The sequence below is a fragment of the Pan paniscus genome, chromosome 21 (assembly GCF_029289425.2).
Source record: "Pan paniscus chromosome 21, NHGRI_mPanPan1-v2.0_pri, whole genome shotgun sequence".
NCBI lineage: Eukaryota > Metazoa > Chordata > Mammalia > Primates > Hominidae > Pan > Pan paniscus.
Genome location: NC_073270.2, coordinates 40,825,600 through 40,897,344, shown reverse-complemented (window position 1 = coordinate 40,897,344; position 71,745 = coordinate 40,825,600). Strand labels below are relative to the sequence as shown.

The 71,745-nt window shown below is 44.4% G+C and overlaps 2 protein-coding genes and 1 non-coding gene across 6 annotated transcripts in view; all 3 read left to right on the top strand.

The window, feature by feature from the left end:
- The first annotated feature begins 17,518 nt into the window (after positions 1-17,518).
- On the top strand, positions 17,519-49,461 carry EDEM2 (ER degradation enhancing alpha-mannosidase like protein 2). The gene is made up of 11 exons (XM_003831837.5): positions 17,519-17,816; positions 18,039-18,149; positions 19,951-19,990; positions 22,496-22,601; positions 26,829-26,954; positions 29,883-30,094; positions 33,047-33,188; positions 38,452-38,576; positions 40,799-40,943; positions 46,105-46,226; positions 48,894-49,461. Exons 1-11 carry the CDS (start codon positions 17,710-17,712, stop codon positions 49,392-49,394), a joined length of 1,737 nt encoding a protein of 578 aa, XP_003831885.1. The 5' UTR covers positions 17,519-17,709; the 3' UTR covers positions 49,395-49,461.
- LOC112438016 (small nucleolar RNA SNORD56) lies at positions 47,622-47,693 on the top strand. Its single transcript, XR_003026522.1, has one exon. It is a non-coding gene; the product is annotated as a small nucleolar RNA SNORD56 (small nucleolar RNA).
- Positions 49,462-71,048: 21,587 nt separating the features above from the next.
- Positions 71,049-71,745, top strand: part of TRPC4AP (transient receptor potential cation channel subfamily C member 4 associated protein) — a 90,953-nt gene continuing 90,256 nt past the window's right edge. For all 4 annotated transcript variants that reach the window (XM_003831831.4, XM_063600802.1, XM_003831830.3 and 1 more), the window contains exon 1: positions 71,049-71,745. This exon is cut by the window's right edge and continues 675 nt beyond it. The gene's annotated coding sequence lies outside the window, so the exon portion shown is untranslated.

Genomic DNA, 71,745 nt, shown 5'->3' with positions numbered 1-71,745 from the left:
GCTGACCCCCCCACCTCCCTCCCGGATGGGGCGGCTGGCCGGGAGGGGGGCTGACCCCCCCACCTCCCTCCCGGACGGGGCGGCTGGCCGGGCAGAGGGGCTCCTCACTTCCCAGTAGGGGCGGCCGGGCAGAGGCACCCCTCGCCTCCCGGATGGGGCGGCTGGCCAGGCGGGGGGCTGACCCCCCCACCTCCCTCCCGGATGAGGCGGCTGGCCGGGCAGAGGGGCTCCTCACTTCCCAGTAGCGGCGGCCGGGCAGAGGTGCCCCTCATCTCCCGGACGGGGCGGCTGGCCGGGTGGGGGGCTGACCCCCCCACCTCCCTCCCAGACGAGGAGGGAGGACGCTCCTCACTTCTCAGACGGGGTGGCTGCCGGGCGGAGGGGCTCCTCACTTCTCAGACGGGGCGGTTACCAGGCAGAGGGTCTCCTCACTTCTCAGACAGGGCGGCCGGGCAGAGACACTCCTCACATCCCGGACGGGGCGGCAGGGCAGAGGTGCTCCCCACATCTCAGACGATGGGCGGCCGGGCAGAGACGCTCTTCACTTCCCAGATGTGATGGCGGCCGGGAAGAGGCGCTCCTCACTTCCTAGATGGGATGGCGGCCGGGCAGAGACGCTCCTCACTTTCCAGACTGGGCAGCCAGGCAGAGGGGCTCCTCACATCCCAGACGATGGGCAGTCAGGCGGAGACGCTCCTCACTTCCCAGACGGGGTGGCTGCCAGGCAGAGGCTGCAATCTCGGCACTTAGGGAGGCCAAGGCAGGCGGCTGGGAGGTGGTTGTAGCGAGCCGAGATCACGCCACTGCACTCCAGCCTGGGCGCCATTGAGCACTGAGTTAACGAGACTCCGTCTGCAATCCCGGCACCTCGGGAGGCCGAGGCTGGCGGATCACTCGCGGTTAGGAGCTGGAGACCAGCCCAGCCGACACATCGAAACCCCGTCTCCACCAAAAAAATACGAAAACCAGTCAGGCGTGGCGGCGCACGCCTGCAATCGCAGGCACTCGGCAGGCTGAGGCAGGAGAATCGGGCAGGGAGGTTGCAGTGAGCTGAGATGGCAGCAGTACCGTCCAGCTTCGGCTCGGCATCAGAGGGAGACCGTGGAAAGAGGGGAGAGGGGAGAGGGGAGAGGGGGGAGGGGGGAGGGGAGAGGGGAGAGGGGAGAGGGAGCTCTATCTACCACACAGTCCTTCTCTGAATATGAGTCGGTCCCAACTTACTGCCTTTTAGAGGCATTAAAGTAGTCTTAATTCTCCTGGAGCTGCAGGACAGATAAGCCTCTTTTTTTTTTTTTTTACAGTAAGCTAAGGTTAATTTATTACTGAAGAAAGAAAAATATTTTTGCATAAACTTAGTGCAGCCTAAGTGAACAGTATTGATAAATTCTACAGTAGTGTACAGTAATGTCCTAGGCCATCACATTTGCTCACCACTCACTCACTGACCCACTCAGAGCAACACCAAGTCCTTCAAGCTCCATTCATGAAGTACACACTCTACAGGTGTACCTTTTAAAATCGACTATACCATGTTTTTACTGTACCTTTTATGTGTTTAGATTTCTTTTTTAATTTTTATTATACTTTAAGTTTGGGGTACATGTGCAGAATGTGCAGGTTTGTTATGCAGGTATACACTTGTCATGGTGGTTTGCTGTACCCATCAACCCATCATCTACATTAGGTATTTCTCCTAATGCTATCCCTCCCCTAGCCCCCTACCCCCTGACAGGCCCTGGTATGTGATATTCCCCTCCCTGTGTCCATGTGTTCTCATTGTTCACCTCCCACTTATGAGTGATAACATGCAGTGTTTGGTTTTCTGTTTTTGTGTTAGTTTGCTGAGAATGATGGTTTTCAGCCTCATCCATGTCCCTGCAAAGGACATGAACTCATCCTTTTTTATGGCTGCATAGTATTCCATGGTATATATGTGCCACATTTTCTTTATCCAGTCTATCACTGATGGGCATTTGGGTTGGTTCTAAGTCTTTGCTGTTGTGAATAGTGCCACAGTAAACATACCTCTGCATGTATTCTTTATAGTAGAATGATTTATAATCCTTATACCCAGTAATGGGATTGCTGGGTCAAATGGTATTTCTGGTTCTAGATCCTTGAGGAATCACCACACTGTCTTCCATAATGTTTGAACTAATTTACTCTCCCACCAACAGTGTAAAAGCATTCCTATTTCTCCACATCCTCTCCAGCATCTGTTGTTTCCTGACTTTTTAATGATCATCATTCTAACTGGCATGAGATAGTATCTCATTGTGGTTTTGATTTGCATTTCTCTAATGACCAGTGATGATGAGCTGTTTTTCATATGTTTTTTGGCCACATAAATGTCCTCTTTTGAGAAGTGTCTGTTCATATCCTTTGCTCACTTTTTGATGGAGTTGTTTTTTTTCTTGTAAATTTGTTTAAGTTCTTTGTAGATTCTGGATATTAGCCCTTTGTCAGGTGGATAGATTGCAAAAATTTTCTCCCATTCTGTAGGTTGCCTGTTCACTCTGATGGTAGTTTCTTTTGCTGTGCAGAAGCTCTTTAGTTTAATTAGATCCCATTTGCCAATTTTGGCTTTTGTTGCCATTGCTTTTGGTGTTTTAGTCATGAAATCTTTGCCCATGCCTATGTCCTGCATGGTATTGCCTAGGTTTTCTTCTAGGGTTTTTATGGTTTTAGGTCTTATGTTTAAGTCTTTAATCCATCTGGAGTTAATTTTTGTATAAGGTGTAAGGAAGGGGTCCAGTTTCAGTTTTCTGCATATAGCTAGCTAGTTTTTCCAACACCATTTATTAAACAGGGAATCCTTTCCCCATTGCTTGTTTTTGTCAGATTTGTCAAAGATCAGATGGTTGTAGATGTGTGGTGTTACTTCTGAGGGCTTTGTTCTGTTCCATTGGTCTATATATCTGTTTTGGTATATCATGCTGTTTTGTATACTATAGCCTTGTAGTATAGTTTGAAGTCAGGTAGCGTGATGCCTCCAGCTTTGTTCTTTTTGCTTAGGATTGTCTTGGATACATGGGCTCTTTTTTGTTCCATATTAAATTTAAAGTAGTTTTTTCCAATTCTGTGAAGGAAGTCAATGGTAGCTTGATGGGAATAGCATTGAATCTATAAATTACTTTGGGCAGTATGGCCATTTTCACGATATTGATTCTTCCTATACATAAGCATGGAATGTTTTTCAATTTATTTGTGGCCTCTTATTTCCTTGAGCAGTGGTTTGTAGTTCTCCTTGAAGAGGTCTTCATATCCATTGTAAGTTGTATTCCTAGGTATTTTATTCTCTTTGTAGCAATTGTGAATGGGAGTTCACTCATGATTTGGCTCTGTCTGTTATTGGTGTATAGGAATGCTTGTGATTTTTGCACATTGATTTTGTGGTGTTCTCTGTATTTCCTGAATTTGATTGTTGGCCTGTCTTGCTAGGTTGGGGAAGTTCTCCTAGATAATATCCTGAAGAGTGTTTTCCAACTTGGTTCCATTCTCCCTGTCACTTTCAGGTACACCAACCAAATGTAGATTTGGTCTTTTCACATAGTCCCATATTTCTTGGAGGCTTTGTTTCTTTTCATTCTTTTTTCTCTAATCTTGTCTTCTTGCTTTATTTCATTAAGCTGATCTTCAATCTCTGTTATCCTTTCTTCTGCTTGATAATTCGGCTATTGATACTTGTGTATGCTTCACAAAGTTCTCGTGCTGTGTTTTTCAGCTCCATCAGGTCATTTATGTTCTTCTCTAAACGGTTATTCTAGTCAGCAATTCATCTAACCTTTTTTCAAGGTTCTTAGCTTCCTTGCATTGGGTTAGAACATGCTCCTTTAGCTCGGAGGAGTTTGTTATTACCCACCTTCTGAAGTCTACTTCTGTCAATTCTTCAAACTCATTCTCTGTTTCCAGTTTTGTTCCCTTGCTGGCAAGGAGTTGTGATCCTTTGGAGGAGAAGAGGCATTCTGGTTTTTGGAATTTTCAGCCTTTTTGTGCTGGTTTCTCCCCATCTTCATGGATTTATCTACCTTTGGTCTCTGATGTTGGTGACCTTCAGATGGGGTCTCTGAGTGGATGTCCTTTTTGTTGATGTTGATGCTATTCCTTTCTATTTGTTAGTTTTCCTTCTAACAGTCAGGCCCCTCTGCTGCAGGTCTTCTGGAGTTTGCTGGAGGTCCACTCCAGACCCTGTTTGCCTGGGTATCACCACTGGAGGCCGCAGAACAGCAAAGATTGCTGCCTGTTCCTTCCTCTAGAAGCTTTGTCCCAGAGGGGCACCCACCAGATGCCAGCGAGAGCTCTTCTGTATGAGGTGTCTGTTGGCCCCTATGGGAGGTGTCTCCCAGTCAGGATACATAGGGGTCAGGGACCCACTTGAGGAGGCAGTCTGACCCTTATCAGAGCTCGAATGTTGTCCTGGGAGTTCTCTTCAGAGCCATCAGGCAGGGACGTTTAAGTCTGCTGAAGCTGTTTCCAAGCCACCCCTTCCCCCAGGTGCTCTATCCCAGGGAGATTTTTTTTTTTTTTGAGATAGAGTCTCACTCTATCACCCAGGCTAGAGTGCAGTGGCACAATCTCGGCTCACTGCAACCTCCACCTCCTGGGTACAAGCAATTCTCCTGCCTCAGCCTCCCGAGTAGCTGGGATTACAGGCCCCTGCCACCACGCCTGGCTCATTTTTTTTGTATTTTAGTAGACATGGGGTTTCACCATGTTAGTCAGGCTAGTCTCAAACTCCTGACCTCAAATGATCCACCCGTCTCGGCCTCCCAAAGTGCTGGGATTACAGGCGTGAGCCACCGTGCTGGCCAGGGGTTTTATCTATAAGTCCCTGACTGGGGCTGCTGCCTTTTTTTCAGAGATGCCCTGCCCAGAGAAGAGGAATCTAGAGAGGCAGTCTGGCCACAGCAGCCTTGCTGAGCTGCAGTGGGCTCCGCCCAGTTTGAACTTCCCTGCAGCTTTGTTTACACTGTGAGGGTAAAACCACCTACTCAAGCCTCAGCAATGGCGGACACCCCTCCCACCACCAAGCTCAAGCATCCCAGGTCGACCTCAGACTGCTGTGCTGGCAGCGAGAATTTCAAGCCAGTGGATCTTAGCTTGCTGAGCTCTGTGGGGGTGGGACCCATGGAGCCAGACCACTTGGCTCCCTGGCTTCAGCCCCCTTTCCAGCGGATTGAACAATCCTGGTTTTTTTTTTGAGACGGAGTCTCGCCCTGTCGTCCAGGCTGGAGTGCAGTGGTGCAATCTCAGCTCACTGCAACCTCCACCTCCTGGGTTCAAGTGATTCTCCTGCCCCAGCCTCCTGAGTAGCTGGGATTACAGGCACCCACTGCTATACCCAGCTAATTTTTGTATTTTGAGTAGAGACGGGGTTTCACCATGTTGGCCAGGGTGGTCTCGAACTTCTGACCTCGTGATCTGCCCACCTTGGCCTCCTAAAGTGCTGGGATTACAGGCATGAGCCACCGCGCCCAGCCTGCAGAGTGAACGATTCTATCTTGCTGGCATTCCAGGCACCACTGGGGTATGAAAAAAAAAAAAGAAAACTCCTGCAGCTAGCTCGGTGTCTGCCCAAATGGCCGCCCAGTTTTGTGCTTGAAACCCAGGGCCCTGGTGGCATAGGCACCGGAGGGAATCTCCTGGTCTACAGGTGGCGAAGACCTTGGGAAAAGCGCAGCATCTGGGCCATAGTGCACCATTTCCCAGGGCACAGTCCCTCACCGCTTCCCTTGGCTAGGGGGGATATCCCCTAACCTCTTGCACTTCCTGGGTGATGTGACGCCCCACCCTGCTTCGGCTTGCCCTCTGTGGGCTGCACCCATTGCCCATCCAGTCCCAATTAGATAAACCGGGTACCTCAGTTGGAAATGCAGAAATCACCCCCCTTCTGCATCGATCTCACTGGGAGCTGCAGACCAGAGCTCTTCCTATTTGGCCATCTTGCCAGCAAATCCTAGATTTCTTAAGATGCACAAATACTTCCATTGTGTTACAGTTGCCTAAAGTATTCAGGATCATAACATATTCTACAGGTTTGTAGCCTAGGAGCAATAGGCTATACCAAGGAGCCTAGGGGTATAGTAGGCTACACCACCTAGGTGTCGTAGGGCATCCGCCATTGCTGAGTCTTGAGTAGGTGGTTTTACCGTCACAGTTTTTTTTTTAAAAAAAACCTTATTTTTGTAGAGATGAGGTCTTGCTATGCTGCCCAGGCTGGTCTCAAACTTCTGGGCTCAAGTGATCCTCCCACCTTAGCCTCCCAAAGTGCTGGGATTGCAGGCATGAGCCACCGCGCCTAGCCGCTTTGCACTTTCTTTATCATGTCTTTAGATAAACAAAAGTTCCTAATTTTAAGGTGGTTATGTTTATCAACCTATTCCTTTACAGTTTGTACTTTTTGTGCCTTATTTAAGCAACCCTTCCCTAAACCCCAAGGTCATGAAGATATTGTTTATGTTCAAAGCTTTTTAGTTTTGTCTTTCACCTTGAGGTATGGTATGAAGTAGAGGTCAAGATTAGTTTCTTTTAATGGATATCCACTGTCCCAGACAGAACCAGTTATCAAAAGTTGGCCTTTCCTTACTGATCTGCAGTGGCATCTCTGACTTACAGTAAATATGTCTATTCTGTTTCAGTGGTCCAGTTGTCTCACCTGGTACCAATGCTCATTATCTCAATTAGTATTATTTCTTTTTTTTTTATTTTTTTTTTCTCTTTTTTTTTTTTTTGAGACGGAATTTCACTCTTGTTGCCCAGGCTGGAGTGCAATGGCAGGATCTTAGCTCACCGCAACCTCTGCCTCCCGGGTTCAAGAGATTCTCCTGCCTCAGCCTCCCGAGTAGCTGGGATTACAGGCACATGCCATGACACCCAGCTAATTTTGTGTTTTTAGTAGAGACGGGGTTTCTCCATATTGGTCAGGCTGCTCGCGAACTCCTGACCTCAGGTGATCCGCCTGCCTTGGCCTTCCAAAGTGCTGGGATTACAGGCGTGAGCCACAGTGCCTGGCCCTCGATTAGTATTATTTCATAATGTATTTATATCTTGTAGATCAAGTCTTTCCTCTTTGTTCTTCAAGAGTGTCTTAGCTATTTTTGAATATTTGAATGTCTACACCTAAATTTTGGAATCTTTTTTATCACGTTGATGAAGTTTTGGTTGGTATTGCATTTAGCATGTAAATGACTGGGAAGAATTGACATCTTCACAATATTGAATCATCCAGTGCATGATAGGGTGTATTTTTTTCATTTGTTTACATCTTTTTTGGTATCTCTCAGAGTTTCGTAATTTTCTCTCTGAACATATGGCCCATCCTCTGTTAAGTTTTCCCCTCTAAGTTCTTCATATATCCATACGTATATATATTTTTTGAGACAGAGTCTTGCTCTGTTGCCCAGGCTGGAGTGCAATGGCACAATCCTGGCTCACTGCAACCTCCACCTCCCAGATTCAAGCAATTTTCCTGCCTCAGCCTCCAGAGTAGCGGGGGTTACAGGCACACACCACCATACCAGGCTAATTGTATTTTTAGTAGAGACAGGGTTTCACCATGTTGGCCAGGCTGGTCTCAAACTCTGACCTCAAGTGATCTGCCCGCCTTGGCCTCCCAAAGTGCTGGGATTACAGGCACGAGCCACTGCACCCAGTCAAGTTCTCCATATTTTAAAAATATTATTGCAAATAATTTTTTTTTAAATCTCATGGTCTGCTTATTCTCAGCATATAGAAGTACTGATGATTTTGTTGCATTAGTTTTGTTTCTAGCAACCTTAATAAATTCTTTTGTTTGTTATAATAATTATTTTTAGACTTTTGGATTTTCTACATGCATATTCATAGCACCAATAGATAATGACAGATTATTTCTTCTTTTTTAATTTTTATAACGTTTGTTTCAACTTATTGTTCCGGCTATAACCTCTAGTACAATGTTTAACAGAGATAGTAATAGAAGGCCAGGCACAGTGGCTCACGCCTGTAATCCCAGCATTTTGGGAGGCCGAGGTGGGTGGATCACTTGAGGCCAGGAGTTTGAAACCAGCCTGGCCAATATGGTGAAACCCCATCTCTACTAAAAATACAAAAATTAGCTGGGTGTGGTGGTGGGCGCCTGTAATCCCAGCTACTCAGGAGGCTGAGGCAGGAGAATCGCTTGAACCCAGGAGGCGGAGGCTGCAGTGAGCCGAGATCGTGCCACTGCACTCCAGCCTGGGCAACAGAGCAAGACTCTGTCTCCAAAAAAAAAAAAAAAAAAAAAAGTGATAGAGAATATAAGAGAATATTCTTGCCATTTTCCTGGTTTAAAAAGGAATGCTTTCCAGGCCGGGTGCGGTGGCTTATACCTGTAATCCCAGCACTTTGGGAGGCTGAGGCGGGAGGATTGCTTGAGCCCAGGAGTTCATCTGGGCTCTGCAAAAAATACAAAAATTAGCCAGGCGTGGTGACGCGTGCCTGTAGTCCTAGCAACTCGGGAGACTGAGGTGGGAGGATCACTTGAGCCCAGGAGGCTGAGGCTGCAGTGAGCTGAGATCGCACCACTGCACTCCAGCCTGGGTGACAGAGCAAGACCCTGTCTCAAAAACAAACAAACAAAAAAACAAAAACAAAAAACCCCGATAATGCCTAAGGGGCAAGTAGGGGTGAGGAAAAAGTTGTTTCAAGTACAGGGTGAAGAAGGTACAAAAGAATATAATAGGAAAGGAGAAAGAATATAACATACTTGAGAAAGCAGTAATACTTAAGTATGGCCAAATAGGAGTAGGTGATAGCAAGGAAGAAGTGATATGAGGAGGTAAGCAGGAGTCAGAAGAGCCTTTCATAATACACAAAGGAATCAAAATTTTGAATTGAGGTGCTTCCCACCACCTTCTTCAGCCCTACTAATTCCTATTAGAATACTCAGGTGTCACCTGCTACAGGAAGCCTTCCCTGACTTCATGTCCACAAGCCAGGGTTAGATGCTCCCTCTGTTCTACTGGAGCCCTCTCTTTCCCTTAGTTCTTTTTATTTTTTTAATTTTTAATTAATTAATTAATTAATTAATTTTTTTGCAGGCAGCCCCCAAACCAGAATAAGTTCAGAGAGTTTTCCTCCTTTACTTATTTAAATGATAATTGTCTATTTATGCATCTGTCTTCCACACCAAAAGCCATAAGAGGGCAGAGAATGTGTTTTAAAGTTCTGTATTACCAGCTTAGCAGAGTATTTGGCACATCGTAAGTACTCAATGATTTTTTTTTTAATCAATGAATAGATAAACAGGACTTCGAGGGAAGGAGAAAAAAACTGTAACTTAGTAAAGCTCCTGGCACAAAACTGGCACTGAGAAAAATTCTTTTATCTTTTTGTGCCTTCACTTTCTCATCTGGAAAATGGGGACAAAAAAACTATCTCAAAGGAGTATCATGGGTCTATAAATTACTTAATCCAGGGTCTGACACTTAGTGTCAAGGATAACTGTCAGCATGTTAAAAACGTAATTCTTGGCCAGGCGCAGTGGCTCACGCCTGTAAATCCCAGCACTTTGGGAGGCCAAAGTGGATGGATCACTTGAAGTCAGGAGTTCAAGACCAGTCTAGCCAACATCATGAAACCCCGTCTCTACTAAAAATACAAAAATTAGCTGGGAGTGGTGGCAGGTGCCTGTAATCCCAGCTACTTGGGAGGCTGAGGCAAAAGAATCATTTGAATCTGGGAGGTGGGGATTGCAGTGAGCCCAGATCACACCACTGCACTCCAGCCTGGGCAACGGAGCGAGACTCTGTCTCAAAACAAACAAACAAACAAAACCAACCATAATTCTCATTGAAATAGACAGTGAGCATGGGTCAGAGTTGCATTTCACTCATTAATGAAGGGACAAGCAGGACGACAAAGCCAGTTCAAAATAGAATATAAGAACTAGAGTTTTGGCTGGGCATGGTGGGATTACATCTGTAATCCCAGCACTTTGGGAGGCCAAGGTGGGTGGATCGCTTAGCCAGGAGTTTGAGACCAGCCTGCGCAACATGGCAAAACCCCGTCTATACGAAAAGATACAAAAATTAGCTGGGCATGGTGGCACATGCCTGTAGTCCCAGCTACTTGAGGGACTGAGGCAAGATCACTTGAGCCTGGGATGTGGGAGGTCAAGACTGTAGTGAGCCGTGTTCGAACCACTGCACTCCAGCCTGGGCAACAATGTGAGACCTGTCTCAAAAAAAAGAAAAAAGAACTTGAGTTTTTATAGTCAATGGAAAAGAAAAATATTGAAGTAAGATTGCTAAATTAAATACTAAATGGGTTAATGTCCTACAGAGTAATAATATCATAACCTTTGGGATTATCTTCTCTACCAGACAGGAAAGGAAATTGTCACATCTTATTACTTTACAGAATTGTACAATGTCTGGGCCGTAATTAATATGAAAATAGTGTCACGTTTCTCTTCAGGGACAGATGACAAGTAGACTTGCTAGTCAATGCTTTATCATGACAGCAAAAAGTCACACAATCATCTTTTTACCTTAGTAACATGTTTCAGATAATTTTTCTTAACACTAGTAAGTTTAATTCAGTAGACACTAACAGTTATAAGGCTCTCAAAAAATGTTTGCTGAAGGGATTTTCAATCTATTAGGCTTCTTCTTTCCCTCCAGTTTCTTTCTTCCTGACCTGGCACAGTTGATTAGCAGCAGAGTTTGGGGGCTATGGGGCAGGTAGGCTAATAGGGGGAATTCTGTGGGACACGGATCCTCTTCTCTCCCTTAGCCTGGTGTGGTAGGGCTAGTTTTGTATCATCAAATAGGCAGAGAAAGTATCTGCTTTGGATATCAGCAAAGGAAGCACCCTTTTCCCATTTACCAACCACCCCTCTCCCTGCCAGCCAATAAGAACATATTTTCTGTGAAAGAATTGGGTATTTCTTTTTTTTTTTTTTTTTTCTTTTGAGACAGAGTCTCGCTCTGTCGCCCTGGCTGGAGTGCAGTGGCATGATCTCGGTTCACTGCAACCTCCACCTCCCAGGTTCAAGCAATTCTCATGCCTCAGCCTCCCAAGTAGCTGGGATTACAGGCGCTCGCCAACACACCTGGCTAATTTTTGTATTTTTAGTAGAGATGGGGTTTGTTGGCCAGGCTGCTCTCAAACTCCTGACCTCAGGTGATCTGCCCACCTCGGCCTCCCAAAGTGCTGGGATTACAGGCGTGAACCACTGCACCCTGCCAGAATTGGGTATTTCAAAAGGGCAATAGACATCATCAAAATAATAATAATAATAATTTTGTTGGATCACATTCCATTTATTCCACCCTCCCACCTCAGCCTCCTGAGTAGCTGGGATTATGGACACATGCCACAACACCCTGCTAATTTTTTTTTTTTGTAGTGACAGGGTTTTGCCATGTTGCCCAAGCTGGTCTCAAATTCCCGGGCTCAAGCAATCCACCCGCCTCAGCCTCCCAAAGTGCTGGAATTACAGGCTTGAGGCACTGTGCCCAGCCTCACTTTTTAATTTTTAAGAAATTGTGACAAAATACATGTGACACAACTTACCATCTGAACCATTTTAAAGTGCACAATTCTGTGGCAGATTTAGCTACAGGTCTGAGTTCACTTGGAATATGAGCATAATAAAAACGTGGTCTGAGGCCAGGTGTGGTGGCTCATTTCTGTAATCTCTACACTTTGGGAGACCAAGGCGGTAGGATTGCTTGAGCCCAGGAGTTCAAGACCGGCCCGGGCAATACAGCGAGACTTTGTCTCTACAGAAAAATTAAAAATTAGCTGGGCATAGTGTCACGCATCTGTGGTCCCAGCTGCTTGGGAGGCTGAGGTGGAAAGATCACTTGAGCCTGGGAAGTCGAGGCTGAAGTGAGTGGTGATAGTGCCTAGGTGACAGAGTGAGACCCTATCTCAAAAAGAAGAAAAATAAAATAAGAATAAAAGTGTAAGGTCAGGCGCGGTGGCTAATGCCTGTAATCCCAACACCTTGGGAGGCTGAGGTGGGCAGATCACCTGAGGTCAGGAGTTCGAGACCAGCCTAGCCAACATGGCGAAACCCTGTCTCTACCACAAATATAAAAATTAGCCGGGCATGGTGGCGCATGCCTGTAATCCCAGCTACTCGGGAGGCTGAGGCAGGAGAATCGCTTGAACCCAGGAGGTGGAGGTTGTGGTGAGCCAAGATCACGCCACTGCACTATGGCCTGGGTGACGAGAGTAAAACTCTCATCTCAAAAAATAATAATAACGAGGTCTGAGACTCTAACCAGGGAGTCGATCGAAATGTTTGGACATACTGCATGCAAAGTTCAAGCATTTCTACAAAGCAACAGATGGGAAATTTCCCACGGATAAACTTATTTTTTGGCAAGTCAAAAGTATGTATTGTGCAAGCCCTGCTTTGGGAGTTGGGAGAACCAAATGACCTCCAGATGCTACAGAAAGGATTCTTCCCTGCTAAAAGAGGTCGAGTGTACTTGGCCAAAGGGGATCTAAAATGCCTTAGCTTCCAACTTCAGGGAACTGAGCTTTTCCCTCTAACTTTCTAGCAAAAGGGAAGGAAATGTTGACCCTAAAACCACATGAAGCTAAAGCTAGAGGACACTGTAGCAGTTCGCCAGATCTCCATTGTTGAATTCTGTATTGGCCTTTTATTTATATATTTGTCATTATTTTCATTAATGCGTTAGAGTATAGGCTGTTTGGGTCCATATCTTGACTCTTCTACTTACTCGGTATGAGACATTGATTAAGTTGCTAAATCTTTCTTCAATTCTTTGAATCTGTGCTTCAGGTTTTTGGTTTATAAAATGGTGATAATGACACTTTCTCAGAGGGTTGTGGTAAGGATTAATGGTGTTGATGGATGTAAAGTACAAAGAACATTACTTGCTATGTAAATGTTCGCTATTATCAATACATGTGACTATTTTCTCCTTCTCCTTCTTCTTGTCCCCCTCCCCATCCCCCTCCTCTTCCTTGTTTAGTTGGCAAATAGTCAAATTCCATTTGGAATGCTGTCCCACTGTTTTATTCTGCTTCATGGATGTTTCTGGGGGAAATTTGTGCAGTCGATGTGTGTTGAATTCTGTTTTCTGATTTTTTGCAATAATTGTATGGATCTGTTAATATTTTCCTTGTGCTGAGAGATAGTCTCACTCTTTCATCTTCCAGATATGGAAACTGAGTCCCCAAAAGGGAAAATGACTTGCCCGAGATCACACAGAGATAGTGGATAAACAAGTAACAAGACCAAGGGTTTCCGACAACCAGTCCAAGTCTTGTTCCACTGAACACAGAGTCCGAGGACATTGGCCTCAGATACTGATGTGATCTGAGCTCCCTCCAAACTCTATTCACCCACAGGGAAGACTTGAACACCCTATGATTCCAAGTATTCTCCAATTGACATCTTCCCCTTCTAACAAAATTGCAAGCACTTCAAGGGAAAGGACTATGACTTGATTATTTTGGAATCTTAGTTATATGCTCAGCACTGTGCCTCAAACTTTTGAGGGTAGGAACTATTGCCTATAACACCTTGGATGACTCGGGGCAGATGCTCAGTAAATGGAAACAACTGCCCTGCCTTAAAAAAAAAAGAAGAGTTGGGGAGGCAGGGAAGAGAATTAATATGTATCAAGAACTTAAGATATACCAGTCACTGTGCTGAGAATGTTCACTTTCATTATCCCATTTAATTCCCAGAATTCCTTTATGGCCGCATCAATTTCTGTATTTTACAATAGGAAATTGAGTCTCAGAGAGGTAGGCAACTTACCCTGAGTCTCTTCACAAGTAAATGCTCAAGTGTGACACTTCACTGGTGGGTCATAACCTTCTAGAATCCAATATCATAAACACAGAGTGAGAGAAAGAAGAGTCCTGATACTTTCCAGAGGGTAAAACAATTTTTTTATTCTCATTAGAGAACTATGAAATTAGTCACATGAATTGTGAAAACTTAAGTCATGGTTTTATTTGTTCAGTGACAGTGTGGAAAATGACATCAAGCTAGAAAAAGAATATAAAGGAAAATCATGAGTGTTTCAATCTTGCTCATAAAGAGAGACCTATCGTTACCAAATCCAGGCAACCTGAACCCACCCTTCCTGCAAAAGTTTTATCCACACTAGAATTTTGAATGGGAGACAAAAAGATAAGCTATAGGATTTATAATATGGAGAAGGTGAATTTCGTCACAGGGAAAGGCCCAGGTCTGAAAAATATTTAGTCCCTGCGCTAGGCTGGAAACAGCCCCCTAAAGTCCAGGTCCTAATCTCTGGAAACTGTAAATGTTTCTCTATTTGGAAAAATGGTGTGTTTTTTTTTTTTCCCTAGATGTGATTAAGTTAAAAATCTTGGAATGGGAGTTTATCCTGTATTATCTGGGTTGGGGAGGGGGCGGGGGGGGGTCCTAAATGCAATTATAAATGTCCTTATAAGAGAAAAGCAGAAGGAGATGTGACACATCCACAGAGAAGGCGATATGAAGGCACGGGCAGATACTGGAGTGATACAACCATAAGCCAAGGAATGCCAGCAGTCAGGAGAATCTAGAGAGGCAAGGAAGGGATTATCCCTTAGAGCCTTTGGAGTGGGTGTGGCCCTGTCAATAACTTAATTTTAGCCCAGTGAAATTGATTTCAGGCTCCTGACCTCCCAAACTGCGAGAGAATAAATTTCTGTTGCTTTAAGCCACTTGGTTTGTGGTAATTTGTTGCAGGAATCACAGGAAACGAATACAGTGCTCCTGTGTTGTTATCCAGGTCTCAGCTTACTGTCATCTCCTTTCCCTTCCATTTGGAAGCCCCAAGAAGAGTTTCTTTTTTTTTTTTTTTTTTTTTTTTTTTTTTTTTTTTTGAGGCAGAGTATCGCTCTGTCTCCCAGGCTGGAGTGCAGTGGCCTGATCTTGATCTCGGCTCACTACAACCTCCACCTCCCGGGTTCAAGCGATTCTCCTGCCTCAGCCTCCTGAGTAGCTGGGACTACAGGCGTCTGCCACCACTCCCGGCCAATTTTTGTATTTTTAGTAGAGACAGGGTTTCACCATATTGGCCAGGTTGGTCTTGAACTCCTGACCTCGTGATCCGCCCACCTTGGCCTCCCAAAGTGCTGGGATTACAGGCGTGAGCCACCGCGCCCGGCCAAGAAGAGTTTCTAAAAACATCCCAGGCTGGGTACGGTGGCTTATGCCTGTAATCCCAGCACTTTGGGAGGCCGAGGTGGGTGGATCACCTGAGGTCAGGAGTTCGAGACCAGCCTGGCCAACATGGCGAAACCCCGTCTCTACTAAAAATATAAAAATTAGCTGGGCGCAGTGGCAGGCGCCTGTAATCCCAGCTACTCAGGAAGCTGAGGCAGGAGAATCACTTGAACCCAGAAGGCGGAGGTTGCAGTGAGCTGAGATAGCACCACTCCAGCCTGGGTGACAAGAATGAAACTCCATCTCAATAAATAAATAAATAAATAAATAAATAAATAAATAAATAAATACATACATCCTAATATTTACTGAGTGTCTCTTCTGCCAGACACTATGCCAGGCACTTTACATGCAATAGCTCACCAAATCCTCACAATCCTATTAACTAGGTACTAATATTATTCCTATTGTACAGATGAGATAACTGAGGCTCAGAGAAAAACTGGCAGGGTCACATCCTAACAGGTGATGAAGCTCGTACTCCAACTCAGGTCTGCCCAAATATAAAGCCCATACTTTTAGCCTCTAGGCTATATCACCTCAATCTCTCTGGGTTGTCAGGGATTTAATTCTGTCAACGGATAGCATTTTGAGACACTTACTTGGGGGATGTTTTCAGGGATGTGGGACCAAAGGAGACAAAGCCTGGCTGCACTCTGGCTCAACAAACTGAGCTATCACTTCCATCTGACTTTTTCAGCAAATAGGAGATAGCCGATCCTAGAATCATAGAAAGCTCGACCGAAAAGGATCTCAAAGATCCATTTGTTCAAACTCCTCATTATTTATAGACAAGGATGCTAGCCCCAGAGAAGGAGAGGGTCACATACACTGGTTATAGATGAGTGACAGAGTTGTAATTAACTGGATCCTAGATCTGACTTCAAATCCAGGGTTGGTTCTACCGCATGTCACACTGACCAAAGTCATGGGTGTTGCTGTGGTCTAAGGTGCTGACCAAATTTTAGAAACTTGGGAATAAGGGAAATGGAGAAATGGATCATAAACCTCCTGAAAGCTATAGTGCCCTAGGGTAGTCATTCATCTTTTTTTTTTTTTTTTTTTTTTTGATATGGAGTTTTGCTGTTTTGCCCAGGCTGGAGTGGAGTGGCGCGATCCTCGCTCACTGCAACCTCCGCCTTCCGGTTTCAAGCGATTCTCCGGCCTCAGCCTTCCGAGTAGCTGGGATTACAGGCACCCGCCACCACCCCTGGCTAATTTTTGTATTTTTAGTAAAGACGGGGTTTCACCATGTTGGCCAGGTTGGTCTCTATCTCTTAACCTGAGGTGATCCATGCACCTCAGCCTCCCAAAATGTTGGGATTACAGGCGTGAGCCACCGCGCCCAACCAGGGTATTCATTCTTACCTAAGACATTCTACAGGGCTGATGGGGTAAGCTTCCGGTTTGAGATGGAGACTGAAGGGACCATGATTGTGTAACCACATCCCAAATTGGGAGGAGAGAAATGTCATGAATTCCTAGAACTGACGGGATTTCAGGAAACCTCAAGAGTGACAGCATCGGAAAATGCAAGAGGTTTAAAAAAAAAAAAAAAGATTGAAGTTTTGGACAAATAAATGTGAGTTGTATCTTATACAATCAACAAGTAACTGGTTTGGGAAACTCAATATCCCTAAATAAGGGAGCAGACCACCCCTCATATTGTCTTATGCCCAATTTCTGCCTCAAAGAAAATGCAGGAGTTAAAAGAAAGACAGAAGTGAAATCAGTAGTCAGACAGCCCCGCGCTGCATTCCAGGCCTGGTAATTAAAGATCGACCCCTGACCTAACCGGTTATATTATCTATAGATTCCAGACATTGTATGGAAAAGCATTGTGAAAATCCCTATCCTGTTCTGTTCCGTTCTGATTACCGGTGCACCGGTAATCAGTCACGTACCCCCTGCTTGCTCAATCAATCACGACCCTCTCACGCGGACCCCCTTAGAGTTGTAAGCTCTTAAAAGGGACAGGAATTGCTCACTCGGGGAGCTCCGTTTTTGAGAAGTGAGTCAGCTGACGCTCCCGGCCGAATAAAGCTCCTTCCTTCTTTAACCCGGTGTCTGAGGAGTTTTGTCTGCGGCTCGTCCTGCTAGATAATAATAGTAAAGGCTGAACATTTCTCATGCTTACCCTGCCTTCATACTTAATAAGGTTGTTGAAAAAAATGAGAGAATGCATTTTAAATGCTCCGTACAGTACTAGTACACAATAAGTGCTCAATACATGCTAGCTGTTATTATTAAAACATTAATTAAAAACAGTAGTAACAACAGCCACTGACTTTAAGACACGTTGATCAGTGTTGCGGAAACCGTATATCCGAAGTTGCTCTTCGGCCGCGTTTCACTGCCCATTGCATTCTGGGGCTTGTAGTCCGGAAGTGAGAGGCTGATTTCTCAGCGCGCAGGCGCAGTGGCGCGGATCCCCGGAAGAACCCGCAGCAGCTCCCAGGATGAGCTGGTTGCAGTGGCTGCTGCTGCTGCGGGGGCGCTGAGAGGACACGAGCTCTATGCCTTTCCGGCTGCTCATCCCGCTTGGCCTCCTGTGCGCGCTGCTGCCTCTGCACCATGGTGCGCCAGGTCCCGACGGCTCCGCGCCAGATCCCGCCCACTACAGGTGAAGGAGGCCAGGTTCCCGCCCTTTCGCAGTTGGGGAATGGGAAGCGCGAACCGGGTCCTTTCCCTTTCCGTCCATCCCAGACCCCGACTTGCTCCGACCCAGCCGCTAGGTCCCAGGGAGAAATCAGCTAGTGATTCCCACTTTCCGCCCTGTATCTTGTTCTTCCCCCGCTTGTTTTTGTGTTCTTGCCCCATGCCTGATTTCTCGTCCCCCACCCAGGGAGCGAGTCAAGGCCATGTTCTACCACGCCTACGACAGCTACCTGGAGAATGCCTTTCCCTTCGATGAGCTGCGACCTCTCACCTGTGACGGGCACGACACCTGGGGCAGGTAGTGCGAGCGGAGGGGCAAGGGGCGGCCAGGGTCTGACTCTCTGGGCCTCGGCGGGCGGGTCAGCTGGGGCTGGTGGCTTCATGGTCTCCTCACCGGCACCAGAAAGCTCCCAGCTGAGCTAGAGCCGCGCTCCCCGCAATTCTTACTATCACCTCCACGATCCACTTAGCCTCTCGCAGTGAAAAAAAAGTCCTGGATTAGCCGGGTGGGCTGGATCGCTGGGCTCAGCCCCAGCAGTAACAGGCATCAGCTGTGGGGACATAGGCAATTTCTGGAGTAACAAGATACCGTGGAAGGGCTCCAAGAATTAGAAAACCCACCCCTTTCATTATGTAGGTGGGCATTCAGATCCAGGAAGGAGTGTGACACTCCTAAAACTTAAGTCTTTGTAGTTGGTGTGCCCCATGCCTGAAATACACTCTCCCCGTTTTCCTCCCATCACTGGCTGCTGCTTGTCATTCAGATCTCAGCTCAGTATCTTAATACCCCTACGAGTTAGGTGCCATTATCCCTGTTTTACACACGAATGTGCTAAGGTCGGGAGAAATTAAGTAAACTCAAAACTTGTGATGGTTTTTATTTTTTTAAGTTGAAACAAAGTAAATACAAATGGCAAATTCAAGTGGTAAAAAATTATATACAATAAATATCTCCCATACCCTAGAATTCCAACTATTAACTTTCCTTTGTATCTGTCCAGAAATATTCTTGGTTTATACCATTATATATATAGATGTGTGTATGTGTATCTTTTTAAAATGAACTTCTTAAAGGCATAATTTACGTATAATAAAATACACTCTTTTTTTTTTTGAGATGGAGTTTCGCTCTTGTTACCCAGGCTGGAGTGCAATGGCATGATCTTGGCTCACTACAACCTCCGCCTCCTGGCTTCAAGCGATTCTCCTGCCTCAGCCTCCCAAGTAGTTGGGATTACAGGAGCCCACCACCACACCCGGCTAATTTTTTTGTGGAGACCGGGTTTTGTCATTTGGCCAGGCTGGTCTTGAACTCCTGACCTCAGGTGATCCACCCACCTAGGCCTCCCAAAGTGCTGGCGGATTACAGGCATGAGCCACCGTGCCCAGCCTACACTCGTTTGAAGTGACCACCGTCACAGTCAAGATATGAAACACTTCTGTCACTTTAAAAAGTTCTCTTGTGGCCCTTTATGTTTCATCCCTGCACCACCACTGACCCTAACAATTGCTATCTGCTTTCTGTCAGCATGTCTTTTTGAGACAGATGGAAACATACTAAACCACCCTGACTTTTTCATTAAAAACAATTCGAATGTCTTTCCATCAGCACATAGAAGTCTTGATAACAATCTTTTTGATAACTTCATAGTTTTGCACTGTTTATAACACAGTTTAATCACCCATTAATGGGTGGACAGTTGGGTTCTTTCCAGCCTCTTGCTGTTCTAAGCAGTACTGCCATGAACACTCTCAAACAGCTGTTCACTGTGAGTTAAATTCCTAGACGTGAAAATTGGTGAAAGGCCTGTGCTTTAAGCTGCAATCTTATACTGCCTCCCAATGGTAGAGGAGAATGCCAGACTATAGGTGATGTATTTAATTACAGTTGAGCTACATCAGCCAACCCTCCCAGGTGCATTAAGTGGGTCAGAGAATACCTGCGATTTTCACTATGGTTTCTCTGTTGTGACTGTAAGTGGGACAGGCAGAGGCATTACTTTGCCTCATTTAGTTTTAGGGGGATCAGATCTAGGGCAGCCATAATATCTGGTATTTGATTTTCTTACTAAGTGGCTGGGATTTCTGTCCTTTTGCAGTTTTTCTCTGACTCTAATTGATGCACTGGACACCTTGCTGGTAAGTATCTCGTCTGTTTCTTTTCCTTTCCACTGTTACATAACCAACATCCTTCCTCTTTTGGCAGCGTGACTGTGGGTGAAAAATGAATTCCTCTCCTAGGCCTTTTATTTGCATCTCATGATTCTGAAGCGTCCGGCTGTGGTTGCCTAGCTAGATAGGGGAAAAAACGAACTACAACTTATGCAGATTCATTTATTTAGCAAACATTTATAGAGGACCTGTTATGTACGGAGAATTGTGATAGGCTTGCATAGCTCTATGGGGGATACAGAGACTTTGACATCTCCTGTTTTCAGAGGCTTACATTCTAGTGGCCATGTTCAATGATAATAGAAGGGTATCAGGCTGAGCATGGTGGCTCACACCTGTAATCCCAGCACTTTGGAAGGCCGAGGCAGGCAGATCACTTGAAGTCAGGGGTTTGAGACCAGCCTGGCCAATATGGTGAAACTCCATCTCTATTAAAATACAAAAAATTAGCCCAGCATAGTGGCACATGTCTGTTATCCCAGCTACTGGAGAGGCTGAGGCAGGAGAATTGCCTGAACCCGGGAGGCGGAGGTTGCAGTGAGCCGAGATTGCACCATTGCACTCCAGCCTGGGTGACAAGAATGAAACTTCATCTCAAAAAAAATTATAAAGAAATAATATCAGTGACTAGTTAGTATGTTTCTGTAGGGCTTAGTACACACATGTATTAATTCTTCTAACAACTTCTTGAGGTTAGTACCTTTACTCCTTCTTATCGCTAAGAAACCTGATGCTTAGGGATGGGCACAGTGGCTCATGCCTGTAATCCCAGCACTTTGGGAGGCCAAGGCGGCAGGATCGCTTGAGCACAGGAGTTCAAGACCAGCCTGGGCAATATGGTGAAACCCCATCTCTACCAAAAATATAAAAAATTAGGCATGATGGCACATGTCTGTGGCTCCATTTGTTAGGGAGGAGGGTGAGGTAGGAGGATTGTTTGAGTCAGGGAGGCAGAGGTTGCAGTGAGCCGAGATCGCACCACTGCACTCTGGTCTGGGTAACAGAGTAAAACCCTGTCTCAGACAAACAAAAAAAAAGATATAAAAGAAACCTGATGCTTAGAAAGGTAAAAAGGGCCAGGTGTGGTGGCTCATGCCTGTAATCCCAGCACTTTGGGAGGCCAACATTGCTCAAGCCCCAGAGTTCGAGGCTGTGATGAGCTATGATCACACCACTGCACTCCAACCTGTGTAACAGAGCAAGACCCTGTCTCAAAAAAAAAGACTTGGACTGGTTCAGGTCAAGTACCCACTCCCCAGCTAGAGGGATGGGATCAGCCTCTCCCAAACCACAGGAGTGACTGCCGGGGAAGAGTGATTCCTCGAGGGTAAATTGAGATGTTACTATCAAAAGAAGAGAGATTGAGATTGCATTTGGCTAACAGTTTAAATAAAGAGGGTTTATTTTCTCAAGTAAAAGAAAGTCTAGAGGTAATTTCTAGCATTGGGTCAGCTACTCAACCGTGTCATTAGAGACCAGCCTCTTTGTAGCTTTGCATTCTAGTATCGTTAGTGTTTTGGCTTTTATTCTAATGCTTAGTACCTCATGGTCTCACATAGCTGCCATCGCTTCAGAAATCGAGTCTGAGTTCAAGGCAGAAAGAGAGAGACTAAAAGCCATGTTAGCTGTGTTTGTCCCTTGGTATTAAGAAAACAGAAGCCTTCCCAGAAGTGCCCCCAGTAGACCTCTCAAGGGTCAGAATTGACTGGGTAACACAATCAACTGCAGCAGCAAAGGAGGCTGAGAAAGCTTCTGGATTTCCAACCTCTGGTGGGAGGCCATGAGGTAAAGAGGGTAGGAATGAATTTGTTTTGGGCCAACCAACCTGTTCTGTTTTCCACAAGGTTGAAAGTGACAACTGGTATCTACTGCAAATGTCAAACTAAGACTTTTGGCCAGGTGCGGTGGCTCACACCTGTAATCCCAGCACTTTGGGAGGCCAAGGCGGGTGGATCACGAGGTCAGGAGTTTGAGACCAGCCTGATCAACATGGTGAAACCCCGTCTCTACTAAAAATACAAAAATTAGCCGGGCATGGTGGTGCATAATCCCAGCTACTCAGGGGGCTGAGGCAGGAGAATCGCTTGAACCCGGGAGGCGGAGTTTGAAGTGAGCCAAGATCACGCCACTGCACTCCACCCTGGGCAGCAGAGCGAGACTCTGTCTCAAAAAAACGAAACAAAAAACCTAAGACTTCTATGTGTAGTTTGCGTTCTTTATATTGTGTCCATTTAAATGACGACATCGTGACTCTTAATTGGGACCTAGGAATTTACTTAACCAGTCTCTCAGTATGAAGTCTCTAGATGATTTCTAGCTCTCAGTGTTTTCTTCTGCTGTCACCAATCCTAGGACAGAAACTGGAGGTCTTAAGTGGAATTAGTAAGGGCCACATCAACATAGGATCCCAGACTCTGAATCTGCCTCCACGCATGTAAGAGCCTCATTGTCAGGTCTCTTTTTTATTTCCAGATTTTGGGGAATGTCTCAGAATTCCAAAGAGTGGTTGAAGTGCTCCAGGACAGTGTGGACTTTGATATTGATGTGAACGCCTCTGTGTTTGAAACAAACATTCGAGGTAAGGGCTGCTCTCTAGGACCTTTAAAAGAAAAAAGAGTGTGAAGTTGCCTCTGTAAACCAAGAAGTGGTAAATAGGATTTTAAGGACTGACCATGCCAGGACCCTTGGCCAAAACCTCTGACCGACAGAGCTCTTCTTCCCTCCTGGAGGGTGAGGTGGGGAAGTCTCAGGATTTCCCCATCAGTTTCAGATATGAAAGTGAGCAGGAGACTAAAAGACTGGAAAGAAATACACCAGATTACTCACCTCTTTAATATGTATTTGATACTAGGCACACAGCTATGAACAAGAAAGATATGATCCTTGCCTTCTTGGAACTTATTGTCTGTCCAATCCAATTTTCTGCAGTGATGGAAATGTTTTATAGCTGTGTTTTGTCCAGTATGGTAGCCACGAACCACATGAGCTATTGAGCATTTGAAATGTATCTACTACAACTATGGAATTGAATTTTTAATTTCATTTAATTTTAATGATATTTAATTTAAGTAGTCACATGTGGTTAGTGATTATTGTATTGGACAGTGCAAATCTACGGCATTAATCTTCCAAACTTGGCAGCCCATAGGAACCACTTGGGACCTTTTAAAAAATTCAGATGTTGAGACTCTACCCTAAACCTAATGAATTGGAATCTCTGTGTTGGGTCCTAGAATCAGTATTTTTAGCAGACTTCCAATGATTCTTGTGAAGCTACCACAGCCCTTATTTGCATCGAACCTGTAGACCACTTAACAGCTGTCACCTCTGGATGGCAGAGTTCTATTTTTCCCCATTATTTTGTATGTTTTCTGCAATGAAACTTATGTTCCAGACATACGATCCATAGAAGTTTAAAAAAGAGAAGAGAGCAGAGGGACAACATGGTGTAAAATCCTGGTTTAGGAATCCGGCCTGAGTTTGAGGCTGTACTTGCTGCTGTGTCTCCCAGCTTCTGAGCCCAGTTTGTCATCTGTAAATGAAGGTCATTCTTATACCTTCATTTCTGATAGGAATATAAGTGATACCAGCTTTCTTTTGGTTGACATTTTCCCATGTATCTTTTTCTATCCTTTCCATCTTTCTGTAGTTTTATGATTAGATACATCTTTTGCAAATAGTGTATTATATTTTGTTTATCCATTCTGACAATCTTTAATTGGCAATTAAAGTAGTGGTGCAATCTTGGCTTACTGCAACCTCTGCCTCCCCAGTTCAGGTGATTCTCCTGTCTCAGCCTCCTGTGTAGCTGGGATTGCAGGTGCCTGCCACCGTGCCCTGCTAATTTTTGTATTTTTAGTAGAGATGGGGTTTCACCATGTTGGCCAGGCTAGTCTCGAACTCCTGACCTCAGGTGATCCGCCCCCGCTCAGCCTCCCAAAGTGCTGGGATTATAGGTGTGAGCCACTGCACCTGGCCCTGTGCCATCTTCTTTATGTTCCTTTATTCTGTCCTTTTTCATGCCTTCTTTAGATTGTTTTCCCCCCATTCCATTTTCCTCTTACTAATATGGAAATTATGCACAATATCTAGCTTTTTACATAGTTTTCCAAGCAAATTTAACAAACATAACTTATCAAAGTCTAAATTTAATGAAAATCTTTGTTCTCCTCCTGAATAATGCAAAACCTGGCTTAGAGAACATCCTGACCTATATGCTACAGTTATATATTTTAGTTATTTGTTTTAAACCTTCCGTACATTATAATTTTTGTTCTATATTGTTGAAGTTTTGCATTTACACATAAATTTACCACTTTTTTTGTTGTTGTTGGTTTGAAATAGAGTCTCACTCTGCCACCCAGGCTGGAGTGCAGTGGCACGATCTGGGCTCACCTCCACCTCCTGGGTTTAAACGATTCTCCTGCCTCAGCCTCCAGAGTAGCTGGGATTACAGGTGTGCACCACCACACCAGGCTAATTTTTGTATTTTTAGTAGAGATGGTGTTTCACCACATTGGCCAGGCTGGTCTCAAACTCCTGATCTTGAGTGATCCACCTGCTTTGGCTTCCCAAAGTGCTGGAATTACAGGTGTGAGCCACTGTGCCTGGCCTATTTACCACTTTTTTGACTATTTTTTCTTTTCGTGTCTCAGACCTTTTCTCTAAAGTATTTCCTTTAGAATTTCCTTTAATGCAGGTGTGTGCTTCATGAACATTCCCAGCTTTTGTTTATATGAAAATGTCTTTATTCCACTGTCTTTGGTTGGCCTTTGAGTGATATTTTTGCTGGGTGTATGGTTCTAGGTTGATGATTACTTTCTCTTACTGTGTTAAAAAATTTTTCCATTATCCTCTGGTTTCATTATTGTTAAGAAGTAATCTGTCAATGTAATTATTATTTATTTGTAGAGAATCTTGTTTTGGTTTTCACTTTGGCTGTCTTCTCCTTTTAAAAACTTTTTGTTATGGAAAACTTCAAACATAAAAGTAGAGAAAATAGCATAATGAACCAGATGTGCCCATCACCCAGCATTAATAATTATTATTACATGGATTCTGGCTGCATTCGAGATCATTTTTCCCTTTGGTGTTCTGCAGTTTTACCATAATGTACATACATGTAGATTTCTTTTCTTTCTTTCTTTTCTTTCTTTTTTTTTTTTTTGAGATGGAGTCTCGCTCTGTCGCCCAGGCTGGAGTGCAGTGGCATGATCTCAGCTCACTGCAACCTCCGCCTCCTGGGTTCAAGCAATTCTCCTGCCTCAGCCTCCCGAGTAGCTGGGACTACAGGCGCACAACGCCACGCCCGGCTAATTTTTTGTATTTTTAATAGAGACAGGGTTTCACCGTGTTTACCAGGCTGGTCACGAACTCCTGAGCTCAGGCAGTCCACCTGCCTCAGCCTCCCAAAGTGCTGGGATTACAGGCATGAGCCACCGTGCCCAGACTTTTTTTTTTTTTTTTGAGACGGAGTTTCACTCTGTCACCCAGGCTGGAGTGCAGCGGTGCAATCTTGGCTCACTGCAACCTCCACCTCCTGGGTTTAAGCCATTCTTCTGCCTCAGCCTCCCAAGTAGCTGGGACTGCAGGCGCCTGCCACCACGCCCAGCTAATATTTTGTATTTTTAGTAGAGACAGGGTTTCACCATTTTAGCCGGGATGGTCTCCATCTCCTGACCTCGTGATCTCCACCTCGGCTCCCAAAGTGCTGGGATTACAGATGTGAGCCACCATGCCTGGCCTACATAGGGACCTTTTATCAGACTTCCACTTGGGGCAGGTCTGACCTTGGTCTCCTATTCGCCCTCTGCAGGGAGGAGGGGAATTTTGAAACTTAGGGTCACCAGTTATTTTCATTGAGAGGGCCACTCAGGATATCTATTTAGCTGTATTTCCAAGAACCTTTGTGTCTTTTTAAAAGTTCTAAGTAGGCCGGGTGCGGTGGCTCATGCCTGTAAACCCAGCACTTTGGGAGGCTGAGGCAGGTGGATCATGAGGTCAGGAGATCGAGACCATCCTGGCTAGCACAGTGAAACACCGTGTCTACAAAAAAAAATACAAAAAAATTAGCCGGGCATGGTGGTGAGCTCCTGTAGTCCCAGCTACTCGGGAGGCTGAGGCAGGAGAACGGCGTGAACCTGGGAGGCGGAGCTTGCAGTGAGCCGAAATCGCGCCACTGCACTCCAGCCTAGGTGACAGAGCGAGACTCCGTCTCAAAAAAAAAAAAAAAAAAAGTTCTACATATTGCATAATAAGTTGAAATAGATAAATTAGTAAAATAAAGGTAATAACCACCATTACCCCTTCCCCCCAGGTATGACAGGTGACTGGGAGACAGACAGAGTGACAAATGGAATGAGCATGGGCTTTGGAATCAAAGATACTCAGCCCTACCACCTACTAGATGGGTGACCTGGGGCAAGTCACTTTATCTCATGGAACCTCAGTATCTTCATACGAAGAGGGGGCAGTAGTACTTAGTGCTTGGTACACAATAGGGACTTACAAAAAATAGCCACTGTTTCTGTGATGAACCAAGAGGAAAACCCCATAAACTTAACACCATAGAAATATGTGGGATTAAGGGACTCTTTTTTCGCTGGGTGGCTCTAGCTCCTTTCCAGTGAGCCACCCCAACAGAGTGAGGTTTTTGTTTGTTTTTACCCGTGAAATAGCCTCAGGAGGTCCTGAGAACATGCGCCCCACAATAGAGTGTTTATGTTTAACTCGCACAGGGGAAAGATCCTTGATCCCTTGGTCTTTCCCTTTGGACTGTGCCATTTGCTTTCTGTGCCTTCTGTAGTGGTAGGAGGACTCCTGTCTGCTCATCTGCTCTCCAAGAAGGCTGGGGTGGAAGTAGAGGCTGGATGGCCCTGTTCCGGGCCTCTCCTGAGAATGGCTGAGGAGGCGGCCCGAAAACTCCTCCCAGGTAAGACCCACACAGAGATGGGGCAGAGACGAAGTCCGGTAGGTCCTGCTTCCCTTGCTGAAGATGAGAGTGGCAGTGCTGAATTAATTCCTGGTATTTCTCACCAGGTGTATTTGGTCTTTCTACCCACCAGGCACCCACCATGGAAATCAGGAGTGTCCTGGGCATTTTAAGGGCCTGCTGGGGCCCTGACCCGGATGGATGAGTTGACCTCATTATTGTTTGCAGGGGATGGTTGAAGGTGGCCAGCCTGGTGGGTGGAAGGCCATTACCCTTATTTTGAATGAGCCCATTTGTCCCCTCCCAGGTACTACAGTTATTCCACACACTGCTGGAGTAACAGGGGCCCAGGGAAGGGTGTTGGTGTGAGCATTAGCAGCCCTGGATTCTAGACTCAGCTCTGCCAGCCAACATCGTGACCAAGCCACTCTTTCTCTTCACAGTTTGTTGTTTGTTTGTTTGTGATGGAGTCTTGCTCTGTCGCCCAGGCTGGAGTGCAGTGGCACAATCTCAAGTCACTGTAACCACCGCCTCCTGGGTTCAAGCAATTCTTTTGCTTCAGCCTCTTGAGTAGCTGGGATTACAGGTGCCTGCCACCATGCCCAGCTCATTTTTGTATTTTTTAGTAGAGATGAAGTTTCGCCACGTTGATCAGGCTGGTCTCAAACTCCTGACCTCAAGTGATCTGGCTACCTCGGCCTCCCAAAGTGCTGGGATTACAGGCATGAGCCACTGTGTCTGGCCTCTCTCCACAGTTTGGTTTCCCCATCTATCAAATGAGAATCATAATTTCTACCTCCCTACCACATCGGGTTTTGGAGAGGCTAAAATGAGGTCAGGAAGGAGAAACTGCTTAGAGAACGTCCAACACTTTTAAAACGAGAGGGATTTGTTTTGTGGCTAAGCTGTGTCCAGGGCTGCAGGCCAAGCCTCCATGTTTTTGTCTAGTGGGGCAGTAACACCAGGCTCAGTAGCATCAACTGTACACTGTGTTCCCTTCAGGGTGTGGTGGAGGCTCTGAGGACTGTTCACACCCAGACACGTCACACTGTGCTTTCCATCACCTCTTGGCCATCTCACTTATTTATCCCTTTTCTTTCTTAATTTTTTTTTTTTTTTTTTTCAGACAGGGTCTTGCTCTGTCACCCAGGCTGGAGTGCAGTGGCGTGATCATGGCTCACTGCAGCCTCTCGAACTTCTGGGCTCAGTTGATTCTCCCACCTCAGCCTCCTGAGTAGCTGGGATTACAGGCAGACGCCACCATGCATGGCTAAATTTTTTTTTGTAGAGATGGGGTTTCACCATGTTGCCCAGGCTGGTCTTGAACTCCCGGGACCAAGTGATCCACCTCCCTTGGACTCCCAAAGTGTTGGGATTACAGGCGTGAGCCACCACACCCGGCCTCTTTATCCTTCTCACATAGCACTTGCCTCTCCTTTGGGGGAGAGCTGAGGATAGCGGGTGAGCTGGGTTCAGGTCTCACTCATGGCTCATGGCTCATGGCTTGAGCGTCTCCTTGCAGACATTGTGTCCTGTGTGATTCATCCCTGGAGGAAACTCTGGAAACTCTGCCTAGCTGCTCCTCCTTTATAATTTAATTATTTTTGGTCATTGGTCATTTTATAAAAAAAGGTCAAGAAACAGGATTTTGTCACTCCTCTTCTTTTTATTACAGCCTGACTTTTTCTGAAATATTGCTTAGAGCCCTTCCTGGTTGTGACTTGCACTCCCGCTGGTGCCTGCCAGATTGCAAGTTTCTTGTCTGTGGCAGACACAGTTGCTAGACCCTGTGGTTCTTGGAAGTGTCGACACCTTTGTTCACAGTTTGATGACGCATAGGCTGCTCTGGAGTTGTTTGACCTTTAGGCCCGGAGAGGAAATCTCTGCCTCTGGCTGGTTGTCCAGTTCTCGTCTTGAACCAGAAGGCACTTGGGTGCCACTTGGGTGGGGCGGGCAGAGAACTGGACTGGGGCTGGGGTGGGCACAGGGGAGGCATTCCCATCCCAGCTCTGTTTGACTCTCTCTGTGTGACCTGTGGCTGAATTACTTCTTTACAGGCATGGTTTTCCCTACCTATAAATCGAGGGTCATACTATTTCCGTGGTTTAGTGGTTTATATCCTATTTTGCTTCCCTTTAAAAATAATTTAGCCCCTATACTCTTTATTTAAAGCAGAGATCTTTATTTAAAGTCTATGAATGGCTTTGTTTATTATTATTATTATTTTGAGACAGGGTCTCGCTCTGTCGCCCAGGCTGGAGTGCAGTGGTGCAATCTCGGCTCACTGCAGCCCACGCCTCTTGGGTTCAAACGATTCTTGTGCCTCAATCTCCCAGATAGCCAGAATTACAGGCATGCGCCACCATGCTTGCCTAATTTTTGTATTTTTAGTAGAAATAGGGTTTCACCATGTTGGCCAGGCTGGTCTCGAACTCCTGGCCTCAAGTGATCTGCCTGCCTTGGCCACCCAAAGTGCTGGGATTATAGGCGTGAGCCAAAAGTCTATGAATGGCTTTGAACGAGGCTTACTCTTGTCATTATGCCACAAGCCCCACCACTTTCTGTGGCTTAAACCCTGCCTGCATCACAATAAGTTACCTGCCTGGGCTTTGAAGGCGTAGTGTAAAATAAATAAAAATAGCTAAAGCTCTCTAGCTAAAGCGAGTGTGTGTGGAGCACAGCCTGCTCCCTGCCCCCTCATGAGGAGCAGGAACCCAAGGTTATGCAGAGCAGTGTTTGACAGCATCTGGGCTGGGTGGCTGCTCAGGGCCCTCCAGTTATGACATTTATCTTTCTCTGGCTCAGACTCTAGCAGGACACCCAGGAGAAAGAGGGAAGTGCTGGCTAAGGTCCCAGGCTTTGGGCGTGTATCAGAACTATCCCTATCCCCCTGCTCCTGTCCGGGGTCATAATTTGTCGATTGTTCAGCCTTTCAGACCCCCACTGGCATGCCATATGGAACAGTGAACTTACTTCATGGCGTGAACCCAGGAGAGACCCCTGTCACCTGTACGGCAGGGATTGGGACCTTCATTGTTGAATTTGCCACCCTGAGCAGCCTCACTGGTGACCCGGTGTTCGAAGATGTGGCCAGAGTGGCTTTGATGCGCCTCTGGGAGAGCCGGTCAGATATCGGGCTGGTAGGTTCGCTGCTGCCCTTCCTGTTTGAGTCCCTGCTTACGAGGCCCAGGGCTCTGAGCAATAAGTTGCAGTCAAGCCAAGGAAAACTTTGGGTGACCTTGGGAGTGGTCCAGGATTTGGGCTCAGGACACCAAAAATAGACCAAGCCTCCAATTCAAGTTTGGCTTGAAGTGGGGAGGAGAGTGGGAAAGCACGTTTCTGGCAGGCAGCAGGGGCTGCATTCAGCTTTGACCAGTTGAGATTCTCTGATTTCTAGGAAGAGGGTCGTATGTTTCATGCCCCTGACTCACTTGACGGCTTCAGATCATCAGCTCGTCCGGCCTTCATTTTTAGCGTCTATCTGTATTTGCTGTGTTTCTTAGGACACCGGTTCTGAGAGATACTGAGTGGCAGTTGCATGAAAAAATGAGTCTTGGCCAATTAAGTTAGGGGAATATTAGATATAATATCCCCCCCTTTTTTGGAGAGTCAGAATGCACATGAGCAGAATAAAAATCCTCTAGTAAAGAAATCTATTCAACTTTGTTTAATTTAACATTTCCCAAACTTATTTAACACCAGAGCTTCCCTTTATCTTCCAGTACTATTAACCCATGGAAATTGAACACACTTTGGACCAGATGATCTCTAAGGTCAGTTTCAGCTTCTAAATGGGATAATCAATAAGATTAACAGTAATTGAGCCAAAGCCATCCAGGACATAACACTGGATTTAGTCAGAACTGGATTCAAGCCCTGGCCTTGCTACATCGAAACTGTGTGACCCTGAGCAAGTCACTCAACCTCTCTGGTCCTCAGTTACTTCAGCAGTAATGTTAATATATTAATACCAACTTTGCTGAGTCACTCTGACTTAGGAAGACTGCATTTAGGTCTAGGCGCATTTTATGCAGTCTGGTGCTAATTCAGCTTGAAAAGTAAAGCTTGTGTGAGGACTCCCCGAAAATCCCTTAAGAAGGTGCCCCCCTAAGGCTGGGTGCGGTGGCTCACGCCTGTAATTCCAGCACTTTGGGAGACTGAGGCGGGCGGATCACCTGAGATTGGGAGTTCGAGACCAGCCTGACCAACATGGAGAAACCCCATCTCTACTAAAAAATACAAAATTAGCCGGGCGTGGTGGTGCATGCCTGTAATCCCAGCTACTTGGGAGGCTGAGGCAGGAGAATTGCCTGAACCTGGGAGGCGGAGGTTGGGATGAGCCGAGATCGCGCCATTGCACTCCAGCCTGGGCAACAAGAGCGAAACTCCGTCTCAAAAAAAAAAAAAGGTGCCCCGCTGGAGACCTGTAGTAAATCCCTTAGTCCATCTCAGGCAGGTTTTGCTCCAGCAGTGGGACCGTAGTAGACTCTGTTGGTGCCATGCCCATATCCTCTCAACTCTTACCATTTCCATGCACACTGGCCAGTCTTCCAACTGCCATCACCTGCGCCTCTTTGCCTGTGGGTCTCCTCTGGTGCCTGGAGCCACTCTGCTTGCCTTTGGCTGAGGGTACCAGGATTTAATGCTACCCATGAGTAGCTCTCAAGCCGGTAACTGATACTGATGGGAGTTGGTGGATAAACATTCCAGTTCCCTGCCGCTTGGGTGGGATCACTCCGAAGCTGGAGCTCTACACTGAATTCCTAAGCTCCCCAGCAAGATTGAACTCCAGTTCCCATGGTGGAAACCTGCCTGATGGCATACCCCTTAAATGCCGCCTCCCTTGCCCTGCCTCACTTCCCCCTCCTCTACTGGTGTTTACAAGGACTTACCTTCCAAATCAACTACTTTCAGGCAGAATGAGGTTGTGCTCCTGGGGGGACACAAACCAACATGGAACAGTTAGCTATTTCTTTGAGTACCAGATGAAGTTACCAGCTTCCATGAGGGTCTAAGCCATATGAAAAATACATATATTTGGCTGGGCGCAGTGGCTCACGCCTGTAATCCCAGCACTTTGGGAGGCCGAGGCAGGTGTATCACCTGAGGTCGGGAGTTCGAGACCAGCCTGACCAACATGGAGAAACCATGTCTCTACTAAAAATACAAAAAATAAAATAAATACAATAAAATAGAAAAATACGTATCTTTGTTTATTTTTTTGAGACAGAGTCTCCCCGTCGCCCAGGCTGGAGTGCAGTGGCACGATCTCGGCTCACTGCAACTTCCCCCTCTTGGGTTCAAGTGATTCTCATGCCTCTGCCTCCTGAGTAGCTGGGATTATAGGCACACACCACCATGCCTGGCTAATTTTTGTGTTTTTATTAGAGACAGGGTTTTACCATGTTGGCCAAGTTGGTCTCGGACTTCTGACCTCAAGTGATTTTGCCCCCCTCAGCCTCCCAACGTGCTGGGATTATAGGCATGAGCCACCGCGCCTGGCCGGCATTGCCAATTTTTAACAGTCTCTACAGAGACTGAACAATTAAAAAAAAAAAAAGTCAAAGGATACAAAAAAGGGTACTCAGTGACATTGGTGAAGTCCCCTTTTGACCCTGTCTCCAGCTATTCGGTTTCTCTCCTTAGAACCACTCTGTCAGCTTCTTGGTGGATGTTCTTATTGAGTTAATTTATGGAAATACGTAAAGCACGTCTGTGTCTTCAGATACTGGAATCACATGCTGGGTGCTGAGAAATCAGACAGATTGCGGCAACAGCAAATTCTCATCTCCCATCTCACACTCACTCTAGGCAGGACATAAACACTCCAAATCATTTTTCTTTTTCATTTTTTGCTCAATGTGTATAATTAAGTCCTCATAAATGTGTGTGAGATGCATCTCTACTATGCAGATGTACAGGAAGGCTGGCCATGATCCAGCATTGCCCTTCCCTCTCAGAGTCTGCATGTTTCCCGAGAAGCACTGGGGCGCCTGCCCTGCATCTCCCTGGGCAGTCAGGGTTGGGGGTGAGTAGATCCTTCTTTGGCCATCGGCCTTCCCGTTGGGACCGTGTGTCTTTCTCTCTCTCAGGTCGGCAACCACATTGATGTGCTCACTGGCAAGTGGGTGGCCCAGGACGCAGGCATCGGGGCTGGCGTGGACTCCTACTTTGAGTACTTGGTGAAAGGAGCCATCCTGCTTCAGGATAAGAAGCTCATGGCCATGTTCCTAGGTAAAAACGGCAGAGTAAGGGAGCTTTTCCCCTCATTTTTCTTGTTGATGTGTGATTTGTTTAAAAACTTTTTTTTGAGACAGAGTCTTGCTCCATCTCCCAGGCTGGAGTGCAGTGGCACAATCTAGGCTCACTGCAACCTCTGCCTCCCAGGTTCAAGTGATTCTCATGCCTCAGCCTCCTGAGTAGCTGGGCATGTGATGGTGTGGACTACAGGCGCACACCATCACATCCAGCTAATTTTTGTATTTTTAGTAGAAACGGGGTTTCACCATGTTGGCCAGGCTGGTCTCAAACTCCGGACCTCAGGTGATCTGCCCGCCTTGGCCTCCCAAAGTGTTGGGATCACAGGTGTGAGCCACCACGCCTGGCCTGAGTGCCTGCAGAATCAGTTCTGAATTCAGAGTCACTGTGGACTTACACTGCCCACTTCATGCCCACTACAGCACTTCATGCCTTCTTGCAAAAGCCAACTGAAGCGTGCTGCATTCTGTGTATGTAGCCCTGGATTTCTTATCTCCTGGCCATTGCACATGGCATCTTCTTTGCCTAGAATGTCTTTTTTCCTGTCTTCCTATGTCCAGATTCTTTTCACCCTTCAAAGCCTAACTTAAATGTCGCCTTGCCCAGGAAGTAGCTTGATCCTTCTACAGAATTTAGGACCTTCAGCATCTTTCTTGCAGTTAGCTCTCATCAACAGTTACAGCTCTACAAATGTAATGCAGAATCCATGCCTTATTCATCTTATGTTCCCCACAGTGCTTTACATGTGGTAGGTAATAGATTAATACCTGTTGAATAAATACATCTTACCCGCCAGGCCCTTAGACACTAGCAATCTTGAGGAATTGTTGAGCACCTAATTACTATTATTATTATAGCTACAGTAGTCCCCCGTTATCCACAGTTTTGATTTCCATGGTTTCAGTTATCCATGGTCAACTGCAGTCTGAAAATAGGTGAGTACAGTCAGATACGATATTTTGAGACTGGGTGCAGTGGCTCACGCCTGTAGTCCCAGTTCTTTGGAAGTGAGGATTGTTTGAGGCCAGGAGTTTGAGACCAGCCTGGGCAATATAGTAAGACCCCCTCTCTAAAAAAACAAAGATATTTTGAGGTACTAAATTTACATAATTTCTTTTTTTCCTGTCTCTTACCAAAAAGACAAATTCACATAACTTCTATAACATATATTGTTATACTTGTTCTGTTTTATTATTAGTTATTGTTGTTAATCTCTTCCCATGCCTAATTTATAAATTAAACTTTTTCGGCTAGGCACAGTGGCTCATGCCTTTAATCCCAGTGCTTTGGGAAGCTGAGGCGAGAGAATTGCTTGACCCCAGAAGTTCAAGATCAGCCTGAGCAACATGGTGAGACCTCGTCTCTACAAAAAATAAAAAAAAATTTGCTGGACATGATGGTGCGTGCCTGTAGTCTCCACTACTTGGGAGGCCGAGGTGAAGGATTGCTTGACCCTGGGAGGTCAAGGGTGCAGTGAACCGTGATCATACCACTGCATTTCAGCCTGGGTGACAGAGTAAGACCCTGTCTCAAAAATAAAAATTTTAAAAAATTTAATGAATTAAGAATTCTCATAGATGTGTATGTATAGGAAAACAGTAGTCACGCATTGCTTAATGACAGGGATATAGTCTGAGAATTGCATCGTTAGGTGATTTCATCATTGTGCAAACATCATAGGGTGTACTTAAGCAAACCTAGATGGTATAGCCAACTACACACCTAGGCTATATGGTGTAGCCTATTGCTCCTAGGCTACAAACCTGTACAGCATGTTACTCTACTGAATACTATAGACAATTGTAATAGAATGGTAAGTATGTATATAAACATAGAAAAAGTACAGTACAAATACAGTATAAAAGGGCACATGAATGAAGTTCACAGGACAGGAAGTTGCTCTGGGTGAGTCAGTGAGTGGTGAGTGAATGTCAAGGTCTAGGACATTACACTATTGTAAACTTTATAAATACTGTACACTTAGGCTATACTAAATTTATTTAAAATTTTTTTTCTTTCTCCAGTAATAAATTTTTTTTTTTTGAGATGGAGTCTTGCTCTGTTGCCCAGGCTGGAGTGCAGTGGCATGATCTTGGTTTACTGCAACCTCTGCTTCCCCAGTTCAAGTGATTCTCCTGCCTCAGCCTCCTGAGTAGCTGGGATTACAGGCGCCCACCACCATGCCTGGCTGATTTTTTTTTTCTTTAAAGACAGAGCCTCACTCTGTTGCCCAGGCTGGAGTACAGTGGCGCAATATCGGCTCGCTGCAACCTCTGCCTCCCGGGTTCTAGCAATTCTCCTTCCTCAGCCTCCCGAGTAGCTGGGATTACAGGTGCACGCTGCCACGCCCAGCTAATTTTTTGTATTTTAGTAGAGATGGGGTTTCACTGTGTTGCCCGGGCTGGTCTTGAACTCCTGAGCTCAGGCAATCCACCCGCCTCGGCCTCCCAAAGTGCTAGGATTACAGGCGTGAGCCACCGTGCCTGGCCTAATTTTTGTATTTTTAGTAGAGATGGATGGGTTTTCACCATGTTGGCCAGGCTAGTCTCAAACTCCTGATCTCAGGTGATCTCCACCCACCTTGGCCTCCCAAAGTGCTGGGATTAGAGGCGTGAGCCACCATGCCTGGCCTCCAATAATAAATTAACGTTAGCTTACTGTAACTTTTTTACTTTATAAACTTTAAAATTTTAAAAAACTTTTTGACTCATTTGTAATAATGCTTAGCTTAAAACACATTGTACAGCTATACAGAAATATTTTATTTATATCCTTATTCTCTAAGTTTTTTTCTGTTTTTAGTTTTTTATTTTGTTTTTACCTTTTAGACTTTTTTGTTAAAAACTGAGCTACAAACACACATTAGCCTAGGCCTAGGGTCAGTATCATCAATATCACTGTCTTCCACTTGCCCATGTTATCCTGCTAGAAGGTCTTTGGGGGCAGTAACACTCACAGAGCTGTTGTTATCTCAGATGATTGATAACAATGCCTTCTGGAATTCCTTGAAGGACCTGCCTGAAGCTGTTTCATTTTTTTTTTTTTTTTTTAGACGGAGTTTTGCTTACGTTGCCCAGGCTGGAGTGCAGTGGCACCATCTCGGCTCACTGCAACCTCCGCCTCCCAGGTTCAATTCTCCTGTGATTTTCCTGTCTCAGCCTCCTGAGCAGCTGGGATTATAGCCACCCACCACTACGCCCAGCTAATTTTTGTTTTTGTTTTTATTTTTTTGGAGACAGAGTCTTGCTCTGTTGCCCAGGCTGGAGTGCAGTGGTGTGATCTCCGCTCACTACAAACTCCACCTCCCGGATTCACGCCATTCTCCTGCCTCAGCCTCCCGAGTAGCTGGGATTACAGGCGCCCGCCACCACACCCAGCTAATTTTTTTGTATTTTTAGTAGAGATGGGGTTTCACCGTGTTAGGCAGGATGGTCTAACACTGACCTCGTGATCCGCCCACCTCGCCCTCCCACAGTGCTGGGATTACAGGTGTGAGCCACCACGCCCAGCCGACTTTTTTTATATAAGAGGAAGGAGTTATCTAATGATAATAATATAGTAAATACATAAACGCGTAAATGGTTGTTTATTAAATATCATGTACTATACATAATTGTATGTGTTATACTTTTATGACTGGCAGCACAGTAGGTGTGTTTACACCAGTATCACCACAAACAAGTAAGTAATGCATTGCATTATAAAATTACAACAGCTGTGATATCTTTAGGCTGTGGTGATTTTTCACCTCTATTATAATCTTATAGGACCACCATCTCTACAGTTCAGTGTTGACCAACATGTTGTTATATGGCACATGACTGTATATAGAGTTTATTTAGTACTATCCATGGTTTCAGACATCCACTGAGGGTCTTGGAACGTATTCTCCTCACATAAGGGGGGACTACTTTACTCATTTATTCAACAGATATTTATTGAATACCACGGATGTGCCAAGCATTGTGCCAAGCTCTGAACATGGACTGTTTCATATAATCCTTACAACTCCTGTTTGAGATTATCTTATTTATTTGCATGTATATTTGGTACTTTGTTCATTCAGAAAATGTTTATTGCTCATTGTACTAGTGTGGGGGATTCTGCAGTAGACAAAACAAAGTCCCAGGCCTCATGGATTTACAATCTAGGGGAGAGATATGAGGGATAAATTCAAGTTCCTACTAGAATGTAAGTTCTCTGAAGGCTGGATTTTGTCTTGTTTACAAACTCATAGGAGCCTGGAACCTAGTAGGTGCTTAGCGAATGTTTGTGGTATAAATAAATGACTGAAAAATTCCACAGATACCTAACATTACTGTATTAGACCATTTTCACTGCTGATAAAGACATACTCAAGACTGGGTAATTCATAAAGAGAAAGAGGTTTAATGGACTCACAGTTCCACATGGCTGGGGAGGCCTCACAATCGTGGCGGAAGGCGAAAGGCACATCTTACATGGTGCAGGCAAGAGAGAATGAGAGCCAAGTGAAAGGGGAAACCTCTTATAAAACCATCAGATCTTGTGAGACTTATTCACTACCATGAGAACAGTATGGGGGAAACGGCCCCCATGATTCAATTATCTCCCACCAGGTCCCTTCCACAACACGTGAGAAATATGGGAGCTACAATTCAAGGTGAGATTTAGGTGGGGACACAGCCAAACCACATCAATTATTTTCTGCTTTTTTCTTTTTGAGATGGAGTTTCACTCCTGTTGCCCAGGCTGGAGTGCAATGGTGCGATCTCAGCTCACGGCAACCTCCGCCTCCTGGGTTCAAGCAATTCTCCTTCCTCAGCCTCCCAAGTAGCTGAGATTACAGGCATGCACCACCACACCTGGCTAATTTTGTATTTTTAGTAGAGACAGGGTTTCTCCGTGTTGGTCACGCTGGTCTCGAACTCCCAATCTCAGGTGATCCACCCACCTCGGCCTCCCAAAGTGCTGGGATTATAGATGTGAGCCACCACGCCTGGCCTCCCCATTTTATAGATCATAAGGCTGAGGCTTAAAAGGGAAAAACCCACCCCAGGTCATGGTTAGCAAGTGGTAGAGCTGGAGCTGGAATTTGAGCTGGAAGTTTGACTCCAGAATCCATGCTCTTGTCTAGCCTCCTTGCCTCATTGCATCCTGGTGCTCTTTCCAAAGTGTAAGTTCTCGCTTCCGCTGTCCAGGCCTGCCTTTTTTCTCCCTAATCACTCATATGTCCATTATCCCATCTCCCCCACTGCAGAGTATAACAAAGCCATCCGGAACTACACCCGCTTCGATGACTGGTACCTGTGGGTTCAGATGTACAAGGGGACTGTGTCCATGCCAGTCTTCCAGTCCTTGGAGGCCTACTGGCCTGGTCTTCAGGTAGGAATGATCAAAGAATGTGATCATCTTTCTATGAGTCTGGCAAAGCAAGCTCATTCTGATGTATAAGTCAAATAAGGTACTTTGTTAGTTGCTTGAGTACTTTTTTTGGAGGGACAGGTTGAGGATGGAAGAGAGACCTAGAGTGAATTAGATAGATTTAGAGTTCTGCCAAATTGAGTGTCAGGAACTGAGCTTCCAGTTTGCCATGGAGTGTTACAGTACTTAAAGTCGACAGTGCATTTCCAGTCTGGGCAGGAATGGCCATTGGCAACAGCTGTTTCTCCACTGGGTGTTTCTGTCCAATCTCATTCTTGACAGTGGGCCTCAGGAAGGGCAGGAAGCAGCTTGTGCCGCTGTGCCATCTCGTTGTTTTTCCATTACATGGTCTGGTAGAGTTGCAGCTGGAAGGATCTTAGACCTTATCTAATCTACCCCACTTTGGTGTTCCAAAATAGTGCATGTACCAAAATGTTTTTATAATCTACGTTTTTAAAAGTTTTAAGAAAAAGTTGTCCCACCTGGGCAACATAGTGAGACCTCATCTCTACAAAAAATAAAAAATTAGGTCAGGCGCGGTGGCTCAGGCCTATGATCCCAGCGCTTTGGCAGGCCTAGGCAGGTGGATCACAAGGTTAGGAGATTGAGACCATCCTGGCTAACAACGGTGAAACCCCGTCTCTACTAAAAATACAAAAAATTAGCTGGGTGTGGTGGCGGGTGCCTGTAGTCCCAGCTACTCGGGAGGCTGAGGCAGGAGAATGGCGTGAACCCGGGAGGCGGAGCTTGCAGTGAGCTGAGATTGCGCCACTGCACTCCAGCCTGGATGACAGAGCAAGACTCCGTCTCAAAAAAATAAAAATAAATAAATAAAAATAAAAATAAAAAATTAGCCTAGTGTGGTGGCACATGCCTGTAGTCCCAGCTACTCAGGAGACTGCAGTGGAAGGATTGCTTGAACCCAGAAGATCAAGGCTGCAGTGAGCCATGATCATGCCACTGCAGCCTGGGTGACAGAGTGAGACCCTGTCTCAAAAAAAAAAAAAAAAAAAAAATGGCCACCGGGTTTCTATCCAGAATAACCAGGTAGACATTGTGTCATTTACCAAGAAGGGAAAAAGGCCAAAGTAGGGAGGCAATTTCGTGGGAAAGTAAGGGAACCAAGAATTTTGTTTAAGAAGTGCCAAGTTTGTTCTGTCCATGAGACATCCAATGAAGATGTCAGGGTCAGCTGCTTCCCTGTGAGATTACATTAATAGTAATGGCTACTTAGCAATAGCTGGTAAAATTATAAATGCATATATCCTTTGACCCAGTGATCCTAATTCTGAAAATGTATCTTACACATAACATTTTACATCTATTTGATGTGACATATATACAGAATTATTTATTGCCACATTAGTTGTTGGAACCAATTCAAATAAAAATATCTGAAAACCAAATTTCCATATCTAAAAATATGGAGATAATTAATATCCCTATTAATAAAGAACCAAAGGCTATTTTTTAGTGTGGGGAAAATAACATATACTCATGCATAAAGAAACTCTGGAAGGTTACACAAGAAACCAGTAATGTTTATCTGAGGCCAGGCAAGATGGGTGATGATTGTAATCCCAGCACTTTGGAAGGCTGAGGTAGGAGGATCACTTGAGCCCAGGAGATTAAGACCAGCCTGGGCAACAAAGTGAGACCCCCATCTCTACAGAAAATAAAAAAATTAGCACTGGGAGGCTGAGGTGAGAGGATCTCTTGAGCCCAGGAGGTCAAGGCTGTAATGAACCATGATTGTGCCACTGCACTCCAGCCTAGGTGACAGAGCAAGACCCTGTCTCAAAAACAAAAACAAAAATGGTTATCTTTTGGGGGTGTGGTGTGGGAGTGAGCCTTAGCACAAACTTTTCTCTATTCTTAGAATTTTTAACTGGCTGGCCGAATTCCAAAACTGTTAGCTGACATTGACTCTGAAGATTTAGGGACTTAATATACAATCTTTGTTCCTTCCAACAATGCATGAGATAGGTGGTGTATTTTACGTTTTATAGATGGGGCTCAGAGAAGTCCAGTGCCTGGCTCAGCACCACACTGAGTAACTGGCAGACTCAGGGATTGATTCAAGGCCTTTTTGGCCCCACAGATTTTACTTTGTCTTTTCTTAAGGTTGTCTGTGGGGTTTTATGCCTGGTGTCTACCTGCCTGACAGCCACTTTCTCCCACAGAGCCTCATTGGAGACATTGACAATGCCATGAGGACCTTCCTCAACTACTACACTGTATGGAAGCAGTTTGGGGGGCTCCCGGAATTCTACAACATTCCTCAGGGATACACAGTGGAGAAGCGAGAGGGCTACCCACTTCGGCCAGGTGAGCAGCATTTCTGGCTTGTCATCTGCCCACAGGCTCTGGTTCCTGAAACCCCAAATCCCCTCTACAAGGCTCCATGCTCCACAACTGCCCACAAGTTCATTTCTTTCCATCTGTTCCTTTCAGTGGCTCTGGGTGGTTTTCTTACTAGGAGTTAATTATCCCCATGTTTTCAGATATGGAAACTGAGGCCTAGTGGGATGAAATGGCTTGCCTCTGGCTCTTAAGTACAGGAGCTAGGCCTGGAACCCAGGGCTCCTAACTAAATTGCATGCTCTTTTTTATTTTATTTTTTTTGAGACGGAGTTTCGCTATTGTTGCCCAGACTGAAGTGCAATGGTGTGATCTCGGCTCACCGCAACCTCCGCCTCCTGGGTTCAAGCGATTCTCCTGCCTCAGCCTCCCGAGTAGCTGGGATTACAGGCATGAGCCACCATGCCCAGCTAATTTTGTATTTTTAGTAGAGATGGAGTTTCTCCGTGTTGGTCAGGCTGGTCTTGAACTCCCAGCCTCAGGTGATCTGCCCACCTTGGCCTCCCAAAGTGCTGGGATTACAGATGTGAGCCACCGCGACTGGCCCCATATGCTCTTTCAAATCAGGAAATGAGTGAGAAGGAAAAGGCCAAGGTTGACTCCTTTTGAGCTCCTGCCATCAGGATTTCAGAAGTGTAGGCAGGCTTCCTAAGTCCATGGGTCAGATAAGTTATGCTTACGTGTATGGAATGTTAGAACTTTGGGACGGACCTTAGGAATTACCTAGTCTCTTCCACCTCCCCATTTGCAGCTCAGAATCAAGCAAAGGACTATATTTGAGACACTCTCATAGGTTCCTTTCTAGCCCTGATGTCATTTGATTCACTTCAGGGAAGCTGAAAATTGTGAGGAGGGAAAGAAAAAGGGGGACAAAGGAAGGAAGCTTAGTCAGCACACATAGTCATCCCCCACCCCAAAATAGGCTATGAGCCCATTGTCTTAGACACTTCCCACTTTCCCACCTGAATTGCCTTTTAGCCATGGGACAGGCCTTCTGGTTATCCTGCCTTCCTCTACCCCATTTCCTTCCTCTTCTAACTCAAGTGATTATTGTAGGAGGTGTAGAGGGGACCAGGAGAGGGAATAAGGAGCAAATTCATCAACTTTTGACTCCTTAGAGGCCACTGTTATTGATGTTTCTCATGCATTTGTTCTCATGGCATGTTTTTAAAACAGGAAACTTGGTTGGGCATGGTGGCTCACACCTGTAATCCCAGCACTTTGGGAGGGCAAGGCAGGTGGATCACCTGAAGTCAGGAGTTTGAGACCAGCCTGGCCAACATGGTGAAACCCCATCTCTACTAAAAATACAAAATTAGCTGGGCATGGTGGCGTGCACCTGTAATCTCAGCTACTGGGGAGGCTGAGACAGTAGAATCGCTTGAACCCGGGAGGTAGAAGTTGCAGTGAGCTGAGATCACGCCATTGCACTCCAGCCTGGGCAAAAAAGAGCAAAACTCCATCTCAAAAAAATAAATAAGTAAATTTTAAAAATAAGAAGCTCTGAGAAGGTATCGTATCTGGTGTTACCAACAGGTAAAGATTAGGGTTTGGAACTAAATGTCAGACATAGGCTTGCACAATCTTAGGGTTAGAGGGAACCTGAGAGGTGTTCTAATTGGAATTTTCCTAATATGGCCCTGTCAAGTGGTTATCTAGTTTTTGCTTAGTTACCACGAGTGACAAGGAGCTTGCTACTTAACAGAGGCAACCTGTTCCATTTGGGACAGGCTGGCAGGAAGGCATTCATGGAAAGTAAGACACTACTGGCCAGACGCAGTGGCTTATGCCTGTAATCCCAGCACTCTAGAAGGCTGAGGCAGGAGGATCATTTAAGCCCAGGGGTTCAAGATCAGCCTGGGCAACATAGCAAGACCTTGTCTCTATAAGAAATATAAATAAATTAGCCAAGAGTGGTGTTGCATGCCTGTAGTCCCATCCCAGCTACCTGGGAGGATCACTTGAGCCCAGGTGGTCGTAGCTGCAGTGAGCCATGATTGCGCCACTGCAATCCAGCCTGGGCAATGGAGTGAGACCCTGTCTCCAAAAAAAAAACATAAGGCACCGCTGTCAGGAATCCAGGAGTGCGTTAATCCAGTCATCCCTCCTACCCCAAAACAATGGCAAATAGGAGATAAGGACTACTCTTTCACTAAATTGGCCAGAGCCCTATACTTTCGTATATGTCTCTCTGATCAGCAGTGTTGGAGCACAGAGCCTAGCCTAAAGGCCTCTGCAGGCTTTTACCTCCCTCTAAGTCCAAATCTGAACTTTGGGCTGTCTCCTTCCTCTAGAGCAGGGATTCCCCAACCCCCAGGCCATGGACCGGTACAAGTCCGTGGCCTGTTAGAAACCAGGCCACACAGCAGGAGGTGAGCGGCGTGTGAGCAAGCAAAGCTTCATCTATATTTATAGCTGCTCCTCATCACTCACATTGCTGCCTGAGCTCCGCCTCTTGTCTTATCCGTGGTGGCATTAGACGTTCATAGGAGCACAAACCCTATTGTGAACTGCATATGTGAGGGATCTAGGTTGTGTGCTCCTTAGGAGAAGCTGATGCCTGATGATCTGTCACTGTCATCCATCAACCCCAGATAGGGCTGTCTAGTTGCAGGAAAACAAACTCAGGGCTCCCACTGACTCTACATTATGGTGGATTGTATAATTATTTCATTATATATTACAATGTAATAATAATATAAATAAAGTGCACAATAAATGTAATGCACATGAATTATCCCAAAACCATCTCCTACAGGCCCAGTTCATGGAAAAATTGTCTTCCACGAAACTGGTCCCTGGTGCCAAAACGGTTGGGGACCACTGCTCGACAGAGTTGGTCAGATGCACAGGAAAGTAAAGCAATAACTAACATGCTTAGGAGGCCCATATGTGAGGAGAGAAGCGTGATGGCTGGTCATGAGGGCACTGGCCCACCAGCTGCTAGAAGCAGAAGAGGGCTGGGTGTGGTGGCTCACGCCTGTAATCCCAGCACTTTGGGAGGCCAAGGCGGTGGATCAACTGAGGTCAGGAGTTCGAGACCAGCCTGACCAATATGGCGAAACCCTGTCTCTACTAAAAATACAAAAATTAGCCGGGCACGGTGGCATGTGCCTGTAGTCCCAGCTACTCAGGAGGCTGAGCCAGGAGAATTGCTTGAACCTGGGAGGCAGAGGTTGCAGTGAGCCAAGATCATGCCATTGCACTCTAGCCTGGGTAACACAGCAAAATTCCCTCTCAAAAAAAAAAAAAAAAAAAGAAGCCGAAAAAAGAAGCAGAAGAGGAGGGCTCCCATGAGGGCACTGTCTTTTCTGCCTTTGAACACACAGAATGTGTTCATCTAGTAATGAATGTACCCTAGTCTGTGCCTTAGAATATGAGCAATTAGATTAGCAATTGTCTAGAGGCCTGTGAGGAGAGGGGAGGAGGAAGTAAGAGAGAACTGGGGAGATAGGCAGAGACCTTTTCTCTAAAATAAGAACCAGAGGCTGGTGCAGTGACTCACGCCTGTTATCTCAACACTTCAGGAAGCCAAGACTGGCGGATGACTTGAGGTCAGGAGTTTGAGACCAGCCTGGCCAACATGGCGAAACCCTGTCTCCACTAAAAATACAAAAATTAGGCCTGGTGGCTCATGCCTGTAATTCCAGCTACTTGGGAGGTTGAGGCATGAGAATCCCTTGAACCCAGGAGGCAGAGTTGCAGTGAGCGGAGATCGCACCATGGCACTCCAGCCTGGGTGACAGAGTGAGACTCTGTCACAAAAAAGTAATTAACGGAATAAAATAAGAACTAGAGTTTGCAGCAATAAGCCAAAAGGGACAGAAGCACTGATCAAGCCCAGGAGGAAACAGGACAGGAGAAGGTCAGGGGGAGATGATGGTATAGAAAGGAGACAGGGGTTCTTCTCTCTCTTAGAAAAGATGGATGAAGTAGAAAAACATACTGAGCTGAGGCCACCCTTGAAGTCAACTCTACAACAGTTCTTCAGGTATTTGAAAGCAATAAACACATTTTTTTTGGATTTCCTTATCTCTAGAATAAATATTCTCATCTGGACCCACTCCTGTTGGCTAATATTCATCTTAAGGTAGAGCTCATGTCTTAACATCAAGTTCCAGTTGTGGCATAGAATTGCGCAAGACAAAACATCACTTTTTCTGGGCACAGCGAACTGATGACTACATCTTTGTTAGATTGACGGTTTGGTGGTTTATTTTATTTTATTTTTTTAATTTTTATTTTTTGAGATAAGGTCTCACTCTTGCCATCCAGGCTGGAGTGCCGCAGTGGCTTAATCATGGCTCACTGCAGCCTCAAACTCCTGGGCTCAAGTGATCCTCCTACTTGTAGTAGTCATGATGCTCATGACTACAGGTGCATGCCACACCCAGCCAATCATTTTTAATTTTTGTAGAGACAAGATCTCGCCATGTTGCCCAGGCTGGTCTCAAACTCCTGGGTTCAAACGATCCTCTCACCTTGGCCTCCCAAAGTGCTGGGATTACAGGCGTGAGCCACCCACCATGCCTGGCCTGCTCTTGGATATCTCAGCCTTTTCTTTTGGTCCATCCTATCTTAGAACGAGCCTTATGATGCCAAGCTCTTACTCTTCTTTTGAGTTTTAGAATTAGGTTAGACTCTGAGTGACAGGAAAAAAAATAGTAGCTTAATTAGGATAGAAATGTATTTCTCTCTCATGTTCTGGGCTTATATGGCTCGCCATGGTGTCCTTAATCCCACCTAGCTGTTAGAATCGTTGTTAGTGTTGGCAGCCAGGCAGCCTGTGCTTAGCTAAAGTTAGGAATCCTGCTACTAAGGAGGAAGCGGGGAACAGATATTGGGAATTAGGCAACAACCTCCGCCACCTTCTCTATGCCAGAACCTGGCCACCTTTCTCTCCCTTGTGGTGGAAGTCACTGGTCAGCCTTAATGCTGGTCTCCACTGAGCTTCAAGCTTTGGGTATACTGGCTCTGAAACTCAGCATTGGGTGAGGTATCCTGTGTTCCTGCTAGTTGGGGCCTTATGGACAAGATACGGAGGGGAGTAGTCCCTCATGGCCCTAAGAGGCCCCAGGCCATCTCTGTGCAGCCACTGAGTGAGGAGGGTCTGCTTTGGATTTTGCAGAACTTATTGAAAGTGCAATGTACCTCTACCGTGCCACGGGGGATCCCACCCTCCTAGAACTCGGAAGAGATGCCGTGGAATCCATTGAAAAAATCAGCAAGGTGGAGTGCGGATTTGCAACAGTAAGTGTTTGCATGGCCCCAAGAACTGGGAAGAGTCTCCCCTTGCTGCTAAAAAGCCTCTTTAAGGGTAGAGCTTTGGGAGTTCTGACATATCAGCACTAGAAGGGACCTTGGAGATATACATAATGCTCATATTTTACAGATGGGGAGACCAAAGAACAGAGAAGCTAAGTGCCTTGCTAAGGATCTCACAGCTAGTAGAGGTAGAGCTAGGATTAGTTCCTTGGGATCTTGACCCCAGCCCTTGGCATTCCTCCCACAGTGGAGATCTTTGATCTGTTTGAATAGGTGACTTTGAAAAGGTGAGTTTAGCGAAAAGTTTTGTGAGACACTAAAATAGATTTTAAGGGGAATCCAGAGTCCCATAGCCCTATATTCAAACCTGGGACTCCTTAACAAAGCAGTCCTGCTTAGTCTCACAGATATTTCTTGAATGTCTTTCACATGCCAGGCACTCTGCTAGGCCCAAGGGTTACAGCAGTGGCCTTGCTCTCATGGAGCTTACATTTTAATGAGAAAAAAACCATGAATGTGTATCTGGTAGACAGAAGGCCAGTGTGGCTGGAGCGGAGCAAGCAAGGAGAAAAGTGGGAAGAGATAAGGTCCCAGAGGTAGGCAGGGGCTAGATCACGTAGGGTTTTGTGTAAGCCACAGGAAAGAGTTTGGGGTTTTTTTTCTACTTGGAATGTGAAGCCTTGGTGGGATTTACAGCAGAGCAGTGACATGATCCGATTTGTATTTTAGAAAGATCGCTTTGGCTGCTCTGTGGAGAATAGATTGAAAGGGTCAAAGGTGAGAGCCATCTCACATCCATGCAGGAACCAAGCAGGCAAGATATAAATACGAAAGTAGAAGAAAATAGTCTGGAAGAAAATCCCCTGAAAAGCCTACAGAGTTGGTGTTGGGGTATGGAATTCAAAACAACAACAAAACCCTTATTTTGCAAAAGTTTGTAATGTGATTATATTCTATAAGTAAAATATAGATATGTGTAGGGGAAGAGAGAAGACCTACATGTGGAAGGGAAAAAATAAACCCCTGATATGATTTGGTTTTAATATGCTGTATTGTGTGAAAAACCAAAATGATAAGCCCACTGGGGCCTTCCTAGGAATGCTGGGCTCATTTCCATGAACATGAAGCCCTTTGGAGGTCTTCCATGGTGAATGATGGGAACAGGGGTCTGACCTTTGTCAAACAGGGCAAGGAAATAATCATCTTGATACATCAAGACCATATTTGAGTCATATTTTTAAATGTAAGATAGAGTCCACTGAGAATGTTTTGTTTAGAAGTATTACTAATTCTGAGAAGCTAAAATAAATGTTTGTAGCAAGTAATCTTAGTCATCCATGCCTGAAAACTCAGTTGAAATTCTCTAAATAAGACTCCTTACTAAAACAATGTCAATAGTTTTCATCAACAGCAGTTGAACCTAGTAAGTGTCGATACTTTGGGTCTGAGTGGAGAAAAAAAGACCCCTTATTAGTTGCTTACAAAAACTTGGTAATTGGCCAGGCGCAGTGGCTCAGGCTTGTAATCCCGGCACTTTGGGAGGCCAAGGCAGGCGGATCACGAGGTCAGGAGTTCAAGACCAGCCTGACCAACATGGTGAAACCCTGTCTCTACTAAAAATACAAAAAAAATTACCTGGGTGTGGTGGCAAGCGCCTGTAGTCCCAGCTACTCTGGAGGCTGAGGCAGGAGAATTGCTTGAACCCGGGAGGCAGAGGTTGCAGTGAGCCGAGACCATGCCATTGCACTCCAGCCTGGGCAACAGAGTGAAACTCCATCTCTAAAAAAAAAAAACTTGGTAATCATCTGAATGCCCTTCCAAGGAGGATTAGCTAAGTAAATGGTGATCCGTTTTCACGATGGAATACTCTGCCATCATTAAAAGGGATGATTAGCTCTATGTTTATAGTCACAAAAAGTTGGGATAAAGGGGATAGGAGATTGTCATGTCATAGAGCAAGGTTAGTGGAGACCTTTCTGGTGAGGAAGCATTTGAGCAGAGACCTGAAGGAAGGGAGGGAACAAGCTATGAGAAAAACTGGAGGCGGAGTGCTCCAGGCTGAAAGAACCACAGATGCAAAGAGCCCGAAGCAGGAGGGTGCTGTGCTAGCTCAGGACAGAAAGGCAGCAGCTGGAGCTCTTAGAGTGGTAAGAGGTGAGGGCAGGAAGGGAGCAGGGGCCGGGTCATGACTTGCATTTTTATCCTGCATGAAATAGAGGGTTCATAGAAAGTTGTGAGTAGAGAATTGACAGGAAGACTTATGTTATACAGATACCGTAGGGGCTTGGTGTGTGTCTCACGCCTGTTATCCTGGCACTTTGGGAGGCCAAGGTAGGAGGAATTGCTTGAGCCCAGGGATTTGAGACCAGCCTGTCCCTATTTTTTAAAATAGTGTGTGTATATGTAAACTGCAGGGCTAAGATTGGAAGCTGGGAGCCCATTTGGAAGCTGGGAGCCCATTTGGAAGCTTATGTGATAATCCAGGTGAGAGATGATGGTGGCTTGGGAAAGAGTGAAGTTCTGAAAAGTTCAGTGATTTGCTCACAGGCCCTCAGCTGCTTTGTGGCACAACAGGCCTTCTTAAGGGATTGCCTGACCCTTACTACCAAATTGTGATGGTGTTCCAACTTGCTTCCTTCTCCCACATGTCAGATCAAAGATCTGCGAGACCACAAGCTGGACAACCGCATGGAGTCGTTCTTCCTGGCCGAGACTGTGAAATACCTCTACCTCCTGTTTGACCCAACCAACTTCATCCACAACAATGGGTCCACCTTCGACGCGGTGATCACCCCCTATGGGGAGTGCATCCTGGGGGCTGGGGGGTACATCTTCAACACAGAAGCTCACCCCATCGACCCTGCCGCCCTGCACTGCTGCCAGAGGCTGAAGGAAGAGCAGTGGGAGGTGGAGGACTTGATGAGGGAATTCTACTCTCTCAAATGGAGCAGGTCGAAATTTCAGAAAAAGACTGTTAGTTCGGGGCCATGGGAACCTCCAGCAAGGCCAGGAACACTCTTCTCACCGGAAAACCATGACCAGGCAAGGGAGAGGAAGCCTGCCAAACAGAAGGTCCCACTTCTCAGCTGCCCCAGTCAGCCCTTCACCTCCAAGTTGGCATTACTGGGACAGGTTTTCCTAGACTCCTCATAACCACTGGATAATTTTTTTATTTTTATTTTTTTGAGGCTAAACTATAATAAATTGCTTTTGGCTATCATATTTTGGTTATCATGTTTTACATATTGGGCTATTTCATGAGATTTCATTCAAAGAAAGGATTGGTGGCTACGGGCAATTGTGACTCTAGTTAATTTTCTCATGCAGCTGGAGAGACGGCTAAATGCGGTTAGCTGGCTCCAAAGATCCTAGGGGTCGATAGTTGAATCTCCCTTCCTTTTCTGGTGTCTTTGTGGAAAGTGTTGTCATAAATGTATTTCTTTGTTAGTTCTTGCTCCAACATGTGCTTCTTACTTTTTTTTTTTTTTTTTTTTTTTTTTTTTGAGACAGAGTCTCACTCAGTCGCCCAGGCTGGAGTGCAGTGGTGTGATCTCGGCTCACTGCAACCTCTGCCTCCCAGGTTCAAGCAATTCTCCAGCCTCAGCCTCCTGAGTAACTGGGACTATAGGCGTGCATCTGGCTACACCGCATCTGGCTAATTTTTTTATTTTTATTTTTATTTTTTGTATTTTTAGTAGAGATGAGGTTTCACCATGTTGCCTAGGCTGGTCTCGAACTCCTGACGTCAGGTGATCCACCCGCCTCGGCCTCCCAAAGTGCTGGGATTATGGGCATGAGCCACCATGCCCGGCTGCTTCTTACTCTTTAGTTGACCTATCTATCCACCTGTCCTTCCAAGCAACGAAGATTTATTAAGCACCTTTTTTCTTTTGAGACAGGGTCTCCCTCTGTCACCCAGGTTGGAATGTAGTGGCATGAGCATGACTCACTGCAGCCTCGACCTCCCAGGCTCAAGTGATCCTCCCATCTCAGCCTCTGGAGTAGCTGGGACCACAGGCACACACCACTATAATTTGCCTGATTTTTAAAAATTTTTTGCAGAGACAGTGTCTCCCTATGTTGCCCAGGCTGATCTCAAACTCCTGGGCTCAAACAATCCCCTGCCTCAGCCTCCTGATTAACTGGGATTTCAGGCGTGAGCCATGGGGCTGGGCAGGCACCTTTGTGTGCCAGCCCCAGCCCCAGAGGTTCAGCAGCAAACAAGGCAAACAGTTTTTATTCTTGTGAAACTAAATTTCTAGCAGAAAGAAATAACCTAGTAAATAGATAAAGTAACATTGTGATCAGTTCCATGAAGAAAACGGGCTGTGCTAGAAAACAATGGGGAAAGATAAGCTGCTTTAGATAGGGTGGGTGGAAAAAGCCTCCCTGAGGAGGTGAGCTTTTAATTATGTAAAATTTTATTGCTTTTTAAAATTTTATTTTCTTGTAACTTTAATTTTTTCTTTTTACATTTTTATAAACATTAGAGATGGGATCTTGCTTTGTTGCCCAGGGTGGTCTCGAATTCCTGGGCTCAAGCAATCCTCCCACCTCAGCCCCCCAAAGTACTGGGATTACAGGCATGAGCCACTGTCCCTGGCCACAAAGTTGTTTTTTTTTTTTGAGACAGGGTCTCACCCTGTTGCCCAGCCCGGAGTGCAGTGGCGCAATCACGGCTCACTGCAAGCCCTGCAAGCCTTGCAATCCCTGACCTTCTGGGCTCAAGCAATCCTCCCACCTTAGCCTCCCGAGTAGCTGGGACAACTGGAGCATGCCACCATGCCTGGCTAATTTTCCTAATTTTGTATTTTTTGTTGAGATGGGATTTTGCCACTTTGCTCAGGCTGGTCTCAAACTCCTGAGCTCAAGCAGCCTGCCCGCCTTGGCCTCCCAAAGTGCTGGGAGTCATGAGCCACCGTGCCTGGCCAGGATGTACTATTTTATTTTATTTTGTTTATTTTTTTATTTATTTTATTTTTTTTATTTTTTATTATTTATTATTTTTTTATTTTATTTTTTTATTTTTTTATTTTATTTTATTTTTTATTTTTATTTTATTTTATTTTATTTATTTTATTTTATTTTTATTTATTTTCTTATTTATTTGGAGACAGGATCTCACTCATGCCCTGGCTGGAATGCAGTGGCATGATCTGAGCTCACTGAAGCCTCCACCTCCCAGGCTCAAGCGGTCATCCCACCCCAGCCTCCCAAGAAGCTGGGACCACAGGTGCATGCCACCATGCCTGGCTAAGTAAAATTTTAAATAAACAAAAATGGAGTGAACAGGACATCCATCCCTTGTGTGCTCATCACCCAATTTCAACAAACTAGCTTCAAAGATGATGAATTCATGGCCAACCTTATTTCATTTATATCCACACTAGATTATTTAGGATTCCAAACATTTTATTCCTAAAAGTATTTCAGAATGCATCCCCAAAGCATGCCTATAAAAATAAATCATTATTCCTTGATATCCTCTCCAATGTTCAAAATGTTTTGTTTCATAACTTTGTATTATAGTTTGTTTGCATCAGGACCCACATAAGGTTGATTTATATATATGAAATTAGATGATATATCTCTGAAATGTCTTTTAATTTACAGGAATTCTTTCCCTCTCCCTCCCTCCCTCCTTTCCCACTCCTCTATTTTCATTGCAGTTTGTTTGTTGAAGACAACAGTTGTATGTCCTGTAGATTTCCATATTATGGATTTTGTTAATTGCATCTCTGAGGTATTTATTATATAACTGTTTTTTAAAGTTGATATTAAGATCTAGAGGCATCATCAGATTTGGATTTTTACTTTTGTTTTTATTTTTATTTGTGTATTTATGTATTTCGAGACAGCGTCTCACCCTGTCACCCAGTGGGGTGATCACAGTTCACTGCAGCCTCACGGGCACAAGTGATTCTCCCGCCTCAGCCTCCCGAATAGCTGGGACTACAGGCCCACACCACCACACCTGGCTAATTTTTAAATTTTTTGTTTAGTTGGGGCTCGCTATGTTGTCTAGGCTGGTGTTTTTATTTTTCAAGACTAAGCACTGTTGTTTCTTTTGGTCAAGAGACACATGATGTCTCCTTGTCTATTACTAACAGCCATTTGTTGGTCATTGCTTGGATCCATTATTTCAACAGGGGTTTCAAAATAGTGAGATTTTAATTAGTCTAGACTACTTCTCTCTTTTTCTTTTTTTTTTTTTTTTTGAGATGAAGTTTTGCCCTTGTTGCCCAGGCTGGAGGGCAATGGCTTGATCTCGGCTCACCGCAACCTCTGCCTCCCGGGTTCAAGCAATTCTCCTGCCTCAGCCTCCCAAGTAGCTGGGGTTACAGGCATGCGCCACCACACCCAGCTAATTTTGTATTTTTAGTAAAGACAAGGTTTCACCATGTTAGTCAGGCTGGTCTCGACCTCCTGACCTCAGGTGATACACCTACCTTGGCCTCCCAAAGTGCTGGGATTACAGGTGTTAGCCACCGTGCCCAGCCAAGGCTAGACTACTTCTCTAAAGAAAGACTTCCTCTCGTCAACTATTTGGGTTCCTTGGGGCAGAGTTCATTCAGGAAAGCCAGGATAAATATTTGATTCTTAACTTCTATTTTTTATTTTCCAGAATAATGCATCATTTTCCTAGCATCTTCCAATTGTGACAATGAAGTTTTGTTTTTCAAGTATTGTGAACTCTTGGATTTAAACTCATTTGATGGTTTTCAGTTCATTGAAATTATTTTTCTTATCAAAGCTCAAATTGTCCCATTTCTGGCCAGTGGAAGCCTCTCTTCAAGTTAGCCCTGAGTCCTGTTAACACAACCCCAATAGTCTTTGATAGTGTCCTGCTTTCTAGTATTACAAGATGTTCCAAGCTCAGCTGATCCCGTTCCTATCCCAGCCCTGAATCAACTGTTTCTCTAAATAGCTCAGGAGGTGACTTTTAACCAGGAATTTGTCTGGCATTATTTGCCAGCCTCATCTTTGCCCATGAACCTTGGCTAATTCAGCTGCTGATCATTTTCTTCAGTACCATGGCAAACCTCTGGCTACCTTGATAGGCAGGGATATATCTCCTGCCCTCTTCTATTACTTTGCCTGAAATAGAGACTCAGGCCTACACATAATTCCCCATAACCTAGACGAGAACTGCTATAACTTTGAAGAAGTCTTGACTGAAAACTGAGGCATAATGGAAGGAAAGTACATCATCTACTAGCTAACAGCTACTATTAGCTATGACTACTCTTAGAACCACAGTCCACTTCATTATTCAGGCTTCTCTGTGGCCAAGACCAGCTCATCCCCACACCCAGGGATACCCTTGATCATTAGTCAACACCCCGGATTCCAGGCCAGATCAGAGAGACGAAAGAAAGTCCTTTCCTAAACCCTGCTCTTCCCTAACTTAGAAAGTTGTACTTTTCTATGAATTCATTGGCACGAAGTTGTCTTATCTGTTTTGTTCTTTTTTTTTGAGAAAAGATCTCGCTCTGTTGCCCAGGCTGGAGTGCAGTGGCGTGATCACGACTCACCACAGCCTTGACCTCCCACACTCAAGCAATCCTCCTGCCTTAGCCTTCCAAGTAGCTGGAACTCCAGGTATGCACCATCACACCTGGCTAATTAAAAAAATTTTTTGTGTGGAGGCAGGGTTTTGCCATGTTGCCCAGAGTGGTCTCAAACTCCTGGCATCCAAATGATCCTCCTGACTTAGCCTCCCAAAATGCTGGGATTACAGGTGTGAGCCGTCATGCCTGGCCTGTTTTTTAATATTAATTATCTATGCCTTCTCTTTTTCTTGATTAGTCTTGCCAGATATTTCTTATTTTATTTCTCTTTTTTGAAGAACAAACTTGGGACTGACTTGTTGCTGTCAAGTGTATGTTTGTCTGTTGTGCTAATTTCTGCTTTGATCTTATTTCCTTCCTTCTACTTTCTTTGAGTCTGCTGGAATTGCTTATTACTGTGGCATAATCTTGTGTGTAGGCTATCTTCCGTTTCCCCCTGTGGATGTGCTTTTCACCCTTTTTCACCCTATTCTTTGCCCCAAGAAATTCATTATCCTCTGTTCTCCTGGTCTGGTATGAGCTACAATTAATGGGCTCATTCTTCCTGGCTTCCAGTTGGGTCCATCCAGTGGGGAGCCCAGACAGGAGATTGGTGAAAGGGAGTGGAGTGAGTTCAAGGGCGTTTATCCCTCTGGCTCCCTTCTTGCAGGATTTGCTTCAGGCTGGCTACGTCTCTCAATCAAAAGGTATCATTTCTGACTGGGCATGGTGGCTCACACCTGTAATCCCAGCACTCTGGGAGGCAGAGATGGGAGGATTGCTTGAGCCCAGGAGTTCAAGACCAGCCTGGGCAACATAGTGAGATCCTAACTCTCTATATATGTATATAAAAAGAATATCCTTTTGATGAGTTCATGTCCTTTGTAGGGACATGGATGAAGCTGGAAACCATCATTCTGAGCAAATTATCGCAAGGACAGAAAACCAAACACTGCATGTTCTCACTCATAGGTGGGAATTGAACAGTGAGAACACTTGGACACAGGGCAGGGAACATCACACACCGGGGCCTGTGGTGGGGTGGGGGGATAGGGGAGGGATAGCATTAAGATAAATACCTAATGTAAATGATGAGTTAATGGGTGCAGCAAACCAACATGGCACATGTATACATATGTAACATACCTGCCCGTTGTGCACGTGTACCCTAGAACTTAAAGTACAATAATTTAAAAAAAGTATCATTTTATCCCAAGGTGCCCATCTCTACACAACTTTTTATTTTCAGGTGGTGGTTAATTTTATGTGTCAACCTGGCTGGACCACTGGGTACTCCGATATTTGGTCAAACATTATTCTGAGTATTTCTGCAAGGGTGTTTTTGGATGAGATGAACATTTTAATTGGTGAAGATTACCCTCCATAATGTGGATGGGCCTCATTCAATCAGCTGGAGCCTGAAGAGAATGAAGAGACGGCCTCTCCCTTACATGAGAGGGAATTCTCCAGCAGCCCGCTCTGGGACTTCATCTATACCACTGGCTCTCCTGGGTTTCAAACCTGCCAGCCCACACTGCACATTTGGACTTGCCAATCTCTGCAACTGTGTGAGCCAATTCCTTATGATAAACCTCTTTCTATACACACACATATTCTTTTTTTTTTTTTTTTTTTGAGATGGAGTTTCACTCTTGTTGCCCAAGCTGGAATGCAGTGGCACCATCTCGGCTCACTGCAACCTCTGCCTCCCGGGTTCAAGTGATTCTCCTGCCTCAGCCTCCCAAGTAGCTGGGATAACAGACACCTGCCACCATGCCTGACTAATTTTTTGTATTTAGTAGAGACGAGGTTTCACCATGTTAGTCAGGCTGGTCTCCAACTTCTGACATCAGGTGATCCACCCACCTCCGCCTCCCAAAGTGCTGGGATTACAGGTGTAAGCCACCTCGCCCTCCTTACACAAACATATTCCATTAGTTCTGTTTTGTAATTCTGACTAATACAGTAACCATTCTCTTATTCCCTTCAGGCTAGGGATAGGATTGGCTGTATAGGATTACTGTATTTTCCCTTGCGGTTCTCTAACACTCTGTCCACACCTTTGTAAGTAGTCTCTTTATTAAACCTTCCACTAATTTTTCTAATTTGAATGAGCCATCTGTTTCCTGTCAGGTTCCTGGCTAATAGAGACCATTATGACGAGTACATATCCTTAAAGTCTAAAGTTAATCACATATGCTAATTACCTCAATTTAGCCATTCCACAATGTATATATATTTCAAAACAACATGTACTTGATAAATATATACTAATTTTATTTGTCAATATAATTTTTTTGTTTGTTTGTTTGTTTTTTGAGACGAAGTCTCTGTCGCCAGGCTGGAGTACAGTGGCGCGATCCCGGCTCATTGCAACCTCCGACTCCCTGGTTCAAGTGCTTCTCCTGCCTCAGCCTCCTGAGTAGCTAGGATTGCAAGCATGTGCCACCACGCCCAGCTAAGTTTTGTATTTTTAGTAGAGCCGGGGTTTCACCATGTTGGCCAGGATGGTCTCGATCTCCTGACCTCGTGATCTGCCTGCCTCAGCCTCCTAAAGTGCTGGGATTACAGGCGTGAGCCACCACGCCCGGCCTTGTCAATATAAAAATTTTTAAAAATCATTTATTTTTAAAAAAAAGGCCAGGAACAGTGGTTTAAGCCTGTAATCCCAGCACTTTGGGAGGCCAAAGTGGGTGGATAGTTCGAGTCCAGGAGTTTAAGACCTGGATAACATGGCGAAACCCTGTCTCTACCAAAAATAAAAAAATTAGCGGAGCATGGTGGCTCGCACTTGTAGTTACAGCTTTTAGGGAGGCTGAGGTGGGAGATGTTAGTGAGGATGTGGAGAATTTGGAATTTTGTTTTTAAATTATTTATTTATTTATTTATTTATTATTTTTTGAGACAGGTTCTCACTCTGTTGCCCGGGCTGGAGTGCAGTGCCGCAATCAAAGCTCACTGAAGCCTCGACTTCTGGGGCTCAAGTGATACTCCTACCTCAGCCTCCCAAGTAGCTGGGACCACAGGCGCATGCCACCACACCTGGCTAATTTTTTATTTTTTGTAGAGACAGGGTTTTGCCACGTTGCCCAGGCTGGTCTCGAACTACTGTGCTCAAGTGATCTGCCCGCCTCAGCCTCCCAAAGTGCTGGATTACAGGCGTGAGCCACTGCGCCCAGCCCTGGAATTTTCATCCATTGCTAGCGGGGATATAAAACGGGGTGGCTGGTTTGGAAAACACTTTATTGGCTTATCAAAAATTAAACATTGCCCAGCCTGGCCAACATGGCGAAACCCCGTCTCTACTAAAAATACAAAAAATTAGCCAGGCATGGTGGCGCACGCCTGTAATTGCAGCTACTCGGGAGGCTGAGGCAGAAGAATTGCTTGAGTCTGGGGGGTGGAGGTTGCAGTGAGCCAAGGTCACGCCACTGCACTTCAGCCTATAAATAAATTAATTAAAATTAAAGATTAAGTTACCATGTGACCCAGCAATTCCACTCACCCAAGAGAAAACTAAAATGAATTACGTCTACACAAAAGTTTGTACGTCAGTTTGTAACGGCATTATTCATAATAACTAAAAGTGGAAACAATCCTAGCATTCATCAACTTACAAATGATTAAAATGTGGAATATTCATACAATGGCATATTACTTGACCACTAAATGGAATGACCTACTGATAAATGCTGCAACGTGGATAAACCTTTAAAAATATATGCTAAGTGGAAGAAGCCAGACATAAAAGGCCACATACTGTGTGATTCCTTTTATATAAAATATCTAGAATAGATTAATCTATGGAGACAGGAAGTAAATTAGTGGTTGGCAGGGACCAGGGGCAGGGAAAATGGGGAGTTACTCTTCATGGGTATGGATTTTTTTGATGAGTGATTAATATGTTCTGGAATTAGATAGTGATGATAGTTACACAATATTGGGAATATACTAAAAACCACTGAATTGTACTTTAATAGTGTGAATTTTATGGTGTGTGAATTATATCTCAATTTTTTAAAAAGACCATAAAATAAAAAAGAAAACATATATACCCCACACACCCCTCTCCTACCCCTCCCCACCAACCCATGAAGCAGCAAGTTTGCAAGCCCAGTGTGGTATAAATCCAGCCTTGAAAAATAAAGTTATCAAAGAAAACATTCTGCATGCAGAGAGGTAAGCTATTCTGTTTATTGTATTTTTTACAGACTCCCTTGCAATAGTTAATAGTTTAGTGTCTTACAGTAGTGTTTTTGAGACTTTGCTCATGACCCTTTAGTGGGTCAAGAAATAAATTTAATGTGTCCCACTAACTTTTTAAATAATGAAATAGAATGGATTCGAAAATATTAGAGTGCCTTGTGTGGATTCTTGACAAGAACTGAGGACAGGAGCACATTACTAATCGCACAAGGCTAATTGCATTACATTGTGGGAGAGACAGAGGAGGGTATGTGAAAAATGTGCACATTGGCTAAAAGCAATTTATTTGGTGAATTTTCATCTCATTTGATTTTCTGGTACATGACTGTCAATATGACCATCAAGTTATAATGGCAGAAGAGTATAGTATTTATTTATTTATTTATTTATTTATTATTTTTTGAAATGGAGTTTTGCTCTTGTTGCCCAGGCTGGAGTGCGGTGTTGTGATCTTGGCTCACTGCAACCTCCGCCTCCCGGGTTCAAGCAATTCTCTGCCTCAGCCTTCCTAGTGGTTGGGATTACAGGCACCTGCCACCACGCCTGGCTAATTTTTGTATTTTTAGTAGAGATGGGGTTTCACCATCTTGACCAGGCTGGTCTTGAACTCATGATCTCATGATCCACCCGCCTTGGCCTCCCAAAGTGCTGGGATTACAGGCGTGAGCCACCACACCCAGCTGTGTATTATTTAATTTTATATCAAAATAGTTTGTAGTTAGTTGTGAATTGAAGAGTGGAATTTTTTTTTTTTTTTTTTTTGCAATATTGCCATGACTTTCAACTGGGTTTTGGTTAGGAATTTGCAGTGCAGTTTTTCAGAAAGTTTATAATCAGATAAAAAATTTTGGATGTGCAATAATTGTAGCATTTTAATTGAACGAGTTCAAATTGCTCTTAAGTTGACTGTTTTAATGCTACAAAGAACAAGAATAATAAGGTGAAAAACATGGGAAGAGTAAATGGAAATATTGGAGACAATATCAACTCTAATCAACAGACTGACATCATTTGCATCTTGTTCAAAAGGGTAAATGCAAGATTTGCTTTATTTATGTATTTGTTTATTTATTTTAATAGAGATGGGGGTCTCACTATGTTGACTAGGCTGGTCTCAAACCCTTAGCCTTGAGCTATCCTCCCATCTCAGCCTCCCAAAGTGCTGGGATTACAGGCATGAGCCACCATGCCCAGCCAGCTCACACCTGTAATCCCAGCACTTTGGGAGGCCAAGGCAGGCAGATCACCTGAGATCAGGAGTTTGAGACCAGCCTGCCCAACATGGCAAAACCCCATCTCTACTAAAAGTACAAAAATTAGCCAGGTGTGGTGGCAGGCGCCTGTAATCCCAGCTACTCTGGAGGCTGAGGCAGAAGAATCACTTGAACCCGGGAAGCGGAGGTTGCAGTGAGCTGAGATCACAGTCTCTAGTCTGGGTGATAATTACGAAACTCTGTCTCTCTCTCTATATATATACATATATGTGTGTATTATTTTATCAAATGTGTAAAACCAACAAAATGACATGTACACCAATGCATTATAATGATGTTCCTGCAAATGAGAACTTAAAACCATCAAAACTTAAAAGATGCTTGGAAACATGACATGTTGAATTAGTCAGTCTCTCGAATATTTCCAAAGAAAGAAAAACATATATAATGTGATAGGCAAATTTTATGATTCATGTTGTGACTGTCAGTGAGAAAGCCTTATTATCATTGTATTGGGTTGCATATTATGTGCCAAAAGAAAAAAATTGCTCACATGGTTCCTGAAAAAAACATTTATTCTCTGGCATGTATTTTGGTGTGTATAGTTTTTATGGTGTAGCAAGCCATAAAAATATACCTTAGCAATAATAGAGTTTCTCCTTGAATCTATACTGTTGCGGAATGTTGGAAACAATGCTTATTATGCTGTTACAATCTCGTATAGATTTTGTAATCCAACCAGAGAAAGTCAAATTGAAAGTTGCACAACACTTAGCTTATATCTTACATGAGTGGTAAGAACATTTTAAGGAGGGTCTTCTTGTTTGGTTAATCTTCTCTCACAAAACTGGATTAAAAGCATTCAGAGAATTGACAATTGTAACTTTGGCCAATACAGATTAGCCCAGACAAATATAAAGACATTGTATGAGAGTAGCAAATACGAATGAAAATATAATACAGTTATTATAAAATTGTTAGAAGAATCTGAAAGCAATGCTATTTGGAATACTCTTTTATATGCTGTAAATCTTAGGAAAACAAAGGGATCCTGCTAAAATTCATATATATGTTGGGGGAAAAACAGTGATAATCAACTTCTTGAAAACAAATTTTCAGGGATTACAGCTGACCATATCATTTACTTTAGCATATTGAAATTGGCCAATCATATCAATGTTGGCCAATCTAACCAAGATTTTTTTTTTACATCCTTAGAGAATTAAATTAGAAGTTGTTCCAACATACTGAGCCTGTCCAAGCATTCCAAATGACATTACTTCTATGGCAAGCAAGATTTCAAAATAGTATGTGCCACTGAGTCAGTGATTGTCAAAAGTGGTCCCTGGTGCAGAGGCAACAGCATTACCAGGGATCTTGTTGTATTTAAAACTCTTGGGCCCCATCCCTGACCACAGATGGGCCAGCAATCTGGTTTAACAACGCCAACCCCTCCAGGTGATTCTAATGCAAGCTCAAGACTGAGAACAAGGGTACTAGATGTTCCCAACATTGCTGCAACAAATTGATGCAATTTTATTAATGAAAGCAGTTTGTATTAATCCATTCTCACGCTGCCAATAAAGACATACTCAAAACTGGGTAATTGATAAAGGAAAGAGGTTTAATTGACTGACAGTTCCGCATAGCTGGGGAAGCCTCAGGAAACTTATGATCATGGTGGAAGGGGAAGCAAACAAGGTCTTCTTCACCTGGCAGCAGCAAGAAGTGAAGGGCGAATGGGGGGAAAAGCCCCTTCTAAAATCATCAGATTTCGTGAGAACTAACTCATGATCAGAATAGCATGGGGGTAACTGCCCGCATGATTCAATTACCTCCCACCCGGTCCCTCCCACGACATGTGGGGATTATGGGAACTACAATTCAAAATGAGATTCGGGTGGGGACACAGGCAAACTGTATCACAGTTTGAACTGAATGAAATGAAATTAGAGATATTTTTGCACCTTATCTCCTATGTTGGTGTCAATGTTATGTTGCTTTCATGTCGGTTGGTGACCTTTTTTCCTGGTCTTTGGAAGAAATTATGTGATGTTGGCATTATTTCTTCCTTAAAAGTGTGGTAGATTTCAAAGGCATTAAGGATTGGAGTTTTCTTTGTGGGAACCTTTTAAATTAGAGATGAAATGTCTTTAATAGTTATAGGATGATTCCAATTTTCTATTATGTTTTGTGTCCATTTAGGTAATACTTTTTTCTAGAAATATTTCTGTTCCACTTAAATTTTCAAATACATAGGCATAAAGTTTTTCATCATGTCTTCTTATGATCTTTTGGTGCTGAAGAATCTGAAATGATATTCCCTTTTCAAATTTCTGACATTAATTTCTGGTTGGAATCTCTTCTTTTTATTCATGGAGTCTGTTCTGATTTGATCGATTGTTTTCTAGGATTACAGCAACACTCAATCTGGGATTTCTTTTCTATCTGCAGCTGCGGATCACAAGGTCAGGAGCTTGTGATCCTGACCAACATGGTGAAACCCTGTCTCTACCAAAAATACAAAAATTAGCTGGGCATGGCATGGTGGCACACGCCTGTAATCCCAGCTACTCGGGAAGCTGAGGCAGGAGAATCGCTTGAACCAGGGAGTTGGAGGTTCCAGTGAGCTGAGATCATGCCACTGCACTCCAGCCTGGCGACAGAGTGAGATTCTGTCTCAAAAAAAAAATGATATTAATTATCCACTTATTCATCAAGCTCTGCTCAGAGGGCTTTGGGTTGTATATAAGACAATGCAAATTTGTCACCTGTGAGGAGCTTCCAAAGAATATAGTACAGATTCAGAGGCAGTGGGTTTTAGATTTTGTTTTTCTTTTTGAAACATATTTTTGGGTTAGATGCAGTGGCTCACGCCTGCAATCCCAATGTTTTGAAAGGCAGAGGTGAGGGGATTGCTGGAGGCCAGGAGTTTGAGACAAGCCTGGGCAACATAGTGAGAACCTGTCTCTACAATAATATGTTTTTAAAAATGTTTGTGTGGGTTGGAGCCCTGATGGTAATTGCTTATGTGTCTGCCTTCCTCCACTAGACTTGGGCCCTAGAAGGCACAGGCTGCATTTGTCTTATTCACAGATGTATCCCCCACGCCTGGGGCAGAGCTTGTACATAGGAAGTTTTCAAGAAATATCTGGTGAATGAATGTAATTCAGTGACTACATGCCTTTATTTACAATAGTATGTATTCTAGTGTGCTGTGATAATGTGTTAGTTTATGAAATCTCTATTTTATGCATCTTTGTTAAGATGACATGTATCAAACACTTAGTACAGTGTCCGGAACATACATGGTAGGTATTTTCTTTTTCTTTTTGAGACGGGGTCTCGTTCTGTTGCCCAGGCTGGACTGTGCAATCTCTGCTCACTGCAGCCTTGGCCCCCAGGGCTCAAGCAATTCTCCCACCTCAGCCTCCCAACTAGCTGGGACCACAGGCATGCACCACCATGCCAGGCTAATTAAAAAAAAAAATTATTTGTAAAGATGAGGTCTCACTATGTTGCCCAGGCTTGTGTCCAACTCCTGGGCTCATGTGACCCTCCTGCCTCGGCCTCCCAAAATGCTGGGATTTCAGGTGTGAGCCACCACATGGGGCCTAGGTCTTTTTTAAATGTTAATTTTCTTATTTTCTTCCCTTTGCATTTCTTTGCATCTAGCACAATCTCTAATACACAGTAGGCGTTCAGCGATTTAGAGATCACTGTAAACAATCCAACAACCACTGGCAAAATGTGTGTGTGTGTGCATGCACGTGTGTCTGCCTGTGTGTCCGCACACACACGTGTGTGTCTGCCTGTGTGTCTGCGCACGCACGTGTGTGTCTGCCTGTGTGTCGGATGCATGCATCATTTGGGGAAAGAAGTTTCAACTTTACGTCATAAGAGTCTTCAGTGTTGCTGAAGAATGGCTGTTGTAGATTAAGGAGTGACTAGCTTTGGGAATGAGGTAAGAATCTACATCTGTGGAGATTGGAACAAAAATTTAGAGAGACTATTTTCTGAACTCAGAACCGATCATAGTGTTGGACAAGTTTAAGTCCCACAGGGGCCATTTAAAATTAAGATTGTCCCAAAGACGACACAGGAATTAATTTGAAAGGACTACCAATGGTCAAATTTGGGACAATTTGAGCATCAAAAAGAATGAGAAATACACACACACACACACACAAAATTTTTTTTCTTTTTTTTTGAGACAGAGTTTTGCTCTTGTTCTTCCTTCCGGGTGTGCAGCAGGACCCTCTCTGGAATGGGGGTCTTATGACCTACAGTCAAACCAGGTAGGTTGGATAATTTCTTTATGGCCAGTTTATGCACAGAAAGGTGTGGTGGTTTAGGGGGAGGGAGTTAGAGTAATATTTTTAGGTTTGGTTTCACCGCTGGGGAAGGAGGAAGGTTTCTGGTTTCTTTTTTTTTTTTTTTTTTTTTTTTTTGAGATGGAGTTTTGCTCTTGTGCCCAGGCTGGAGTGCAGTGTCACAATCTTGGCTCACTGCAACCTCTGCCTCCCACGTTCAAGCGATTCTCCTGCCTCAGTCTCCAGAGTATCTGGGATTACAGGCATATACAACCACACCTGGCTAATTTTGTATTTTTAGTAGAGATGGGGTTTCACCATGTTGGCCAGGCTGGTCTCGAACTCCTGACCTCAGGTGATCCGCCTGCATCGACCTCCCAAAGTGCTGGGATTACAGGAGTGAGCCACTGCGCCCTGCCAGTTTCTGGTTTCTAAACCCTGCCTTGGGGAAGAGGGATTCTAGTTTCTATGACTAGCCTCAGGGGAGAATAAGAGGCCAGAGACAGAAGGGCAGGAGAAGGTCAGAGAGAGCTGCTTCTGAAGCCTTTATCTTAGGGTATCATCTTCTTTTTTATTTTTTCAGAGACAGGGTCTCACTGCCACCCAGGTTGGAGTGCAGTGGTGGGATCATAGCTCACTACAGACCCCAACTCCTGGGCTCAAGCAGTCCTCTCACCTCAGCCTCCCAAGTAGCTAGAACTACAAGTGTGTGCCACCAAGCCCAGCTCATTTTTAAATTTTTTGTAGAGACTCCTGGTTTCAAGCGATTCTTGTACCTCAGCTTTCCAAACTGCTGGAATTCTAGGTGTGAGGCACTGCACCCGGCCCTGGACTATCATTTCCTGAGACGGTACACTTCCCAGCAGTAAAAAGGAATGAACCACTGACATACAGATCTACATGGATGAATCTCGAAAACATCATCCTTAGTGAAAAAAGCTAAACACAAAAGACTATATATTAGATGGTTCCATTTATAGGAAGTTATGGAACAGTCAAAATTAATCTATGATGATAAAAATTAGAACAGTGGAAAGGTACATTTTTCTCCTTTGGAGTTACTAAGTAACAAGTGCATGAGAACTTTCTGGAGTAATGGAAATTTCTATATCCGTTGGGAGTATTGGTTAAATTAAGGTGTTGGTTACACAAGTATATACATATGTCAAAATTCATCAGATTACATATTACCTAATATCTATGCATTTATTTTATGTAAATGATACCCTAATAAAACCAAGGGAAAATAGAATAACCATAGTAATGGATTATAACACATAAAAAAAAAGTTTATGAGTCCATAGTGATACCCCAGAAAAAGGGCGGGAGCTCCTTTTGGGGGGGAATATTACCTAATAAAAGAGGAAGCAATGGTAGAATTAGAAAGTTACAATTTTGCAACCACCAGCATGATAATCCAGGGAGGGATCATCAAGGGATGATAAAAACTACTGGGTTGGCCAGGCACGGTGGCTCACACCTGTAATCCTAGCACTTTGGGAGGCCAAGGAGGGTGGATCACGAGGTCAGGAGATCGAGACCATCCTGGCTAACATGGTGAAACCCCGTCTCTACTAAAAATACAAAAAAAACCCAAAACAAAACAAAAAAAACTACTGGGTGCGGGCTGGGCGCGGTGGCTCACGCCTGTAATCCCAGTACTTTCGGAAGCTAAGGCGGGTGGATCACCTGAGGTTGGGAGTTCCAGACTAGCCTGGCCAAAATGGTGAAACCCCATCTCTACTAAAAAAAAAAAAAAAAAGCAAAACTTGCCGTGTGAAGTGGCTCGTGCCTGTAGTCCCAGCTACTCAGGAGGGCGGCTGAGGCAAGAGAAGAAGAACAGAAGGTTGCAGTGAGCCGAGATTGCGCCACTGCACTCCAGCCTGGGCAACAGAGCGAGACTTCATCTCAAAGCAAACGAACACAAACATTACTGGGTGAAAGGTGGGTGGAGAACAAGACAGTCTCGTAGTCTTGAAGGCCACAGATTACTTATTAACCCCAAAATGTATGTTTCCAATGAAGACATATTAAGTTTGATCCAACAGATCAAACTTAGCATCATCAATAATGGGACACATTTACATTATTTCTTTCTGATATGAAGCACCATCACCTGTTTACTATTCTAGCCATAAAAGCTTAATCCTAACCAAATCATGAGAAAACAATAAAGCAGATCCAGATGTCAGGGTATTCAGTACAACTGGCCTGGACCCCAAAACTGTCAATATCCCGAAAGGACAAAAGAGATGAGGGACTCTTCTAGATTAAAAGACAGTGACAAGACATAGCTTTCAAATGTATGCATGATCCTTTACTGAACTCTGGACTGGGGGGAAGAGACTGTAAGGGACATTTGGGGGGTAATTGCAGATATTTGAATATGGATTATAAGATAAATAATGGCCAGGCATGGTGGCTCATGCCTGTAATCCCAGCAGTTTGAGAGGCCAAGGTGGGCAGATCACTTGAGGTCAGGAGTTCGAGACCAGCCTGGCCAACATGGTGAAACCCCATCTCTACTAAAAATACAAAAGTCAGCTGGGTGTGGTGGTGGGTGCCTGTAATCTCAGCTATTCGTGAGGCTGAGGCAAGAGAATCGCTTGAACCCAGGAGGCAGAGGTTGTGGTAAGCCGAGATCGCACCACTGTGTTCCAGCCTGGGCTACAAAGCAAGACTCCATCTCAAAAAAGGAAAAAAGCCTGGGCATGGTGGTTCATGCCTGTAATCCCAGCACTTTGGGAGGCCAAAGCAGGCGGATCACCTGAGGTCAGGAGTTTGAGACCAGCCTGACCAACATGAAGAAACCCCATCTCTACTGAAAATACAAAATTAGCCAGGTGTGGTGGCGCATGCCTGTAATCCCAGCTACTTGGGAGGCTGAGGTAGGACAATAGCTTGAACCCAGGAGGCAGAGGTTGTGGTGAGCTGAGATTGTGCCATTGCACTCCAGCCTGGGCAAAAAGAGTGAAACCCCGTTTTAAATAAATAAATTTTAAAAAAGATAAATTGTATCAATATTAAATTTCTTGGGTGTGATGGTATCATAGTTTTTAGGAGCATGTCCTTGATCTTAGGAGATACATTCTAAAATATGCAGGTGAAGTGTCATAATATCTACAATTTACTTTCAAATGGTTTAGCAAAAAATGGCTTAGCAGGATGGGTGCAGTGGCTCACATCTGTAATCCCAACACTTTGAGAGGCTGAGATGGGAGGATCCCTTGAGCCCAGGAGCCCAAGGCTACAGTGAGCTATGATCGTGCCATTGCACTCCAGCCTGGGCAACAGAGCGAGACCCTGTCTAAAAAAAAAAATGTTTAGCAAAGCTAACACAAACCCTCTCTACATATAAATGAAGTATAGAGAGAGATACATATATGGAAAGAGCTGTATATATACACATATATGTATATATACATACATATATGTGTGTATATACATATATGTGTGTATACACATATATGTATGTATATATACACATATGTGTAGATACACACATATACGTATGTATATACACATATACGTATGTATATATACGTATGTATATACACATATATGTATGTGTATATACATATGTATATACACATACGTGTATGTGTATATACATACGTATATATACACATATATATGTATGTATATATACAGATGTATACACACATACATATATACATATGTATATACATACACATATATGTATGTATGTATACATATGTGTATACATACACATATATGTATGTATATATACATGTGTATACATACACATATATAGTATGTATATATACATATGTGTATACATACACATATATAGTATGTATATATACATATGTGTATACATACACATATATGTATGTATATATACATATGTGTATACATACACATATATGTATGTATATGTATATATACACATATATGTATGTATATGTATATATACACATATATGTATGTATATGTGTATGTATATGTATCTATACACATATGTGTATGTATATGTATCTATACACATATGTGTATGTATATGTATCTATACACATATGTGTATGTATATGTATCTATACACATATGTGTATGTATATGTATCTATACACATATGTGTATGTATATGTATATGTGTATGTATATATACACATATATGTATGTATATGTATATGTGTATATACACATATATGTATGTATATGTATGTGTATATACACATATATGTATGTATATGTATATATGTATATACACATATATGTACATATATGTGTGTATATATGTATATATGTGTGTATATACACAGAGAGAAAGATAAAATATAGTTTTAGTAGCTGACAAGTCTAAGCAAAGGGTATGTGAGTGTTAATGGTGTATCTTTCAACTTTCTGTAGATTTGAAAAACTTCCCCAAAAAAGCTGCGAGAATAATAAGATAGTGCAAAGAAAGTGCTTGGCCAATGGTAAGTGCTCAATAAAGGGTAGATCTTACCCAGAAGTATAAGCCCCATGAGGGCAGGAAATTTTGTTTATTTTATTTAGCACAATATCCACAGCACCTATAACAGTGCCTGGCACATAAGATAGTACTTAACAAACATTTAAAAGACAAATCATGGAGAGGTTGTACATTAGAAATGTAATGTAAAAAAAAATCACTGTAAAAAATGACACCACAGGACAATGCATAGTTGCATGGGACAGCTGTTACCATGGCCTGATATAACAGTGCCAGTTGCTTTGATTAAAATGACTTCTTGGCAGGGTGCCATGACTCATGCCTGTAATCCCAGCACTTTGGGAGGCTGAAGCGGGAGGATTGCTTGAGCCCAGGAGCTTGGCGGCTGCAGTGAGCTATAATCACACCACTGTACTCCAGGCTGGGCCACAGAGCAAGCCTTCAAAAAAAAAAAAAAGTCCCAGTAAATCTGTCTGCCCAATTGAGATGAGTTTGGCGATTTATTTACAAGAGTTAATGTTCTCTGAATAGCATCATCATGTTTGGTTAAGCCATTTGGGATTACGGTGGAAAAAAATTAGCCAGTTTGGGAGCTTCATTTTTTTTCTAGTGCTGATTAAAATTGCCATCAACAGGCCTCTGGTGGGAGAGGTACTTCGCCCTCTGGTGGTGAGAGACACTCAGCTTTTTTTTTTTTTTTTTTTTTTGAGACAGAGTCTTGCTCTGTGGCCCAGGCTGGAGTGCAGTGGCGCGATCTCGGCTCACTGCAAACTCCGCCTCCCGGGTTCAAGCAATTCTCCTGCCTCAGCCTCCAGGGCAGCTGGGACTACAGGCGCGCTCCACCCCGCCCAGCTAATTTTTGTGTTTTTGGTAGAGATGGGGTTTCACCATATTGGCCAGGCTGGTCTCGAACTCCTGACCTCATGATCTGCCCGCCTCGGCCTCCAAAAGTGCTGGGATTACAGGCCTGAGCCACTGCGCCTGGCCTCAGCTAGTTTCTACGGAAAAGGCCGGCAGAGCAGAGGTGAAGTGGAAAAGAGTGTCTTTCCACAGAGGTTTCTGGAAACATGTCCCCTTACTTCATGGTCACATGGTATCTGTAAGGACTGAATTTGAGGTGGTCATTTTTGACCCAGTGAATACCCAGCTTTGGTGAATGCCTCGGCCAAGCTAGACTGACAAAGATAGGAACTGAGGAATGGAAAGTGACATTTGCAGTTGGGTCAAAGCTGAGGTGGGAAGATTTGTCCCTAGCATGATGAGTGCCAAGGGAAACCTGGAGGGCCATGTGAACTGTGAAATTAGTCAGGATCCTGTCTCCTCACCGCGACAAGGGTGAGAATATCCATCACCATATGCCTCAGGAAGAGCTCTGGGCGGAATCCCTGGGCTGTGGATTCCCTGGTAAGGCTGGCTGCTGCCCGGACAGCTCACCAATGCCCTGTTTGTATCCCTGGAAATGCCTTTTCTTTTTATGTCTTTTTAAAGTTAATTTCACATATTAGAAGACTTTTTTTTCTTGAATCTAGAAATGATACATAGCTGGTGCAAAAAGTTATGAAAAGTATTGTTATTGAACCAAAGTGAGGGCTGCTTACCTGGTGCAGCAAAGCCACTGACATTGGGATTACAGCAAGAGAAAGTGAGGCATTTATTATTGCACTTGCTGCAGGGTGCCAAGCGAGGAGAATCAAACAGCTTATGCTTAAGACCTGAACTCCCTTATGGCTTACAGGGGTTTTATTTTATTTTTTTTGAGACAGAGTCTTGCTCTGTCGCCCAGGCTGGAGTGCGGTGGTGCAATCTCAGCTCACTGCAACCTCTGCCTCCTGGGTTCAAGCGATTCTCCTGCCTCAGCTTCCCGAGTAGCTGGGATTACAGGCACGTGCCACCATGCCTGGCTAATTTTTGTATCTTTAGTAGAGACGGGGTTTTGCTGTTTTGGTCAGGCTGGTCTCGAACTCCTGACCTCAGGTGATCCACCTGCCTCGGCCACCCAAAGTGCTGGGATTATAGGTGTGAGCCACCGCGCCCAGCTGGCTTACAGGTTTTTAATGGCAGGAGGGCAGAGGCTACAGGCGAAGTCATGAATCAATACATAGGGGCTGTATATTGGTTCCACCTAAAAGGACAGGACATCTCCAACCAGGGGCCCACAAGTGGATTCAAAGATTTTCTGACTTGTAATTGGTTAAGGAGGCAAAGGTTTGTCTAAAAATTTGGGATCTGCAGAAAAGAATGTTAGCTCTGACTTATGGTCGTGTCCTCCTCCAGGCCCCCTAGGAAGAAATTTAGAACAAAATATAGAAGTCAAAAGTTTAGTTCTCAGCTCTCCCTTATCTGAGGTTTGCCGATCAGCAGATCCATTTGGTGGGGGTTTGAGTTTCTAAGAAACAACACTCAGGGACAAATTTTAAGATGTTATATTCAGTTTCTATAGGGAACAAAATATCTCCTGACTGTAACTTCTTTGGCTATTTTTTTTTTTTTTCTGAGATGGAGTCTCATCCTGTCATCAAACTGGAGTGCAGTGGCGTGATCTCGGCTCACTGTGACCTCTGTCTCCAGGGTTCAAGTGATTCTCCTGCCTCAGCCTCCCAAGTAGCTGGGACTACAGGTGCATGCCACCACGCCCAGCTAATTTTTGCATTTTTAGTAGAGATGGGGTTTCACCATGTTGGCCAGGCTGGTCTCGAACTCCTGACCTCATGATCTGACCACCTCGGCTTCCCAAAGTGCTGGGATTACAGGTGTGAGCCACTGGGATTACAGGTGTGAGCCACTGCGCCCGGCTGAGTTTATTTTTGTATAATGTGAGAGATGAGGATCCAGTTTCATTCTTCTGCATGTGGCTTGCCAGTTATCACCAGCTGTTGAATAGGGTGTCCTTTCCCCACTTTATGTTTTTGTTTGCTTTATCGAAGATCAGTTGGCTATAAGTATTTGGTTTTATTCTGTGTTCTCTATTCTGTTCCATTGGTCTATGTGCCTATTTTTATACCAGTACCATGCTGTTTGGGTGACTATGGCCTTATAGTATAGATTGAAGTCAGGTAATGTGATGCCTCCAGATTTATTCTTTTTGCTTAGTCTTGCTTTGGACATGCAGGCTCTTTTTTGGTTCCATATGATTTTTAGGATTCTTTTTTCTAGTTCTATGAAGATGGATGGTGAGTCTACTCCTTTTAGATGGGGTGTGAGGATGGCAACCATAGTGCCAGTTCACCTGGGAGAGTCACTTTTATGCCTACCGTCCCGGTGTAATTATTTATTGTGTCTTTTCATTCTTTAAAGTGTTCTGGTTTGAGCAGTAAGTTACAGTCATCTTAGTTATGAGTCACAATCTTCACCATTCCCTGTTATATCACACTTAGCTCTCCTCTTTCATTTTTATTACAGGCCCCCTGCTAGGAAGGGAAAAAGTGTGTGTGTGTTGGGTGGGGGGAGTCAGTGCCATCCTGCCACAGAAGTTAGCTGAAAAAATGAGTATTTGGGGTCATGGTAGAGACAACATGCTATCTGGTGGATAGAAATTAGGACAGGGTTTTCATCTGACAGAGAATATGATGTCACAATTTACTAATCCCTTTCCCTTCCATTATTTAATTTCACAACAACCTATCCAGTTACACAACTTATCCAGTTTGAGACTGCGTTTCTTTGTGTATGGATCTGCTGTCTTCCCCTGTAACCTGCATTTCGTGATAAAGGATCCCAGGCCGTTCTGCCCACCACTGTATCCCAGACACCCTCCCTTTCCCCTAGACATGGTTTGGTGTCGGGCGC

Excerpts from the sequence above, each read along its gene's own strand:
- EDEM2 (XM_003831837.5), top strand. The coding sequence starts at position 17,710 with ATGCCTTTCCGGCTGCTCATCCCGCTTGGCCTCCTGTGCGCGCTGCTG. Across the intron at positions 17,817-18,038 it reads CCAGATCCCGCCCACTACAG|GGAGCGAGTCAAGGCCATGT; the intron begins GTGAAGGAGGCC and ends TCCCCCACCCAG. Across the intron at positions 40,944-46,104 it reads GGGCTACCCACTTCGGCCAG|AACTTATTGAAAGTGCAATG; the intron begins GTGAGCAGCATT and ends TGGATTTTGCAG.